Source organism: Chaetodon trifascialis, chromosome 18 (genome assembly GCF_039877785.1).
Source record: "Chaetodon trifascialis isolate fChaTrf1 chromosome 18, fChaTrf1.hap1, whole genome shotgun sequence".
In the NCBI taxonomy this organism is placed as follows: domain Eukaryota; kingdom Metazoa; phylum Chordata; class Actinopteri; order Chaetodontiformes; family Chaetodontidae; genus Chaetodon; species Chaetodon trifascialis.
Window position 1 is genome coordinate 10496932 of NC_092073.1, and position 61192 is coordinate 10558123.

The 61192-nt window shown below is 43.3% G+C and overlaps 5 protein-coding genes across 5 annotated transcripts in view; 3 read left to right on the forward strand and 2 right to left on the reverse strand.

Moving 5' to 3' along the window:
- Positions 1-11601, forward strand: part of ipo4 (importin 4) — a 12884-nt gene extending 1283 nt beyond the window's left edge. The window contains exons 5-30 of the mRNA XM_070986565.1: positions 55-184; positions 504-683; positions 847-912; positions 1034-1135; positions 1290-1373; positions 2946-3101; positions 3239-3292; positions 3466-3575; positions 3727-3835; positions 4258-4387; positions 4708-4821; positions 5044-5157; positions 5289-5412; positions 5516-5627; positions 5729-5862; positions 5970-6047; positions 6339-6396; positions 7813-7918; positions 8033-8226; positions 8325-8375; positions 8561-8686; positions 8833-9059; positions 9152-9284; positions 9385-9489; positions 10273-10342; positions 10586-11601. Of these exons, the coding sequence (XP_070842666.1) occupies positions 55-184; positions 504-683; positions 847-912; positions 1034-1135; positions 1290-1373; positions 2946-3101; positions 3239-3292; positions 3466-3575; positions 3727-3835; positions 4258-4387; positions 4708-4821; positions 5044-5157; positions 5289-5412; positions 5516-5627; positions 5729-5862; positions 5970-6047; positions 6339-6396; positions 7813-7918; positions 8033-8226; positions 8325-8375; positions 8561-8686; positions 8833-9059; positions 9152-9284; positions 9385-9489; positions 10273-10342; positions 10586-10716 (2998 nt within the window). The 3' untranslated portion in view covers positions 10717-11601. The remainder of the gene's footprint in view (positions 1-54; positions 185-503; positions 684-846; positions 913-1033; positions 1136-1289; positions 1374-2945; positions 3102-3238; positions 3293-3465; positions 3576-3726; positions 3836-4257; positions 4388-4707; positions 4822-5043; positions 5158-5288; positions 5413-5515; positions 5628-5728; positions 5863-5969; positions 6048-6338; positions 6397-7812; positions 7919-8032; positions 8227-8324; positions 8376-8560; positions 8687-8832; positions 9060-9151; positions 9285-9384; positions 9490-10272; positions 10343-10585) is intronic.
- On the reverse strand, positions 10001-12892 carry LOC139347100 (uncharacterized). Its single transcript, XM_070986566.1, has 4 exons — positions 12492-12892; positions 12313-12412; positions 12077-12206; positions 10001-11734 (listed from the first exon to the last, which is right to left on the reverse strand). The coding sequence occupies exons 1-4, from the start codon at positions 12617-12619 to the stop codon at positions 11643-11645; spliced, it is 450 nt and encodes a 149-aa protein (XP_070842667.1). The 5' UTR covers positions 12620-12892; the 3' UTR covers positions 10001-11642.
- Positions 12893-15430: 2538 nt separating this feature from the next.
- Positions 15431-26408, reverse strand: rec8b (REC8 meiotic recombination protein b). Its single transcript, XM_070986515.1, has 18 exons — positions 26353-26408; positions 26106-26174; positions 25444-25586; positions 24103-24178; positions 23501-23618; positions 21872-21947; positions 21385-21452; positions 20502-20583; positions 19922-19988; positions 19475-19667; positions 18812-18946; positions 18333-18402; positions 17482-17669; positions 17166-17205; positions 16963-17038; positions 16766-16867; positions 15686-15792; positions 15431-15522 (listed from the first exon to the last, which is right to left on the reverse strand). The coding sequence occupies exons 1-18, from the start codon at positions 26406-26408 to the stop codon at positions 15431-15433; spliced, it is 1758 nt and encodes a 585-aa protein (XP_070842616.1).
- A 1052-nt stretch (positions 26409-27460) lies between these two features.
- On the forward strand, positions 27461-43315 carry pdcd6 (programmed cell death 6). Its single transcript, XM_070986571.1, has 6 exons — positions 27461-27670; positions 31962-32023; positions 39934-39978; positions 41007-41165; positions 41648-41757; positions 42393-43315. Exons 1-6 carry the CDS (start codon positions 27588-27590, stop codon positions 42489-42491), a joined length of 558 nt encoding a protein of 185 aa, XP_070842672.1. The 5' UTR covers positions 27461-27587; the 3' UTR covers positions 42492-43315.
- Positions 43316-43502: 187 nt separating this feature from the next.
- On the forward strand, positions 43503-59446 carry LOC139346780 (enoyl-CoA hydratase EchA19). Its single transcript, XM_070986057.1, has 7 exons — positions 43503-43854; positions 45147-45317; positions 48471-48568; positions 49450-49594; positions 56717-56866; positions 58381-58496; positions 58571-59446. The coding sequence occupies exons 1-7, from the start codon at positions 43710-43712 to the stop codon at positions 58676-58678; spliced, it is 933 nt and encodes a 310-aa protein (XP_070842158.1). The 5' UTR covers positions 43503-43709; the 3' UTR covers positions 58679-59446.
- The last annotated feature ends 1746 nt before the right edge of the window (positions 59447-61192 follow it).

Below are 61192 nucleotides of genomic sequence, written 5' to 3' on the forward strand. Positions count from 1 at the left end.
TATATAGCTATACATAATTGTAACATACATGGTCTATGTATTTCTGTTTTACAGGCACACAGTACAGCACTCGCTTTCCCAGCTGTGTGCAGTGATGGTTAAACATGAGACACCTGATCGCTGGCCTGCCCTGCTGCAGCTCCTCAGTCAGTCCACCAAGAGCAGCAGCCCTCATGACAGACAGGTACAGGACTCATGAAACACCTAGGAACTTAGATAATCTTCTTTTATCTGAAGTGTAACATTAGCTGTATTTTTGTAGTAAGACCTCCAAATTGATGGCTGAATATCTCTGCAGTAATGGAGTTGCCAGAATTTTTAAGTGAATTATAAAGTGAAAACTGAATACAGCCTATATATTTGCTGTAGTTGATAAGTCGCATGAGCTTTTTTATATTAGCTTGTCATTTTATGACTTATGTTAGAGTTACAGTTTGTTTAGCGTTTAATTAAATCTCCAGCAGTGACAGCTTTAGAATATCAATGCTCTTCTTTCGTCATAGGTTGGCCTCCTGCTGCTGAACAAGGTGATGGAGTCTAACCCTGAGCCTTTCAAGCCTCACTACGGCCAGCTACTGCAGCTGTTTAGTACTGTGCTGCAGGACCACAACAACCCAACAGCCTTGTACTACTGCATCCTCACTCTCACAGCCATTACTCCATACACTGGCTCAGAAGAGATGGTGAGGCAGCGTTTCCATTTAGCTTTGACATAGCTTCTGGCAGAAACATATTTAAACCATTACAGATGGGATAGATTTGGTGATATGTTACCCTTTGATACATCTCAGTGGAAGGAAGGAACTACACTTTTAATTACTGAAGTGTCGTTTTGCTTCCCCACAGAACCAGATGCGTTCTATCATCCCAGGTTTGATTGTTGCTCTGAAACACCTCATCAAGGCAGATCAGGTAAATTGTAACATGTTAAAGAAATATCGATACGTATAGCTGTTTCTCTTGCCAGCGGATTGTTTAAGGGTATGGATAAATCAGACCTGTTCAGTTATTGGGTTTGACTGTGTCTGCACAGGACCAAGCCAGCGAGGCAATGGAGGTGTTTAATGAGCTCATGGAGAGTGAGGTGTCCATCATCGTCCCTCACGTTGCTGACATTGTCCGCTTCTTCTTGGAGGTGAGAGCTGAATGTCTGAACTTTGTCTTTACGTTCCCAGCTTTGTGGTCTGAATTTTATTTTCATTTCGGGCAAATGATGTCTATCTGAGTGCTCAAATGGTTACGCATGAGAATTTATAACAGCCTGTGTTCAATGTTAATGTTTATGTCAGGTGGGCAGTGACACCACGCTGAGCGACTCTCTGCGGGTGAAAGCACTCTCTTGTATTGCCTTCCTCATCAAGCTGAAGAGCAAGGTAAAGCCACCCATCAGCTACTACAAATAAATGACCTATATCTGTCCCTCAGTTCATAATAGAACAACATGTACCCACAGTAATATATAGTCACGGGTTCACTTTAGTCCCTTCAGTCAGAGGAAATAGTGTGCAGCTGTCCCTCAGTCGTGTCTAGATTTGCATGGATGTTTAACAAAGGCCAAGTTATTACCTCTGCCAAAGAGGTTATGTTTCTGTTTGGTTTGTTAGTTTTAGGGGAGGGCGATATGATCCGAAAATAATATCATGATATTCAGGGTTTTTCTCTGAAAATGATACTCTTGACGATGTGACAAAAACACAGAGTACAACTTGCTGAAGAATTGGCGATGCTATGCAGAGCCAATGTCTGCTTGGTGTAGAATTTACAACAGGTGTTGAGCTCTCCTTGTGGGACTTTTAGCTCTTCTCATGCTCAACTAGGAGCTTCTGCATGAGGTGGCGAAAGAAGTTTGTTGTATTGCCTCCTTTTGTTGTTGCAGACTTCTTGAACTTCTTACATATTAACATGGTTTGTTGTGCATCTGATGTTTTGAAGCTAAAACACTTCCAACTCAGACTATTGCCATTATCACAATATGATTTTTTCAATCATATTAAAATTATACCAGTATTGTCGTGAACTGTACAACATGTCACATCCCTAGTTTGTTTGTCTGTCTCTCAGCATGATTACAGAAAAACTACTGGCCCAATTTTCATGAAACTTAGTGGAAGGCTGTGGCATGGGTCAATGAACAACCCATTCAATTTTGAAAGGGAGGATACACAAATTTTTTTTATCCCTTGCATTAGCATTGAGAGATTGGGTATTTGGCCTTGGAGGAAAAAAATGCCATGCATCTTAAAATCCAGAAAATGGTAGCAAAGTTCAATAGTAACAATATCTAGCCTGTTCATTCATTCATTCAAATTCTGTTTCAAATCTTGAAAAATCATTGAGAGCTTACCCTCATGTCCAATGATACTGAGTGCACTTAAAACAGAATAAATGCAAAAAATACAATTAAAAAAAAACAAAACAACAACAATTAGAGAACAATGTTCCATTCCAGTGTAGAATTGTACCAATCATGGTTTCAAATTGACCTACAGGTACGATTGTGTTAAGTTTTAATGTGTGTTGTAAAATGTTCTGAGTGTTGAGCATCAGCCGATCACTTGAACAGGTCAAATCATGACTATGGAACCACAGCTTTTATGAATAGATAGAAAGTAATGCCTGTCAGGTCTTCTTGTCGGAGAAGCCCACCCAACCTTTTCGTACAAGATGCGATGATGAGAAGAATAACTGTCACCATTAAGAATCTTAGGGCGAAGTGTTAAACAGGAGTAGAAATATGATGACTCTTCATCACAGTCCAGATTCACAGGTACCAGTAATGCTCTGGGGTAGCAGATGATTGATGATGACAGATGATTTAGACTTTGCTTTTCTGGTTAATTACATCCAGTGTCAGCCAGCTGAACCAGAAACAAATTGCTTGACTTATTAACATTATATTGTCTAAATAAAACAACAGAATCCTTTGCTTTTTCTCTCCTTTGTAGACGGTGCTGAAGCAGAAGCTGCTGAACCCCATCCTGCAGGCCATTTTCCCCGTGCTGGTCGCAGCTCCTCCACCTGGTGAGCAGGACCCAGAGGATGAGGAGGATGACAACGGAGATGGCACAGAAAATGACAACCCCAAACACTGTGCTGCTCAGGTGGGTATTTGTGTTGACATACAGTGTATTCTTCTGTTGTATAGTCAAGTGTACATTGCAACAGCTGCAGCAGATTCTTTGTGGACTTGCAAGGAAGATTAAAGGTGATTAATTTTTTTTCTTTTTTGTGTTTCTAGATCATTGACACTATGGCACTCCACATGCCTCCAGAGAAACTGTTTCAACAACTGGTAAGTCAACCAGATGGCTTTGTGAACAATAACAAATGTGTTGAGGTTATCTTTCTTGTTCGGGTTTTCATATTGGCCTTGGTGAATCTTTAAAACTGCACTCAGGATTTAAATAACCTTGAGTCGGGTTGCTGAATCTTTAATATATTCCGTTTATGTGTCTAATGTTTTAGATGCCCCTCACTCAGGCATGCCTAGCCAGTGAAAACCCCTATCAGAGGAAGGGGGGCCTCATGTGTCTCGCTGTGCTGGCTGAAGGATGTGCTGACCACATACGCACCAAGTATGTCCGGTTGACAGGGAAAAACCTTTTTTTTTTTTTTTTTTTTTTTTAAATTTTCTCAGTTATTCATTGTTCAGGGTGTTCTGTTTGCTGACTAATGACAATCAGCAGAATTTGAGTCGATTCACCTTTTTGTCTCTATCCGTGCTAGAATGCTGTCATCTGTGCTGCAGACAGTGTGCCAGAGTCTTTCTGACAGTAATCAGGTGGTGCGCAGTGCCAGCCTTTTTGCCCTGGGACAGTTTTCAGAACATTTACAAGTGAGTCAACAGACACATCGCAGCAACGTACACATTAGACTTTTTACAGTTACGTACAGTTGGTATTTCTTTGCTTCCACTTGAATACTTTTAATCTTAAATTTAAATGATATCAATAATGATATGTTTATAAATAGATATTGTTGGTATTTTTTTGCAAATATTTTGATGTTTAAAAATGGTTGAATTCTACAGTTCAAACTTTGAGACTGTGTCTGTAGGAGTGGATAAAAATTGCAGTCCAATTTTGCATCTCTTGGCATCAACTCACAAAGTTGTGCTTCTTAAAATATAGTTTCATAAATACACTGTAAGTGCACTTTTAAATTTTTTACAGAGCACAATCATTTTTATTGTTATGGTAGAAAAGAAAGAATGTGTGTTTTCTGTTGTTCACTTTGAATCCCACCGATTCTTCCCAGCCTGAAGTGAGCAAGTACTGTGCAGAATTGATGCCCTTGCTGCTGGGCTACCTTTCATCCTTGAATCAGGCCAAGGTGGGCCATGTTACTAAGGCCTTTTATGCCCTAGAGAACTTCATGGAGAACCTAGGTAAGCTTAAAAGATGTACATGCAATGACTGACACAGTAGAGCCACTTTCCCCTCTGCACGAGGACATTAAGATGCCTGTGAATATTCTTACATTAAGTACTCTTACATCAAGTACATTAACTACATTAAGTTAAAAAAGTACAGTCAGCCATCAGCCAAATATTTTTTGTGTACATTTTTTTCTCATGGTTTCTGTGATTCACAATTTTGAAAAACCTGAACACTTTATTTTAAGATTAGCTTTCTTCATCCAAAGTGTTTGTAACAATATCTACTTTACTTTATTTACTGTGTCTCCTCACTCTATTTTGCTAAACAGGAGCAGATATTGAGCCCTACCTACCCACCCTGATGGCGACCATGTTGTCTGCCCTCAACAACACTGAAAACCTCAAGATAAAAGAGCTTGCAGTGTCTGCCATAGGTGCCATAGGTATGAACTTGTGAAGATTGGTCTGAAGACAAAGAGGTTAAGCATTTAACACCTTCTTTCAATCATCCGTCAACGCTGCTAAAAAACAGATTATCATAGTCAACACAATGGTATTACTTTGAGAATGTGTTTTCCAAATCTCTATAACACAAGCTTGAAAAAGAAATGTTGCTTGGATCAAAATGATGTGACCGAACCTGTTATGAAACCCTGTCTTTTCAGCTAATGCTGCCAAGGAGCTGCTGGTGCCCTACTTCCCTCCAGTTATTGAAAGCCTGAAGGGCTTCCTGACTACCACCACAGAAGAAATGAGGTCTCTGCAAACCCAGTCCTTGGGTAGGTAAACCCCAGAGACATGCAAAGGAAAGGAAAGAAGTTGTAATGTTGGTGCACTGAGAACAAAAAACATTTTTTACTGCTTCACCCTGGTGGCGACAATGCTGATCCTCTTTTGTTGTTGCTGTTAGATACTCTCTCTGTGCTGGCCCGTACCATAGGCAAAGATGTCTTCACCCCTCTCGCTGCAGAGTGTGTTCAGCTGGGCCTCAAGCTCACTGACACCATTGATGACCCTGACTTGAGACGCTGCACGTATGTAACTTAGCATGTGTGAATGAGAAGCACAAATCCACTCCCAAGATCCTTTGCCTTCTGTAACCTTAGCTTCACCTCTCTCTGTGCTTCCATCTGGCAGGTACAGTCTATACTCTGCTGTATCCACCGTGAGCCCAGACTGCCTGAGTCCTCACCTCACTGCCATTACGACAGTCATGCTGCTCGCTCTCAAGTCCAATGAAGGCATTACGGTATAAACCATAGAGACAACTCTATAACACTTACAGGCTGTTTGTAACATGAACAATAATACAGCATTTTCACCTTCCTCTCTCCTCTCTCCTCTCTTCAGGCACACCTTGAGGAGGACAAAACCTTTGTCCTGCTGGATGATGATGATGACGACGACGACAACAATGAAGAAGAAAAAGATGTGGATGATTTTCTGGAAGATGAGACTGAGACCGATGTCCATGATGTTGCGGGGTAGGGATCGCACATGCGGGTGCAAACACATGCGTGGATATTCACTCGCCCTGTTGAGCTAAAGACGGCTCTCTCTTCATGTGATTCCACGTCTCTCCGTCTCTCAGGTTCAGTGTGGAAAACGCCTACATCGATGAGAAGGAGGACGCCTGTGATGCACTGGGAGAAATTGCCTTCAGCACTGGGTAACAAATATTTTGAGGTCACAGAATTTCGACTCAGAAATTCCATTATAACCATTAGTTAATAGAGTAATATGTATGCAGTTATGCTGGTTATGATGAGGAATAGTTATTTATTTCTGTCTAATTCTGTCAGACATCATCTTAAAAAGCCCAGCATACTAACTGTATGTCAGACCTTTCTTGTTTGCGTGTGTGTGTGTGTGTGTGTGTGTGTGTGTGTGTGTGTGTGTGTGTGTGTGTGTGTGTGTGTGTGTGTGTGTTAACATGTGTTGCTATGGTTTCCCCTGACAGTGCTGCCTTCCAGCCCTTCCTGGAGTCCAGCTTCCAGCAGGTTTACGAGATGAGAGATGTAAGTCACTCTGGCTGCCCAGTCAGCCCAATCATCACTCTCTGTCTAATGTACTGTGAAGGGCACTCTGTGGTCAGTATCCACGCAGGCACTGTGTCTCAGTGGGCTTGCGTCTGTTTACAAACGGAAATCTCTGCAGGTAGACTGATAATTCCTGTCTTATATCATTATCTTAAGTCAGCTTTAAAAGGTATCCAGTGCACTTTCAAGAAATTAATTATCTGTGGAAGGTGATAGGATTTAGCATATTAACATCAACAGCCCATAATACAGTTGAAGACCTACCAACTGTGGTGGGGTGGGGTGGGGGGTGGGCACCAAATTATTAGCAGGTGTTAACAGTGAAAGTGAAACCATTCGCTGGTATGTTTTATCCAGGAGATGAGTGACAGAAAGCGGTGCATTCTCTGCAATTTTGTAATAATCTGTCTAAAAACACAAGGAGAAATTACTCAGGCAGAAAGTGTGACACAGACTCGCAGCAGAGAGAGAGGGCTCGTGTACGAGTGACAGAATACAGAGAGAAGTGTCCACGTGATATAAAAACTAATGTTACTCTACAGTTCTGTGGTTTTCAGTGAAGCGTATGAACTACATTGCAGACTGGAGGCTCTGAACAGTCACAAAGAGACAGACCGATCTGTGTTTAGGCACTGTGAGGGGCCACAGGGAATGAAGTGGTGCCCCTCATTCAGCCGACATTGACTGTAAGGGATGAGCTGACATCAAACAAATGGTATTGTTGGGTTTACCCAGTGACGCTTGCCAGCTTGTGTTCTGGTGGCAGCACGGCGCTTCAGTGGTCAGAATTCACCTCACAGCGAGAGGGTCCCAGGTTTAAACCGCACTACAGTCGGCTGAGGCCTTTACTTGTGTTTGTGTGGGTTTCCTCCCACCTCACAAGACATGCGTGTTACATGAATACCCCTGCCTGCTCCTTCCTCACAGCTGGAGTCGGTTCCTGGGAGCCGCACTGTGGGCACTGCTCTTATGTGAAATTTAGACGAGACACATTTTCACTAGGGGCTAATGAAGTCCAACTTAAATAATAATTTGTTGATCATCCTCTGTTGATTACTTACCATCTGTTTCCAGTGGGCAGATGTTGTTTGTTCTTTTAGAAAATTAAGGTCAACATTAGATTAGCTCCACTAGTCAGAATAGGGAATTGGTGTCTTCTGAGTGGCAGGTGGGTGGTGTCTCTCATAATCCCATTGATCTGGTATTTTGTGTGTGTGGCGTACATAATTACACTTTTCCGTTGCATTGTGTGAGGGAATTTTCTATCACAGGCCTTCTGTACAGTTAGGCACCCAAAGGTCTCAAGGTTGGACAAGACAGAGACCTCTTTCCCTCACACATTGTGCTTTATCTTGATGTTTTTTTGTATCCTCCATCACTTTCCTCCCTCCCCAGTTTCCTCATGAGGACGTCCGTAGGGCAGCATTTGGAGCCATGGGCCAGTTTTGCCGAGCTCAGCACCAAGTGTGGAAGGAGAATCCCACTGAGGCCAACCACCAGGGTAAAGTCTTTCTTTTCAGGAACTTTTTTTAATAATGGACATCAAACAGACATCAATGCAGTTGCCTTTAAGTAACTAATTTTTAACCCTTTACATCTTGTATCCCTCTCCCAGCCCTGCTGAAGTTGCTGGATGTGGTGATTCCTTGCTTCGTTGTAACGGTGCGAACAGAGCATGAGCGCCAGGTTGTGATGGGCATCCTGGAAACCATGAACAATGTCATCAAGTCCTGCAAGGAGGAGGTTTTCAGGAGCCCTTCTCGCCTTAAAGAGATCAGCTATGTCATCCGTGATGTGCTGAAGAAAAAGGTGAGAGGAGGGCAGAGTGATGGGGATATAATGAATGATATATCCTATGTGGAAGTCATAGTGACCCTTCATCATTGTTTTTCTTTGTGTTTGTTCAGACTGTTTGTCAGGACAGTGGTGGTGATGAAGCTGATGATGAAGATCAACAGGTTTGTTGCACGTTAGAGCAGATTTCGACATCAAATAGTTTTCATATACTGGTGAATGGACAGAACAAAACTCCGTTACTCCTAGTCAAAAACAGCTTTTTTTGATCCATTATTTCTAAGTTTCTGTGTCCACATCACTGTCCATTCACTGTGTGTGCTTCCTCTCCCTGCACTCTGTGGTTCAGGCCGAGTATGACGCCATGCTCCAGGAGTTTGCCGGCGAGGGAATTCCCCTGCTGGCCTCTTCTGTGCCTGCAGACCTCTTCACCCCTTTCCTCAACGACCTACTGCCTCTCATCATGAGCAAAGCTGTGAGTCTGAACTGTTCATTTTGTCAGCTATTTTTTTTTTTATTTAGTCTGCACATACACTCCAGTGTATAACTGACAGTTGTGTTTACTGACATAGGCACTCTCTCACACACTCAGAGTAATTCATTTTCTCTGCCCTTTAAAAGAAATCCTCATGCACGGTGGCAGACCGGTCCTTCGCTGTGGGTACCATTGGAGAAATCCTGCAGGCCCTCGTGAGCGTGTCCGGGGGGCGGGGAGCGGCCGGTCGACTGTCCAATCGTTTGCTTCCCGTGCTGGTAGCTGGAGTGAGGGACAGCGATCCTGAGGTTCGTAACAACAGCGTGTTCGGACTGGGCTGTCTGGCCCAGGCAGCTGGACCCATCGTCGTGTCGTATCCTTCTTACTCGTGTGTGTTTTTGTGAGTGTGGCTTTGTTTTAAAAGAGAAACATCACACACAGTTGTTCCTTAGTGAAGTGCTTCAGAGACTATCCCATGATGCTATCTGTGTTTTCCAACCTGCTGACCAAAGAGACAGACCTCAGGGTGATCGACAACCTGTGTGCTGCCCTCTGCAGGATGATCATGAGCAACGTGGAGGCTGTGCCTCTGGAGCAGGTATTCAGTCTGAACAGCTCAAACTTCACTTTAGCTGCCACGAGTGATCCTTACTGCTGAGAACACGGTTTCACAAACAGAACGATGTGCTCTGTGACAGGTGGTGCCTGCTCTGGTGGCTCGTCTTCCCCTCAAAGAGGATATGGAGGAGAACAAGACAGTGTTCAGCTGCCTGGCTTTGCTCTACACAAACAGTCCTGATCTGGTACAGTACAAACACCATGTACACCTGGTTTCTAATCCCTGCATAGAGGGCAGTGGGGGAATATAAATACTTACACACTTTTACTGAAGTAAGGTTTTAAATACAGGACTTTTGCTTGTAGTGGCGCATTTCCACATTGTGGTATCAGCACTTTTACTTCAGTAAATGATCTGAATCCACCACTGCTAGAAGGAATACGTTCTGACATTCTGTCTCCATTGGGATTCTAGCTAGCTACAAAATGAGCTGTAATGCTTTCAGAAACCACTGTGTGTCCACAGAGAATGACTTTCCTGCCTTTCAGAAAACCGTATTGGCAATTTTGTTTGAATGGGATAATAATCCCTCATATTCAGGCTAATTAATTCCAGTTTTTCAGTGCTTCTTCTGGTGCCTCAAAGAGCTAATATCTCCTGAGGTTGTGAGTTGTGAGTGATAATTCTACATAACTGATGCTGGAACAGCTGTTTGAATGCTTAGAACGATACGTTTTGTATGAACCACAATCAGGCCAGTTGTTCAGTCACATTTTATTACATTTTTTATTGTTTCATACAGTGTTACCACAACAAATTATGCATGCATAAAGCATATTTCAACACAATCCTAAATAATTTAGACAAACTTGTCTTGATGCACAAAGCTACACATTTCATGCAGATGCTTCAGCTTTAACAAACATGCCATGCTTTGACCCTGAAATCTTTTTCTCAGACATTGTGTGAATTTGGACTTGAACACCATTATTGAACATTGTTACAATATTTATTTTCCTTCTTTCAGGTTGTGAAGCTAATGAAGCCCATAGTCACTGCTTCCAGTCATGTCCTTGGCAACAAGAACGTTGATACAGGTGAAGATTTTTTCGATAATGGGCAGCATTGTCACTGGCTGTCTGTATGTCTAAAGTTACTGGAAAACAAAGAGAAAACACAGACCAGCTGACAGCCTCTGCATGTTTCCCCTCATTGAGCATCCTCAGTCTGTCCCTGCGCAGTGCTCTCATCAGCATTCTGTTCTGACACTGATGTGTTAGTCATCTATCTTCAATGCTTTCCTGTCATCCCTAAACTCTCCTTCTGCCTCTCCTCCACAGACACCCGGAACACTTCGGCCATGCTGATGAAAGAGTTCGCCCAGCACCACTCTGCAGACTTCCAAGCAGCTGTGACCTCACTTCCTGGAGAGCAGCAGGCCAAAATGAGCGCAGCCATCGCCGCCTCGTAGCCAGCACGCTTCCTTCCACTCTTCTGTGAAAGTTGGCCTAAGCAATGAATTTTTATACCGTAGGTGGAAAATGGGACTGTTATTTGAGACATTTGCCCCAAAATCATCTAAATTCAGCACTTCAACTGTTCTGATATAGTTCTGATCACATTCAGCAGCTCTGCTTCAGAGTGTCCACTTTTAATTTATTTGCTGATGTGCATGCTGTTTCTATGTTTTAAGAGAGTTGTGGTTTACCATCCTGTGTTGTACCACTGCTTCCCTGTTATTCCTGTGAAGTGCTACTATGAATTTTTGCCGCTGTTTGAACAGACTTGTGGCATTGCGATCTGAGTGTGAAGCGATGAATTGGACCTCCTGATAAATGTAATTCATTCCCAGCTCCTCAGTTTAAGTCAGCGGACTGTAAAGTTGTGATCCCTGTGCACTCTGTTCTCACACTGCCTTTATCTGCTGCTTACAAAGGGGTTTCCCAGTGAACTCTGGCAGAAATGAGAATGAAATGCAGTGAGAACCCCCAGAGCTCACTGACTAACTGGAAATACAGAGCTTATAGGCAACACTCACTTGTTATATGTATATAGATATAAAAAAAACCCCCAGCAGTACACTGTTAGTGCATATAGCAGCTCACCCTGTGACTGTACGCAGCAGACCTTTGACCTCTCCAGCAGTGCTGTTTCTGCTCGGTCTGTTAAAAACTTTTCAGCGGTATCCTTCAACACATAGCTGACCAGTGCAAGAGATTTTTACAAGCCCTACAAATGCTGAAGTTTTTTTCGATGTGCAGTTAATGTCAAGCCGTTGAACGCCGCCTCACTGTACAAAGAGAAACTGACGACACTTTGAGTCCTCTAAATAAACGCAAACTTGCATCTTGGAATCAAAATGGAGTTGAAATCTGTGAACTGAAAACTTGTTGCTCCTCAGATCTCGCGTTGTCCCTGGGCCTCGGTAAAGCCGGGCTGCTGGTCTTCCAACGCCATCGTCATCTGCACCGGTGTCAGTCCGTTCTCCCCTGATAGACAGACAGACAGACAGACAGACCTTTTTAAATGCATGAGCCACTTACATGACAGAGATATGTCAGTATGTGCTGAGAGGGAAGGATGAGAGGGATAAATACCACACCTTCGTAGCAGCTTCATACAGCCCTATGAAGGTGCATACACAACACAACTGAGAGGATCCAGTCAGGTCTATGGTTGTTGTTAGTGTCTATTTCTGTTGTCGACATCAGGTGGAATCTTTAGCTTTAGGTGAACTATGAGCTAACAGCAACACAGACAGACAAATCTGAACCCTGAGAGCTGACATTAGTAACACTAAGAAGACTGATAGACCGACACTGATTCCAGACCTGTAGATCTGTGTTTCCAGGGCAGGATGTCCATGCCGGTGCGGCAGAAGGAGCGGTCAGTGTGGGCCTCAGTGCTGTATAGGACCTCCTGGAGCTGTTTGTCTCCAGGCTTCTGGGCTTTCACTCTCACCTGCAAGAGGACACAAAACTTCAGACCCAGGCTCAGTTTCCACGTGGATCTAGACAAACCTGAGCAGAAAGCTCAGAGTGGATGCAGAAGCAGTGTTTCCTCGTACCTCTAGGATGGTGATCTCTTTCTCCTTCAGCTTCCCTGCTTTGTTCTTAACCTGCGTCTTCTTGGTATCCACCCATACCACCCTCTCCTTCACCTCTGACCTGAACACACATGAGCACACAAACATGATAAGTCTACATGCTCTGTTTGAAGACCCCCTCGCACTGAGCGCAGACTCACTCTTGGATGCCCAGGTCGGCCAGCGTGGTGTCCAGGAAGGGGAACGGCTGGTGCACCGGGTCGGGCTGCACCTCGATGGGCAGCGTCACCGACATGGGGATCTCCCACTCCAGCTCGACGCGGACCATCTTGGCACGTGGCCTGGGAGAGCCCCTGCCCACCGGGCCGTCCGGTCCTCCATTGGCCTCTCCCTCCTCCAACAAGCTGTTTGTCTCGTCTGCTGCCAGCTTGACTTTCTGATCACTATCTTGAAAAAAGGATGCAATGTATCCCTCGCCCTTGCTTTATCTCTGCGGCTGATGCTCCGGATCTCCGGATCTGCGCCCTTTTTCTCTGGCGGGCGTTGCTGCAGATACTCCTGGTCTGCTCTCCTCCTCTCAGGGCTGATGATGCAGAGCTCTGCCTCCTGATGAAAGCGTGTGTGTGTGTGTGTGTGTAATGCATGCAGACTTGTGCTCTGCCCTCCTGGCTGATATAAGCAGCTGGTGTGTATGTGTGTTATGTGGCACTCAGATGTTAGGCTTATTAGACTGTCAGGGGGCTGATGGACGGATGGTGGTGTTTGCACTGCCAGGTGTGTGTGTGTGTGTGTGTGTGTGTGTGTGTGTGTGTGTGTGTGTGTGTGTGTGTGTGTGTGTGTGTGTGTGTGTATATATCATCAGTCTCTGACCAGGCTGAAGGCAGTGTTGAGGAAGTGTGCATCCAGGCTGTGAAGGAGTACTTGTGAACTGAATGCTTTATGACTTATGATATTTAAATCTACAAATCTGCTTACATAACAACACGCCAACAGGTCAGTTCAGGTTCAGTGTGGACAACAGATTTACGGTTGTGTGTAATGAGATGATCCACTCCTCCCCCTGTCATTTGTCTTCCTTCTGTGCCCTCTGTCTCATTTCTCTGACAGTTTAGGTGAACAGGATGTTGATATATGAGCCTTCGCAGCGCAGCGTCACATGTTCCGCTTTTGAGAAATGTGTTCTCGCTCCGTCTTACAGCGGGACACAAACAGGGGACACGTGTGTGTCCTGCACAGCAGCGATCTTTTCCCACCAAACCAGCACTCTGGACTCAGCATGTCACATTCCATGGGCAGCGACGATGAATCCTCTCACACAGATAGCAGCCTGATGTCAGCACTGTGCAGGGATACAGATGATGTGAAGCCCCGGGAATGTATAGAGCCAGAGGGAGGTTGGCTGTACGTTCAGCAGGTTACGGTAGCACATGTTGGCCTTTCTGCTCATCGAAGTGGTTTTAAGATTTTTTTTAAACATTAACAATTAAAATATGCTTACTCGTCTATGAAAGGGGTGATAAACCCGTTGAGAGCTGTCACCCGATTTTTCAGTTCCCATCAGATTTATATCATCTTTTAGCTAACTGGCAATACTTTTTTCAAAAAATACCATTTAAATCGAAGGAGTTGTGTTGATTGCCAAGAACACAAGTCAATGATTTGGCCTCACAGCAGTGTGCCGCTGTGTGTCTGTAAACACAGTGAAGTCACGCTCACATTGGATCCTCAGGTGCCAGTGATGCAGCAGCAGTGGAGGTGGACGCCCACCATGACCTCTGCTTTCCAACCAACAAACTGCCTTTGAGCAAGGCATTTAGCCCCAGACTAGGAGGGTTTGTACCTGTGTGAAGGAGGTCGTAGCTGGGGAGCACAGCAGAGAAAAGGTCAACCAGCTTTAGATGCTGCGTTTTCCTATGAAAACATTGCATGGCAGTGGAGTGGATGTTTCCTGGCACAGCACCGGAACCTGAATGTATCACAGGTCGTATCGACAAAGTTACCATTCTGCTGTGTCGATGTGAAGGAGGATTTCTGTTCTGTGACTGCAGCACTGACCTCAGCTCAGGCCTCTTTGTCACAGTGAGGTGCCACATGGGTACGGTCTTACTCTTATGTACACACACACACACACACACACACACACACACACACACACACACACACACACACACACACACACACACACACACACACACACACACACACACACACACACACACACAGCAGTGCATTTAACGAGCAAACACTTTAATTGTGTGGAGTTATTGAGGCATGAGGTCAGACAGGAGTTTTCTGCCAGCCAGGCACAATATGGTCCTGTTGGAGGGAGCGAACTGCTGATGTGCCTTCAAGTCACATTTCAGTGACTCTATACCTGTTTCTGCGACGTAAGCTCAAATCTGAATGTTTAAGTTAAACCTCTGGATTTGTTGGCCGCTGGATTTATTTGCTCGATACTTTTTAGAGCTGAACATGTTCAGTTATTCTGGGATTTATCTGAAAGGGTCAGTACTGTTAAAGAACAGGCTCACTCAGGATGTTCAGTGTCAGATAAGAACGAAGCTCGTCTTAAAATATAAAAACACAAACCTAAGTCACTACAGAAATCACCATTTATTAGACCTGAATGTGTGTAGAGTTTGGAGGAATAATTGAAGGTCATAAGCAATTCTACTGAGCAAAAAACATTTTATTATAAGTTTCAGTTAAAATAATTAAAAAGGATAAAAATGCACACAGCTGATACAAACTGTATAAAAATCTGAATTTAAAATGATTACAAATGATAAAAAGTCATTTAGAACATAAAAACTATAACACCTACTGTATAGTACTCGATCAACATGTTTAAAACTTCAACAGCAATCTGTGAAAGTATGTAACACTAATAAACTCAGTGGGTAAATATATTTAAAAATACAAACGTGAACAAATTCGAACCAGATTAAAGTGGTTAGAAATGCTAAAAATCTTTTAAAACGCCGGGCAGAAGCGAGTAACTGAACAATCATATAAACACCTTTAGCCTGTGTCATCTGCCATCAGAATCACAGGATCAAATTCATGTTATAGTCAATAGAAAAGTTATTATTAACTGTACCTCTACAGGACTATAGTGTCAGTATGTGTGTGGGTGTGTTCAGGCAGTCATCCTGAGGGCTGCAGGCTTTATGGTGAAGTCACTGTAGGACGCAGTCTGTTGTACTGTCACCTGCCCAGCAGACAGCAGCTCTGAGGAAGAGGAGCATCACTGATTGATACCATGGCAGAGTTTCATTCAGTGTTCAGACTATCTCAATTTGAGGTCAAGTTCCAGCTCATCAATGCTTGTCAGTGAAGAACAGGAACATTGTGTGTTCAGTCTTAAGAGAGCAGCAGTGTTTGGTTTCCTCACCCAGCAGTGTGTAGAGTGTGCAAGCTGCAGTGGTGCGGTCTGCCTCCGGGGGCACCAGAGAGCCAAAGGTGACTTCTCCAAACCTGTGCAGGCTGGAGGAGATCCAGCTGGAAAAGATGAGCAGTGTGAGCACGGTACGGTACGATTCAACTTGAAGGCTGATATTAAGCCTGTTTTAATAAGAAATAGTAATAGAGATGACTTTTCATGTCAAGAACTTCTGAAAGAAAACATTTATTTAAACTTTTTCCTGAATTAAAGTGATGATGGCAGGAAGCTGGTGCATTACAAACTGTTTCATATCCACTGATACTGAGCGGCTGCTATGTCAGATTTACAAAGTCTGACTGTTTCAATAGTTTCAGTGGCTGACGCTGGTAGAGGAGTCAAGTAGTGGCTCAGGTTCAGCCTTCAGGCTTACTGGTTGCTTTCTATTTTGAATTTCAAAGAAGATGTCAGACAGCTTAGGATGTGGAACAACCTGTGACGCTGGAGGCATCGCCATGAAACACAATAAAAATACCGTTTTTACGGTATGCTGTGGCTGCATCTTATAGGCATTTACACAGGGTTGAAAGTCTCAGGCACTGACCTGAGTCAACATTAGAATTTGCCACCTAATTGATGCACAGTATATATTAGATATAAGTGACAGTGAACATCTCTGATCAAACAAACAGGCAGGTCACAAATATGCAAATGACAGTCAGTGTTGTGCAGAAGGGCAGGACTGAATCTGCAACTTGTCAACACCTGAAGGGGATGAAGCAGCAGAAGAAGAAAACACGGCCATAGTGAGCACAGGATCACTAAAAATAACTGCGGTCTTCCTTTATTCAAATGGACTCGCTGTGCAGGGTGACAAAACACTCATCACCTCAGGAGGAATCTGACAACAATGCTGGAATCTGGAGCCTTGACACACACAGCAACAGTGCAACTGGAGGATTCATGATGGACAAAATCCTCAAAACCTCCAGCTTCTTCTTCAATCCATGAATCAACTTTTTCACCGTCCATATCTAGAGTGTGAAAAGTCACGGTCTGCCTTGGTGCGTGTCCTGAATGTGTGTGAAGTACCTCAGCACATCCCTGCTCTCTGCATCAGTCTGAGCCTCGGGCATCTCAATGTTCTCCTCTGCTATAGGCTCCATTGTTAGCTGGGCCTCCTCTTGTGGAGACCTACACACACACACACACACACACACACACACACACACAGTGATCCATTCCTTTATCCACCTTGCTGTCTGTCAGTCTATCTACCTGAGACTCACCATCTGCTGACGGGGGTGATCACATCGCTTACAGACTTGTCTTCTTTGGACATGTCCAGGATCATATCTAATGCAGCTGTGCACACACACACACACACAGAAACACCATGAATGGCTGGCTGATCTACGTAAATCATGTGTTTATCGTGCTGCTGAAACATGAGATGAATACAACGTGTGAGAAAGGGAGGAAGGGTTCTTACACGAGCCCTCTGTGGGCTGCAGTCCTGACTCACTGGATATCTGAGAGAGAGAGGCAGAGTCTCATGAAATAGAAACAAGCTTTTTAATCTAATTTGTCTCACCACTGAACTGAACACGGAGTTGGCAGGCTACAGCTGCAGGCTAGCTGGCTAATGGATAACCTTTATTATTATAGGATGAATATTTTTCACATTTTAACAGGACTTGAAATTGGAGTTTGGTAACAATATTAATCACGTTCCCCGCACAGACAGCACTAGTTGACTTTAGATCATGATATGGGATCAGAGCTGAGAGAAGGCGGTGCAGACCCACCTCCCTCATGCTTGAGTGTCTCCTCTTCCTCTCTGTCCTCAGTATTTCTCTATCCTGCTCTGATCCTCCTCTCGCCTCCTCCTCCTCTTCTTCTTCCTCCTCCCCTCTCTGTTTCTCCCCACATCCAGGCAGGACGGTGAAAGAGGCACGCTGTTTCCATAGCGACTGGAGGTCAACATGGAGGAGGGCTGTAGGGGGTTCAAAGGCCAGGTTTCGGTCAGGATCTTTCTTCATCACAGCTGATATTATGAGTTTGATGAAATCTAGTGCAACTCTCAGGCTGCTGTGAAGAGCTGTGATCAATACTAATCAAATGTTTCAGAGGCCCTTCAAGGTTGTTGCTGATAAGAAAACATGCACTAAGTTTATGATGATTTATACTCTTGGGGCTCCAACAAGAGGTTGCAGACAACAGGCATGCGTCCTTGAGCACAATACTTTCTTTGACTGTGCAGCAAGTCGGTCTGTTGTCTACGAGTTTTCAGTTGTAAATCTGGAGGCCACTGGGATCAATTTCACTTGCTCAAACATGGAATTGGTTTTCTACTCCACCACTTGCCAGATACAGCTTGTAAAATATCAAATGATCCAAGGATAAAACTTTGAAGAAGTTTTTTATAGTCGTTGTTATTACCCACAACTTTGAAATGATCATTGCTGCTGATTTTAGGGTTTGCTTTCATTGTCAGTAAATTAAAAGGTGTGGCTTCCTTGGCCATGACACTGAAACACTTATACATTAATCCATTTGCATTTTTTTCTTTCTTTCTATTTTGTATCCTAAAGACAAGCTAAGAAATAAACATAAATGGTGAGTCAACAGAGCCAGAGGTGAAGTACTTGACACTGACATCCACAGGGGGCGCTGAAGAGCTGAGCAGGAGTGGCACGCTTAGCTAAGAGGTCCAGCAATACCTCGGCCTGAGGGTAAGAAAAAAATATTAGCTTGATGCTTCAGTTTCAAATAGGATTTTTGACTTTTAGGAAAGAAGGGGTAAAAGCCAGTGATAGCTTCTCACATGAAATAAGGAAGGAGGGAAGACGGAAAGAGAGAAGGAAGAAAATAAAATCAATGAACACTCTCCTGGTGGGCTTAGAGGGCAGTATAATTAACTGACACTCTGGTGAATAGACACTTTGATGGTAGGACTTGGTATGATGTGTGTGACTGAGAGGGAGAAGAGGGCTGTTTTTAATGTGCTGGCACAGAAAAGGCTTAAAAATCTCCAGAAAGCTGCAGAACCAGGGCACCAAAGTTCATGTACACATTGCATTTTAAGTCAGTGAATCCGCTTTAACATATAAACTGTGTGTCAGTGTGTTTCTGTACCAGGTTCAGCGTCTCAGTCAGCGGGTTTCCGATCTGCTCCTTCATTTCTCTATCAGATATCTGGACCTCAGGATCTGCAAACACCAGCTGGCGCCTGCGACCTCCACCGGGCTTTCTGAGAGGAGCCACAACCACCTGATGGCGGAGTGAGGAGCGCACTGCTTTAATGTACACAGTACTATAAAAAGGACTTCACACTCCAGCACAAACTGGAAATTATGGATCTATGTGCTGACACACCCTCATGTGCTTTCCATGACTTGTTTCCAAAATGAAACAAGCTGCTCGTGAGTCACTTTGTGGAATGTGAATTTAAGTTGTTCACAGCTGTCACTGGAAAATGCTTCGTCACTGTCGTCCCCATTAGACTTTGGACAGCAGGTAAATGAGAAGGTAGAGGGAAGTTTGGTTTTTGGTTGACAAAGGGTGCAAAAATAGACTAAACTTGGGTTTAATAGTCTGTTTCTTTAAATTTAAGCACTTTATAAAAAACCCAGAGATTTAATTAGTCGACTAAAGTTATAGAGATGTGTGCCTCTGGTAATGACAGGGTGTCTCCAAACAAGTTCAGCGTCTCTTAGGTTCCTGTTGCGAGTGCAGCAATTAGTGGAATTAAGTATAGTCGTACAGACTAATGAACAGACAGCATCACCTCCGCCTCACCTCGTCATAGGGACTTTCTGTTGCTCCGTCGCCTTCTTTCCCAGATGCCCTGGAGGGTGGAGTTGGCATGGCAACCTGCAGTGGGGTCATCTCTTGGGCAACATATGCCAGAGGAACCTCCACGGGCTGACCCGACTCTTCGTCGAGCAGCCACACGCTGTCCCGCTCTGCTCCCAGCACTGTCTCCTTCAGTCTGGAAACAACAGAAAATATCTCAACCTCCACCAAATACGTCTGTCACGTTACAGTTTTTTTTCTGAGCTAAATGTACAGACTTACTGATGACAGAGTATTCAGCCTCTGCGGTATGTTTTAAGTCTGTGTTGAACCTACAGCTCTTTTGTTTGTTAGCATGCTGTAACGTACAGAAAGCAGGCTGGTCATATCACTGTGACGTTCACACTGCCCTGAAGGCGCTCTGAGTCTCAGCCGTCAGTCAGCACTCACTGATCAATGGAAGACATGGCTCCTTCCAGCTCCCAGCTCCTGTCCTCTGCCTGCCGCTCCTCCACTTCTGATTAACACAAACAGACAAACGTTAAACTGAACACATAATCTGAGAAGCTTATTAACGATCACAACTTACATTAGTAAACAAACAATTTTCTTGCTACCTTGACACATTTCTACTCTTTTCCCTTGCTGTTTTTTTAATGCATTGTCCGTCCTTGCTAAGAACAGTGGGTAGTTGTGTTCTTTCTTCATCTTTGTTGAAGCCAGACTGGCCTTCCTAAACTGAAGAGATGTTCCCTCTCTATTCTATTCTCTCTGAAATGAAACGCTCTCCTGAAAATAAACCTTTTCTCTCTGGCAACAGCGGAAGAACCCACAGAGTCAGAATTGCTTTTTTTCCAATTATAGTGACGGCACAAAGGATTTGACCCGGTTGACTGGCGCAGGCACATTTCAAGAGAGGAACTCACTGTGGGACTGAAAAACTACACTTCCCACATCCTTACATTTCCTACAAACCCACAGGACAATATCAGACGACTAAAACACAAACTTTAAAGACAGAAGCACACACCACTCCGGAACTGGTCTGGCTGGTCCATCAATAAGTCTAACTCCCTGGTTGTGGCTTCAGGGAGGTCATCGCCTTCAAAATACTGAAAGAGAAAGAGGGTGACAATCAGACAGAGACAGAAGTCAGAAGAGGGCAACATTAAAGAATAAAGAGAGGCTGATAAGAAACAAACAGAAGCAATGAGGTTTGCTCTGTTTGGTGTCCACAGTGATAAATAATTTAAGGAAAGATCCAAAACACAGCAACAACAAAAACAGAAGGAGTAAAAAAAGAAAATGACTAAAAGTTAGCATGCGAAGCAAAAATAAGCACAAGGGCCAGAAGAGCGGGGGGCGGAGGACAACAGAAATGTGAGCCACACATCTCTGTAAACAAACTGTGAGTGCAGGATGATGTAATTAAGTCGGATCTTATCAAGGCAAAATGGACTGCAGCTGATCGTGCTTTAGGAGGAGCATTATCAGTCCCTAAGTGACAGAATGAGGAGGTGCTGCTGGACTCAGGCTTACTGTAGTGAAACATGGCTGCACTTTATGACTGAGATAATATGGCTTTGCCTTCCTTTAAGCATCGTGGACACTGAGAAGTGACTTCAGGGCAGTCAGTGAGGCATCAGGTATTTTACGTGCACATTCCCCAACACCATTAACTTCACTGCACTGTACACACCACTGAGTAAATGAACAACATTTTAAAATATATATTCTATATAAATATAGAATCTGCACTGGCTTTAATGCTGCTTCCTCATCACATAGTGCGCTGCAAAGTATGACAGGAAAGACCAACAATCCACATCCCAGCTCAATGATTCACCAGGATGCTGGCTGTGTCTAAAAATGATGACTGAGATGTTTCCTGTGCCTGAACTCTGACAGTTTACCTCAGCAGTGGGGATGAGCAACTGCTCCTTCTCTGTCAGGGTGATGGCAGCTGGAGGTGACCTGAAACCTGGTTTAACAAAGCAGGGAGATTAGGAGGCAAGCATGTTTGTGGCACATGGAGGATGTGATGTGAGCTGAGATTCATCTGTGTTTGCGGCACTTGAATGAGCTTTTGAGAAGAAAAACAACCAGGGCAATGAAAAATCTTTCATTTCAATTCTAAACATTATTACACAGTAAGTTGTGTTCATGTGAGGCCTCTTTAAAAGGATGTCTCACAGAGGGAGGAGCGAGAGGAGGGAAATGGATTTTGGGATCATAAACACAAAAACAAACCATGAACTTCAAAGTTTCCTGGAGCCTTTGAAATGGGGCAACCTTACTAACACATTATGACCTGTTTGCGCTTGAGATGTGGACCAAAAAGGCAGCTGCCCCTGAAATGGGACACAGGTAGTCTTTCAAATGTTGAAATATCAATCTCACCCTCTTCGTCAAGTGTGGTGTGGGGACTGGGCACCAGGGAGTGCTGTGAACCTGCCTCTTCAATCACCAGCACAGGCTTGAAATACACGATACAAACATTATGTAACACGAAAGAAGAGTGAAACAGATTTACATTTCATTTACATTTTCTTTCCTCGGATGACTGGACTGAACCCCACAAAAAAAATACATTTTCATGAGTAAAATGTGTTTAATCAAGAGCCTGAAGACCAAACTCATTCAGAAATAATGTGTTTTTTTTTTTTTTTGGTATGGATTCATGTGGACCTGTGGTCAACTGTATGGGTATGTATGGATCATATGTGTGACGTGATTATGACAGTGTTTCTAAAGTGTTTTAGATGTTTCCCAGGGTCTAAAACATGCAGGGCAGGGGGGCCCGACGACTGGAGTTGAGAAACACTGGATTATGATTATGTGTAACATACTGAAATACTAAACAGAATCAAAATAAACAGCAGTTTCTAAATGCATTCTGAAAGCCACAATCTAGTTTTGGGATTCTTTAAATTCCAATAAAAATATTTTTATAGTATTGTCCCCATGTTATGTAGTCCCACATGTTTGCACTGTTCTTGATCTATGTCACGTGTTGCATTTCCACAGGGAGACACTACAAGGAGGACAAGGTCCAACTGTGCCTGCCAGATTTACAGCGCACAGACCGAGTAAGTATATGTCATTAAGATGGTTTACTCCATCTGAGAATACTCATGGACTGTATGGAGGGATAAGGCCCATGTTAGAATTGGAGTGACCTACACTTGCATACGTACAGCCATAAAACAATGATTCACTTGTATATGCTTGACAGTGGTGATAAAAAGCTGGCATATTTAAAAACTAGGAATTCAAGAGGTTTATCAAAAAAATCCACCATGTGGGAAAACCCTGAAAAGTAACACCACGAGAGCATCAACCAGTGTGGCTACAAAGTATGCACAGTATGTGCAAAGCCTACATACTGTCTATTTCCATGAGACAGGTGTGGCATATAATGTATGTGGGCGTGTGTTAGCTCTATCTATGGACTGTGGTTAGAAACACTCTTGTAGTCGCTTGTAGCAGCTGAGCATTTGTGCTGAATGTGGATAGATAAACCTACTTATGGTTATGTAATGTGAATCTTTGGTCAATTTATTGCTGTATTGTACATCAAAAATTAAAGCATTTCTGAAAGTTAAGAGTTTAAGTCACAAATGGTTTTGACATAAGTTCTCATTCATTACATGTTTCCTCTGGAAATTGCAGTTTATCTGAGATATCTATAGTTATAGATATATTATGGGTCTTGCATACTTAATGCTGAGTGTTGGGTCATGTTGGGTCATGGCAAACACAACTATTATTATAACAGTAGTATTTAACACTTGAGTGTCTACTGCTGCTCCAGCCAGTAACATTCATTCAGCCTGCTCATGTTTACACAGTGGATATCTGAGTGCAGGCTGCCTGGGGATGGTGACTGTGTACAGATAAAGCTGGTGTTAGCTGAGTTTTGTTGTGTCACACTACAGACTAACATTAGATTACAACCCTGTGTAGATTTGTCAGCATATTCACAGCAGCACAGACAGTGCACGGCTGGTGTACGTATTGGTAATGTACCTGGTGTATGTTATAGGGGCTGGGCAGTTGGCATGATTCCATGAGACCAAAGAAAGGGTCCTGAGCTCCCTCAGCCTCCACCATCATGCACAGGTTGTCAGGCACATCCAAGGCCAACCTGCCAGATGAATACAGAGCCAGACACAAAATGTTCCGACCCAAAATATTAAAGCATCACACACATGTTCAGTGTTGTACTGGCTAATGCAATGTCGTTGGATTTATAAAATAGAATATTAGTGATTAATGTGCATTATCTTTAGAGCACAGAGTGTGTAAAGCTATATTTCATCTGCAGAAATAAGAATTCATACATTACTGTTGTTCCATAACAGTAAGGCTTATTAAACATTTATGAAGGGATTCACATGAAAGTAGCTCAATTTGTCCATCACTCACTCAATAAAACACTATCTCCTCCTCACAGTCTTCACTCTCTCAGACAATCTCCTTCATAAATATTCCACTGGATGTTTTTGAGCTCAGACTTCCTCCAAAACATACAACCTCTGCACAGTTCAGCTTAACATCTGAGGCGCCCCAGGATACAAAACACTCTTCCACTGCGCATGATCAAATTGCGTGTGCGTGTGTGCACAGACCTGTCACACTCAGCCATGTCAATATGTATGCATCTTTTACAGCGCAGCAAGCGGTCAATGGTCTGTTGAACCTCCTCTGGAAAACAAAGGAGTGAAAAGCTTTCTCACACCACTCTTAGCAGTGCAGTTATTTCCTGTAGAAACAGGAGCAGAGATGTCACATTTAAGTCAAGGTCTATTATAACTGACACGACAAATGAAATGAACGTGACCGTACGATCATTGTACCTCCTCTCTATGCAAGAAGAGAAGGCAATGAAGGGAAAAAAGCATCATAGTAATTACATGGTGTTTTATTCATAAATTCTGGCTCTATTAAAATCCAGACCTAAGTCTGAAGTAATGGAAAAAAATTCTGCGTGCATTTGTCTTAGATTTTCTGTCAAAACATCCTGATAATTTATTGCATTAGCTAAAACTGTGAACAATGCAGGCAGATATTTGTTTCACATTTTTGTGAAAGACCATATTATGAAACCAAAAAGGCAAATTCCACCACGCCATGCTTATGAAACACAGCATAAACATTATGTGCTCTCAATCGTATGCGACAGCTTTGGGATTCTAATCTATTCTACTGGTAGATGAAATGAAATGCCATTGCTAAATCCAAGAGCCACTGCAGACAACAGACAGTCGCTGCTTTCTTGGCTTCTCCTTCTGCTTATCACCCTGCATTGTATTTCACCGTTTTCATCAACCATGACGACAGCATGATTGTGAATCTGTCAGATGCAATATCAGTGTCAGGGTGTAATTTAAGACCAGATGAATAGAGACTGTTGAGCTGTGTTTGATGATAATGCATTCATTAGCACTATATTGGCTTCTATATCAGACTTGCAGGGTGATTTGATGTGTGATGTTTTACACCAAAACCACATTTCTGACATTACCACATTGTGCAGCTGACAGACATTTACTTATTTGCTGTGTTTTGCATTTGGACAAACTGCATTTTCACATTTCACTTGAGCTTACCTTAGCTGCCCAACAGAAAATAATGTTTCTCATTGAACTGAAAATCATCCTGCTGAGTGACTGCATTTTCTGCAAATCCTTTGTAAGCAGCTGGAAAATTATTCCTTTGTTTTAATCAAACTAACTCCCAGAGTTCTGGTATATGCTGATAAATGAGACTGCTGTCACAGTAACTGAACATGCAGCATGTGAAAGTCTCTATTTTGTATCTCCTCCGCTCATTTTATTCCCCTTTTCTTCTGCCTTGCCCAGCAGGATGTTACAGTATTGTGTGTACAAAATGTAGCTTGAAGGACAGGTATGACTGAAGGTAATTTTCTGTTCCTGCTCGTGCTTATTCCATTTTGTCTTTTCCCTTACCGAGCAGGAAGCCACACTGCCTGTGGTAGACGACAACCACTCCATACTGCAGCTGGGACGACAAGTAGAGAGAGAAGAGGGGCTTTGGTAGGTTGGGTTGAGGTGGAGGAACCTGAGCTGTCACATAGTCCATAATGTCCACACTGTATGTTAAACATTTAAGGAAATTAATTATAAACATGTACATTATGCTTCTTCATCAAGTCACACAGGTTACCTAAAAATGTATAAAATTCAAATAGGCCATCACACTAAGGTACTAAATAAAGTAGTAATACTAAAATATTTTAGATGGAATGCAAGAAATGTCCATACCACCTCTTTATCTTGTCTATTAGCTTCAAGCTCTGAGCGAACTTTACATCATGCTAACATTGCACTAACATTACAGACTGCTTGAGAGCAAGCTGCTGAAGATGTGTAAGGTTACCTGCACAATCATAAAATGAAAAATGTTCTAACATTATATTACCAAGTAATATTAGGTTGTCTAAGATATATGGGCAGCTGATGGTCACAAAAACTACTGAAAAATTCAAATACCAAAATTAAACGCATCTTTAATCAAGTTTAACATTATCTGGCTGTAATCAAACCTGTCAGTCTTGCTAACAATGAACCCAGACAGGTAAGGCAGCCATTCACCTGTGCATTATTCTTACCATGTTAGCTTGATGTTGACTTTGAGAAACTCTCTGCGAGTGACCCTGATACCTCTGGTAGCTGCCAACCTGCATAACAAAACACTTTTTTAATTGAAATTTAGAGATTAAAAGTAGCTATTGGGCTAATCTGTCCTGTAATGAAAGACTTCTTGGTGTACCATTTGTAAGTTAGCAAAGTTTGCACTGAGGCTTGCTAGCTTTATAAATTAGGCTTAAGCTAGTGAGCTAGCTTTTTTACACTCACCAAACTGTGGAAAAACATCCAGTATGGCGGCGAAGGACGTTTGGATAGTAAAACATTTTTGCTGTTTCTCTTTAAAACTGGCAAGCAGTCTGAGGGAAAAGCTCAAGGCTTGGGAACTTAGGTCGTTAATGGTAAAGTTTAAGGCTTATGTAAACTGGGCCAAGGTTTTCCCGGGTCGAAACACACTGCACCAAACAGGTTGCGAGATTCATCCCATTGGAAAATCAACACTCGTGATGCATTCATGCACCATGAGAAAGTTAGAAAGCTGAACATTTAATGGTTATAGTGTGTCAGGAAGTTGGGGTTTGGCAACAGACCTGTGAATAATGTAAAACAAAGCTATAAATAAATAAATAAATAAATAAACCGCATTGTTCTAGATTTTCTTTTTTACAGTTACATCCATGAGTGGAAGCATCACTTATTCTTATTCATGGAAGTACGTTTACTCAAGTACTACTGTCTACTAAAGTACATTGTTAAAGTACTTGTTATTCTCTTGAGCATTTCTATTTTATGCTCACATACATTAATCATATATTGTACCATTACACTCACACATCACATCCACAGCATTCACCACATCACTTTAAATGCTGTAATGCAGTGATTTGATAACATGGTATTCCAGTACTCCAGATCAGCCTTACAAAATGTGCAAACATTACATTCACTAATATTCATTTAAGTTTAAGATGAGCCATCCTATATATTATTACATTTTACAGGGAGAGCATAAAAATGATTTTCATATAATAATACAAACCCCCCCCCCCCAAAAGATTCATTGACAAATATTTAGCTTGTAACAAAGGATGAATGAACAAATAACACAGTGATACAAGATCAAAATATAAGTATTTTTAAAGTTAGTGTCTTTAATTCATGGAAATGTTTCATGGAAACATTTCTTAAAATACTCTGCTTCTGCTCTTGGGGAAATTGGACATGTTCGATAGTTATCTCCTAATTTTAAAATATATTTCAGTACCATTAGTATTATAGTTTCTATTTTTACGCCGTTGAAAGGAAAGCAGGGCGTGACGTCACCTCCCTTATGGGAAGTGGTGAATGATTGGCCACGCCTCTGTGCGCGAGGGGGCAGGAAGGCAGCAACGTGAACGTCGGGTGGTGGAGTCTGATTGAAGCAGTTCAGTGAAGGGAACTACAGCAGGAGGAAAAGCAGTCTTTTGGTGTGTCTTGCTCATTTCTGACAGAGCATTCCCTTTAAAATGGCGTACCACAGTCCGTACAAAGCTCCTCCGCATATCAACGCTCCTCCGGATCAAGGTTTTCTGTGGAATATCTTTCAGAGGTGAGTGGAAAGAGGCGGTTTGTTTCGCTGCTGCCTGCCTGTCTCTCACTCTGCTCCGCAATAAAACTGCTGTTTGTGGCGCGGAAAGGAAGCGAGTGGGGAGAGCTGGGTGGTGGTGACTCAATGTTTCCTTACAGCTTTTTTGCGTCCTGAAACAGTTTTTGGTTTACGGTTGAGCCCCGCAGTGAAATGCGTGATTTGTCAGTTCTGCCTGTCAGTTGCGGAGCTTCCTGGAAACACTGAACAACATACAGCCAATAGCTTCTACACGTCACTGAGTCGTACACATTACAATGCGTTAGATTACTACTCCCCAGCAGTGTCTCACAGCTTTATGGCTGGCGTGAAATTGTCTTGAAATGAATCGCAGGCAATCAGCTAGCTCAACCAGTGAACTGCCTGCAACACCAATGAGAGTTTACAAACTGGGGTCCAAGGACCTCCAGGAGTCCTTGAAGGCTTTTGTTCTGGGTTCTCCCTGCAAAAGAGAGACACTTCAATCCAAGCTTTTCATTTTAGAGACAGATATGACAGGAAATCGTGAATTGAGTCTTTCTGCTGACTGTTTCTGCAAGTCAGCAGTGTAAAATCCTCTCAAGATGGGGTTTCCTGAAAAAGTCTGGCAGTTGTGAGTCTGTGTGACGCAGCGTGTATCCAGTTATGGGACTCTGACATGAGTGCATTGGAAAGCCCTGTCCTTACTTACTTTGTCATTATCTGATGTTACAGTGTCAAACGCTGACAGTCATCAGTTTCACCATAGCCTGAGTCAAAAGTGTGTCAGCAGCTAAGAAGGTCACAGTAGTAGACAGAGAGGGAAATACTTGATATGTTTTGGCCCCTGGTAGTAGTAAGCTATAGAGTTATGTAATACTGCAGAGGATTTTTCCCTGCTGCTTTGCTTTCTCACAACATTGAGATGCTGCACACATTTCAAGCCTTGAAACACCCATAACAAATTATTTATGTACAGTGCAAAACCCCCTTTGAAATAAGGTTGGACTGACACATTTTCTCTCGTATATCTTTCTCTATATATCCCTCACACATCCATAACCTTTCATTCATCATCATGACCATCATAACTGTGTGCACATATGTCTTCATGCCATACAAATACAGGAATATGGCTGTCATGATCACACAATCAGACGTTGCTCTCGTGAGCGTTGTGCTGCCTCATCTGCAGCCTCTTGGTGGATATCTGGCACAGCAGTGCTGGAATTCCCTCAGTCATGTGATCTGAGTCAATAGAGCGTAGCTGACGCGGGAGGCCTCTCAATCTAAGTGACTTGCACACTGTGACTCACCATCCTGCTGTTAAAGTCTCTTTATCCTTTTTGATAATAGCAGGGGAAGAAATGAAGTCACTCACTCTGAAGGTGTTTCACAATGAATGGTGAGGTAGCCCGCAGTCCAATTTGATCTATTTTGGTTTTTAGATATATTCATTTCCATGACTTGGCATTGAATGAATCACGAGGAAGTCACTTGTGTTTTGCCTGCTTTCTAAAGAATGACGCTAGCATGACAAAAATGTTTGCACCCAGCCCTTCAGGAGTCAAGAGGAGCATCAGGCTCTCAGTTGGATTTAGTTCAACAATGCAGATTTGTTGCTAAGCAAGCACAACAACATGGTCACTGACTGCCTGCTACCACTGGATGAACGCTGATCAATTTAGAATGACAGCATAGTCAAGCTTGTTAGTAACCAATTAGAGTTTGCAGGAAGGGAATTTGGCTCATTTATGATAAATGAACAAAGGAGTGAGTGAGCTTTTTACACATGATTCTTTGTACATACAGTAAAAGTTGATGATCATGGAAACGTGGCAACAAAAAAACATACAAATACAAGATGTAGCAACGGAAACTGACCGCTGGACATCAGGATTTTCTTGGGAGGTTTTGTGAATGCAGCTTTCACTTGAAGGTTTCTCTTTTCCGCTATGAGAGCCACGGTGACATCGTCTTACTTTTGGACCGTTTATGTGGAAAGTAGGGCGGCCTTTGTTCCACAAGCCCATATTACGACCCCATTGCTTAATAGGAAACAGTGAAACATGGGAAAGTCTGAGCAGGATGATCGACTCAGCCATGCTGTTTTATGCCGTCCGGCTGTTTTTATGTACAAGTTCTGTATTTGACAACGTGAAAGATGGAAATGCCAGATGTTTGACTGTCTGCGCTGAAGGCGAGAGGGAGTTTTAATGATGCTTTCTCTTTTTTGGCTCGCTTTATGCGAAAGTCTGCCGAGGTAACTTTACCTGAGGCTGGGTGAGTGAGTTAGTAAGAGGAGGACAGAGGGAGAAAAGGGGTCTCACACTGGGCACACATACTAATTTGAGTTAATGTGTCAGTGTTTGGTCAAGGTTGGGTACCCCCCTGCAACCACTCCTCACCTTCGCTGTGACAAAGCTCTCATTTATGGAGGCTTACTAAGAGTTGATTTTCTCCCCAGGGGGACCAGGAAGGTCTCAGTCTGTTTGTTTTTCTTCATTTAGGTGGGGGGAAGGCACACAGACATATAGCTGATCACCGTGTCGAAAGCAGGACTGCAGACGTGGAGATGTGACCGCACATTAAGCGTCACAGCTGGGAGCAGAAACCCAGCCCACAAAGTCAGCACTGGGACGGTCCTGTGGTGGGGTTCCCCAGTCTCCTCCCCTCCCTCCTCCACTCTGCTGGTATTCAGACATGATCTGTGTCAACAGGTTGGGCCAGGCATGTTGCTAAGGAACAACTGAGTCACTGGATGTTTGACTAAGCCACATTTAAAAGTCCGTCACATGTGTCATCATCCAGCCTGTTAATGTCTCCGCACCTCAGAGAGTGACGGCTCTTGGCTTGGAGTTCGGCCTGTAAATGCATCTTAACAGTTAGATTGTCGGTCGTCTTGTATCAGGGAGAGTTTAACAACCAAAAGAATCCCCTCAGAGCTTTCAGATATTTTTGTTATGTAATCCCTTTTTATGGGAGGGGGTTTCCATCATGCTTGCTCATTCCAGACAACCAGTATGTTTTTTTCATGACCCCAAACCTCTGGATGACGGACATGAGATGATGACATGTCCAGAAAGTATTTTCAAGCTCTACTTTAACTCTGATCAAGAAGAAAAACATAACTTCTTGACGGTGTAAAAACATCTCACTACACGAGTTCATTGGCAGGTATCGCTTTATTTTTTTGATGTCAGCCAGCGAGCCACCACCTCTCTAGAAAAGGTGTACACACAGTCGTAGCTTAAAATAGTGACACAGAATTAAAAATAAACTCACTTAAAAAAGGACAGCCCAAACCATTACCACACCACCAATCCCAGGAGGATGACTGCAAGTCTTTTCATTATTTGAGACGCGATTAATCATTTGAATAACTTACCAAGCAGAAACGCCAAGCATCCTCTGGTTCCAGCTTCTCCAACATGTGTTTGTTTTCTATCAGCATTCATTCATTTGTCACTCTGCACACAGGGTTACACGATGAAATGTAAGCTGTAGTCCCTATAAGTTACACAAATAAAAGCATTTGTTCTGCTAACTTTATTTTTATCAGTGTAAGATGAATATCTTTCATTTTTGAATAGTGAAAATGATCTTCAGTTGCAGCCCTGTTATTGACTAAACTGCTACGTATTTTCTTCATTCATAGATTGATCGCATGGCTCATAAAATGTCGCACAGTTAAGAAAAATCAGAATTTCCAACAGCCTGAATTGACATTTTAGCCAGAAACCATATAATGTTTGGCATTTTTGCTTTGATCAAAACTGTTGTAGATTAGCTTCTATTAATTGATTTATTGTTTCAGATCTAAACCTCAGGCATGGACAAAGTGAAAGACAGTGTAAAGTTTTTATTTTATCATCATGCAAAATGCTAGTGAATTTCTCCTTTTGTTGACGCCTTGGAAGCTGCCTTTATTTAGATTTTGCTTTTATTTGATACTGAAATTATGCTGGCTGCACTAAAGGTTACTTTTACACATTGCCAGCATTCACTTTCACTTTGCTGTCTCAGAATCAGCTCTCACACACTCATGCAAACACACACAAACACGCCCGGAGCTTGTCGGGGCCGTCTCAGGGGAGCTGCGAGCATACACGCTGCCTTGTGTGTCCTGATCATAGAGCTCCATTCATTCTTGTTGAACTGTTGAAATACCAACACGCGCTCAGGAGGATAAAGTTTCAGATGGCAAGTGTTGATGCCCGCTTCCATTGTGTGTCGAGTGTGTGGGCGTGTGAAGCGCTTAATGCAGGCGGTATCTAATCTGTGTTTTCCTCCTCAGGGTTGACAAGGACCGTAGTGGAGTGATATCAGACTCAGAGCTCCAGCAGGCCTTATCGAACGGTATGTATCAGCGTTTCACTGTTTCCACTCCCTTTTTGTGTTTCTCTTTAACCATGTGTGCTCCCTCCCCATCTCCCCCCGTCTCCACCTTTTCCTCTGCCTTTGTCACATTTTCTTTACTCCTTCTGCCTCGTTTTTAATCTCCCTCCCATCTCCTCGTTGCACACCATCGCTCTTTGATTTAAGCGACTACCAAGCCTCAGCAGGAAATGGATTGTCATTTTATTTGTGGCAGGTGAACTGAATGAAAAATGAATGGAGTTTTATTTTTGTCCCAGTGCAACAAAGAGGTAGGTGAAAAGTTTAGCAGCGAAGCTTCAAAGAGAATGCTTCAATGTGCCTCAGCGTCCCCGTGATGACGGCCCGCTCAACACTGAAACAGCTGGCAGTTGAGATTGTTTTTCACAGTCCACACCAAAGTGTCCAAAGTGCCACAGACCTACAAACATTAGCATTTCTGCCTAACTAGCTCATTATACACAGTAGTTAACTATCTTACGACCTGCAGTTGCAATCCAGCATTACTTCCAAAGCCCGGGGTATTTCATACTACATTGTTTTGTGGGTCACTGTTAAAAACAACGTCCTGTCCATGTGTAGGACTTCACCTGTATAGTGTATGGAAGCCTGGATGCTGCTGTATCAGAGTTTATGGCTAATGTTAACAGCTCTGTCCTGCTCAAACCTGTATACTGAGATAAGATTATGTCTCAGTGGAACCTAAATCTAACCTCTGTTTGCTTGTTGAAGTCTTACTTTTCTCCTAATCTGATAAGTATTGGATATCTTCTGATACTGCGTCTAATCTCTTATCTCTTATCACTTATCTTAAATGTTGATTAAATATACCTATTTGATTCACTGCACAACAGCTGTAGCCTTCTAAATCCAACACGCCTTATCTTTCACAAGCTACTTTTAAATACTGAAGGTCCTGATTCAAACCTATTAAGTTTAGAAGCTTACATTATTTGATCTGATATAACTAAAAGATGAACTGGAGTGACTCCTAAAAGAGAGAAGACGTCTCCTCGTGTTGGAGTTCTTAGAAACACTCCCTCCGCTCTGAATGTGCAGCTGTGTTACAGTTGATGTTCCTCCCTCACACAGTACAGACAGCGGCTTGCAGAGAGCACACAAACCTGACAGCACAAAACACTGCCCTGATTTCAATCCCCAGGTTGAAAAAAGAAGAATTTCAAGTAAATCTGCCCCTGTTTTACTTGTGTACTGCACATGCACTGTGTGAGAGCTTAACAGTCATGGTAACAGTAGCTAAGGTAGCGCGCCATAGTGAAGCTGTTACCCAGCGAGGAGTGTTTTCTGTGCTGCAGGAGCCCATCTGAGAAAGAGTGTGTCTGCATGAAAAGGGCCCAGGATGGAGCATGAGGATTAGAGCTGCTGGTGATGGAGGTGTAGTCACTCTTGGTCTGGTGTAGCTCAGGAGGAGGAGGAGGAGGAGGAGGAGGATTCAAACAGGATAAAGGGTTCAGTTCCCACCGGGACTTCTAAACAGCAACAACAACAACAAACTTGTGATTGTGCGAGGCAGCTTTGGGAGCGGTGTTGAATAAATGATACAGGTCACCTTCTCCTCTCTAAATGCTGGCAAGCGAAGTCAGTTTCACTATGGCTTGGACTGAGAGGAACAGTCAGCTAGTAAAATGTCTGTTTTCATGCCCACACGCAACACTGCACCAGCACTTCTTCTTGACCTTGCTCACAATGAGATTGTGTGGTTGAAATACAGCAATGATCAACGAGATGTGTATTACGGAGCACAGGTTGCTGAGAAACTGTCTCACAGGTTGATGTTTGTCTTCTCATTAAAATCAAATTAATGCGTGAATCGCTCAGGCAGCTTTTCAAAGACTTTTGAACAGATTACTCGCCTCAGAAACCCATTTTTCTGGGCACTTCCAAGGGAGGAAAAAAAAGCGTTGAAGCCAGCAGCAGCAGTAAAAGAAGCTGTTATCAGGCTGCACAGTGGCTCTGGCTCAGCATACCGATTAGCTTGTGTGAATGAGTGTGTGTGCACGCATGAAAACGTGCGGTTATCTACAGTGTGTGTGAATATTGTTCATTTCATCTGCATTCATTCCGAGGGTCACAAAGTAACCTTTTTGTTTTTGCAGACTTGGCGTGTGTGCGTTCCTTTTCTTCGGCGGCGTGCGTGCATGTGCGTGTGGTGAGCGGCAGGTTTTCCCGGTCCAGCCTCCGACAGTTCATTAGGGCTCACTGTGATATGAAACAGAGCCAGTGAGGCTGAACACGCACTGCACTGCTTCTGGTCCTGCAGTTAAAGCTAAAGCCAGCAACCCTGCCTCTATCTGCCTGTCTGCCTGCCTGTCTGCTTGTCTGCCTGCCTGTCTGCTTGTCTGTCTGCCTGTCTGCTTGTCTGCCTGCCTGTCTGCTTGTCTGCCTGCCTGCCTGCCTGTCTGCTTGTCTGTCTGCCTGTCTGCCTGTCTGCTTGTCTGCCTGTCTGCCTGTCTGCCTGTCTGCCTGTCTGCCTGTCTGCTTGTCTGTCTGCCTGTCTGCTTGTCTGCCTGCCTGTCTGCTTGTCTGCCTGCCTGTCTGCCTGTCTGCCTGTCTGCCTGTCTGCCTGTCTGCCTGCCTGTCTGCTTGTCTGCCTGCCTGTCTGCCTGTCTGCTTGTCTGCCTGCCTGTCTGCCTGTCTGCCTGTCTGCCTGTCTGTCTGCCTGTCTGCCTGTCTGCCTGTCGTGGTTCTTCTGACCCTGCAGATACTGCTGTTATTTACATTACATGTCTGTTCATATAGTTTCACATCATCAACAAAGCTTTAGGGCTGCAATGCATGCCACTGTACTGAGGATTTGAAATAAAGATTTGAATGCCTGTTGTCATAGTTTATGATGTCATAAACCCCAGCAGTCTTCAATGAATATAACTCGGAATTTTCGTCAACATAGGTAATTACATGTAACATGTATGACTGATCCCAACCCTGCATAGCCACCAATTTAACAAATAATATAATAGTAAGAATATTAGTGTAGCTTAATCTTTATCTGCTGCTGTGCAGACGTGTTGGATTTAAACAGAGTGAACAGACATGCAAAATGTACTGTGAAAGTTGATTTTGAATTTGAACGTCGATGTTATGAATGAAGCTTTAGATCATCCCGCACAGCCCTACCGAGCTTTGTCTGCCATGCTGCTGTTGTCCTCCTGACCTCTTTCTATCTACCTCTTGTTTTGCCCTCTCTGCCTTTTTCTACTCCTCCTCCCTCAGAGGAGCGGAGTGCAGAGAGTATCGAGGCCCTGGAGGCTGCGAGGCGAGCCGAGGCAGGACTAGTTTGGGGCTTTGCTGTTGCTGTTTACACTCCTCCATCCACTGCTGTTTCTGCACCACACGCTCTCTCCTCCTCCCATCTCCCCTTTCAGTACTCTGCCTTCAATACCTGGCCTTTTTGCATTTCTGAAATCCGTCCGCCTCCCGTTCCACGTGTCTCAAAGTGAAAAGAGTGTTTGATGCTTGTGAGGCTCTGTGCTCACCGTGGAGGTGATGTCACATATTCTGCTGTTACAAACTCCATTACAAGCATGACATTGCTTCCTCCTACTGGCAGATTATCCTTCTGTTTGCGTTAATTAGACACTAAAAAAAATTTGAGACGGAGACTGTTCTGCAGCATCTCTCCTCTCCTCTCCTCTCCTCTCCTCTCCTCTCCTCTCCTCTCCTCTCCTCTCCTCTCCTCCCCTCTCCTCTCCTCTCCTCTCCTCTCCTATTTCATCTCCCTACATTCCTCAGGACGATGTGGCACCAGCTCAGCGCCTGCTGTGTCCTCTGACTGTTCGTCCTCTCTCGCTCTAACTTTCTCTCTGTGTTTCTCTCCACTTTTTCTTCTCACTGTCTCTGTTTGCCCTCCCTCTGTCCATCCCTCCATCAGTCCTGGGTGTGACAGTGTATCATCCCTGATGAGACACCGCTTGGCTCAGTGCCGCTGAAGTGTATGTGCATGTCTGTGTTGTGTGTGTGCGCCTTGTAGCTGCGCCATTTGCTATAAATATGGAGTTTTTGGCATCCGTTCACTCAGCAGTGAGTAGACATCATACCATTTTGCCATCATGTTCCCTTACTCTCCCGCGCACACATACTCCTTGAGTTATTTATTGAAGTGTGTCAGAGCAGTAATAGCCCTTATATTGCCGATAGGATTGTGGGATCACATGCTTGCTGTGCAGATTGCTGAAGGAGCTCCTTCAACAACTCTTGCCTTTACAGCAGTTTGTAAAGCTCCGCCGGAGTTGAGTTGGAGGGCAGCGAGTATTGACTTCTGTCTGCCACTTTTAAGCTTTTTAAAATCTTTCCCCTGTTATCAATCTTCAATTCTACCTTTTCTGTTCTAGCTGAATAGTGCGCGAGGTACCTCATGCACTCACTGTGACTGTGTTACACCCTGTAACCCTGAGCTAATGCTCTGAGGCACTAGTGCTGTTCATGAGTAACTAGATTCCTTGATCTTGGCCTGCTGCTGTGTGTCTCACACATCATGAGTTTTGTGTGGCATAAAGCACAAAAACAAACAGAAACTGAGAATGATTTGCTGACTGACCCGTTGGCCAGTGACTATTTCTGATGGTTCATGACACATTGAGGCATGATTCGGCTGAGTCCTGTTGTTTTTAGAGATTGGTGCTTTGGCTTAAGTCTATGAAAATTCTGGGTTTGTGTGTAAAAGCTCATGTCCGCGTGTGCTTGCATATGTTGAAGCGTCTCACTGAGCTCCCAACAGCCGTTATGCGTGTACACTGCAGTCATTTCACTCTGTTTTTCCACCAGCCTGCCTCCCTCTCTCCACCTCACGACTGGCAGTTGGGCTCGCCAGTGTGAGAGCCCAGTGTGTGGACCGGACAGAGGGTGTATTGTGCCAGTTGGCCGTCAGACGCACACACAGACGCACACAAACATCTCAACCATACTGACCGCCTCACACTGGGCAGCCGCAGTCTGTCTGGCATACATTGGTGACCTCACAGCTAGCTACTGGTGCGAAAAGTGTCTCTGTATGTATGTATGTGTGTGTGTGTGTGTGTGTGTGTGTGTGTGTGTGTGTGTGTGTGTGTGTGTGTGTGCGTGTGTGCGTGTGTGTGTGTGTGTACATGCGTGTCTGTGTGTGTATAGAGGAATCAGTGAGGCTGTAAAGGTCACATCTTGTTCTTTTCTCTGCCTTTGGTCATTTTTGTGATGGCTCTAATGCTGGAGCATCATTTGTACAGACATTACAAAAGGATCTCCGATGTCTCTGTGTCTTTGTTTGATTGGCTGGTCATCTTGCAGATTTAACATTTTGATATGAACAATTTAGACAGAATACAGTGGTCCTTTTGGAAGTTATGTGGAAAGCAAGTCTCATGATCTTAAAGACAATAGCTGTCAATACATTTGACTTTGTACTGATTTTTGTAAAGAGAGGCTTTACATAGAAACAGCAGTGCTTTGAGCTAACGTGCTCACAGTCATAACATGCCCATCTTCTCTTAGCTTAACGTGTTTGTGTTTTAACATTTGCTCGTTAGCACTAAACACAAACTACAGCAGAGGTTGAATGGACTGTCACGGACCAAAGTGATGAATGAAAACATAAGACATTGACTTGATACAGGCGCAAGATAAGAAGTGTGGAGATCAACAAAATGATTAGTCTCGCATGTGTGGACCAAATCTGATTACAGTCCATCCAATAGATAACTGTCCAGACATTTCACTAAAAACCAAACATGTCAACCTTTTTGGGGTCTATAGGAAAAGTCATGAAATCTCCAGAGACAGTGGGATTCATCCTCTGGGAAACATGAACAAACCAAACAAGCGGATTGTTGTATAACTCATTAGTTCTGTCATGGCTCCTGTTGTGAGGGGGGTGTGGGCTCAAGAGGGCTGCATTGGTGGAAGTGTCGGCAGGGTTTATGCCAGTTGATAAGTGTTTACAGAGCTGACTGCTGGTGTATCCTTTTGTGATCTCATTGAGTCGACATGCAACATTCACAGTTAGTGAAACACATTCCATCCAGCAACTGTATCCAAAATCAGTTCAGAGAATAGTTTTGTTTTGGTTTTGAGGTTGTCATCAGGCCACACTGCAGCAGACAAAAACAGCTGTTTCTCTGACTTGGTTGTACAAATTGATCCAGCATCAGTACACTTATGATACTTTCTACAGGACTCCAATAGATAAAATGTAAGAATATAGATTCTGGCCCAAACCCCAGCTCCAGTAAGAGCCTCAGGCCTGGTCCCAGAACAGCTTCACACACGGTCCCAGACAGCCTCACCCATCAATAAAACAAACCAAGGAAGAGGAAAGAAATGTCGGGTGCCCTCTTTGAACACTGAAGTACATATTTGGCATTTCAAGTCCTAAACTCATGTATTTCTCAGTTATTTGGACAGTTTTATGGACATTTTCAAAGGTGAACTCGAGGTGTAAAGAAGTCAAATGTGAAACAAAATTACAATGCCGTGTTTTGCTTACAACCTTTTTATTTAAATGAGGTTCTCTGTTTCAAAGAGCTGCTATCTAAGCTCTCATGGCTCTCACAGCAAACCTGCTTACTGCTGGCATAGCTGAACTGCAAAGGGAAATCAGAAACAAGCAGGAACAGCACAGTGTGGAAAAAAAGCTCCCCACCACGCCAACAAGATGTTAAAATCCTGCAGATGCTGTTTTAAGGTCTGCCGATAGAGTTTCAGGGAGGGATCTTAGGTCAGCAAAAGTAGGCGAGAGTTCAAGTTACTGCAACAAAATGAAACTGCAAATGTTTTCTGCTCCTTATCGCCTCCTTCAGTCTTGTCTCCGTTGCCTTGGCTCATCTGGTTATCACTCCTCTCCTCTTTGATGCGCTCTCTTGGCCGCTCCTCTCTGCATCCCCCCACGCTCACTCCTCTTTATTTCTGGTCCTGAACTGTCGGGCCTCTCCGTAATAAAGTGAGGTGGTGAGTCAGCAAAGATTTAGATACCCCGATAAATCTCAGCGTCTTGAGAGTTCAGAGTGTGAAGAAGGCCGTAAAGTATGAACACCCTGCTGAACTAAAGCCCAGTCAGTCTTTTCCTGGCCATATAAGTGACAGGTAGATTCATGTATAATAGAAGAGTTTGTCCTGCAAATGAAAAATAACCACAGGAGGACCATAAAATCTCAACTGCTTTCAAATCTTTTTTTTTTTTTTTAAGTAGCTGCTGTGATGAAATATTATGATGCATTCATACGTCATCCACTCTTTCTTTAATGTGATTTCTGCCATTTGGTGGATGCATTATCAGTGTGGGTGGTGACTGTGGGAGCATGACCCCTGCCCATCATCATCACACATATCGTTACTGCCTCCCTAGCAAAAGGCCGACCAGTGTTAACAGAAGCAGGCGGCGGCCTGTTACAAAGGCCTCTCTATGCAACATTATAGTGTCACTCTTTTAACTTCAAGCTGACAAAGCCAGAATCTAATAGAATAAAAAGATTTGTCCCCCACATAATATCATTTGTGAAGATAATGAAGTGATTAAATCATGAGTTTGTAAAAGATCCAAAAGCACCAAAATATATTGATCAGTTTACACTGTATGAAATAATGGCAGAGTAAATAATAAAATAGTGGTTCTAAAAAGTATTTGCAACTGTAGCTGCCCTCAGCTTCCATATGTCTATGCTCGTACCAACCTGCACTTATACATCTCCTCTGAAAACGTACTGTATGGGCTTTAAATCCCTCATAACTGTCACCTGTGTTAGCTGGATTATTTCTGTTATGTTGTATCATAATATCCTCTGTGTTTTTTATGTGCTGTACAAGAACAGTTATCATAAGTGTTTTCAGTTTTGTTGTCCTAAACCAGCACACTAATCTCACTGGGCTGGTATGTTTCTAACTGGTGCTGTTCTGTCTCACAGGCACATGGACTCCTTTCAACCCAGTGACGGTGCGCTCCATCATATGTAAGTAGCTGCTGATAAAGACATGCCAGCTCATTTTTACACAGCCGCCCGTTGTTCTCAGACTATGCAAGGTGTTTATTTTCCTCCTCTCCTTGACAACCGGATAAATTCATTACGTTTTGAGCAATCTGAGTGCAGAAACAAAGTTATCTTTGGCTTCAGCCGCTGCTGCTGCTGCTGCTGCTGCTCGAGTGGAAACCTGCAGCCATCAATAAAAGGAGGAAATGGGAAAGCTTGTCTCAAAAGGCTGCTGCCCATTGCTTCAGACTCCAAATATCAATCTGTTTACGCTCGGCTTGTAATATGCAGCTGGGGTTAAAAACCTTAAACTCTGCTCTGTAGTTAAGGACTAGTTTGGCAGCTTCTCTACTGTACTGCTGTAGGTCAGACTGTACCTCAACACAAGTAAAGCTGAATGTGTTTTTTTTTTTGTGCTTTAATGTATCTCTTTTCCAGTTTCTTTGTTTTAACTCCAAACTCTTGCCACGTTTTACACTATTGCTAAAAAATGTTAAAAACATCTTTCCCCAGGTCTCACATGTACTTTGTCCCATTTTTGTTGCGCGACTTGCAGAGTAAATCCTTACAATTCCATCGCCTCTGCTTCCCACTGTACCACACTCAGTAATTCCATTGTTTAATAGTCCCCCAGCAAGAAGCATATCCTGTGATAACACTCCCTTTGTTGGGAGGTAATTGGATTGAACCGCACGGGGGTGAGGAGCGGGGTATTGATGGGGAGGATGAAGCAGTTTTCTTGTTCTGTTATAACGCAGTCTTATGAGACAGGAATTAGTCAAGTGAGACTCACAGTTTACACTTCTCTGGTCTCTGACGGCCCTTATGTGTGGTACAATTTTGACTTTCATGTCACAGGATTGGTCCCAGTTACGTGCTGGAGAACAACATGTCTAGAGTTGTGTGTGTATATACATATGTGGGTAGTTTGAGTTTAATTCTAGGTGTAAATGAGGAGTATGAAACAGCGAGTGAGCCATGTGTCTTACCTGCTCCTGCTCTCCCCTCAGCCATGTTCGACAGGGAAAATAAAGGCGGGGTGAACTTCAATGAGTTTGCCGGCGTGTGGAAGTACATCACAGACTGGCAGAACATCTTCAGGACCTACGACAGAGACAACTCTGGCTTCATCGACAAGAACGAGCTCAGGCAGGCGCTGACTGGATTCGGTGAGCAGCAAAGTATGCTTGTGTGTTTACCTTTGATGACTGTGGTGGAGGGCTCCATAGCTGTCTGTCAGAGGCTCCTTTCTCTGGGTCGAAATCCCTAAAGGCTTTCACTGAAGTTGAGTGAATGCCTGAAGAGCGACAATCAATATGTTGTTGAATGAGTCGCTGGCCGTATGCATTTGATGGCTCAGTGAAAAGTATGTATCACACTGATGGTGGCAGTACTGTGAAGAATACCTTTCATTGGACCGCATCGTGTCTCAACTACTGTCATAATTTGCTCATCTGCTGCAGCCAGTCTGCGCTAGCTCAGCTCGAAGGAGGCCACAGCTCTCCATTACTCACTTTCAAAATGTTATCCGTCACTATAAAGTGACGATCAGGCTTTTTTGTAATGAAGACTTGTTTCCTCCCACTACTGAGGATCCAGGAGCTACAGTTTATCTACTGTATCACTGACGCCATATTTTCTGTGCGTGCAGGCTATCGTCTATCAGATCAGTTCTACGGCACGCTGATAGACAAGTTCGACCGCCAGAGGAAGGGACAGGTTGCCTTTGATGACTTCATCCAATGCTGCATTGTACTACAGGTAAAAGATTCACACGACATCAACATTAACTGCATATAGTATGATTTATTTTTCCTCAAGTGTGCACATACGGGTTGTCCTTTGGTTTAGCGCTGGAATCACAGCAAGGCTACTCTTGTATTCATAAGATTCAAAGGGGAGTTTTAATTATGCAAACGCATTACAGTCTTCGGTATTACATTATTTATGTCCTGTTGAGGTTCCACTTGAGCCTGCGTGTTCAGTTTCAGTAATTTCACACACATACAACTGTAGGCGCAAAGTGTGACTGTAACCTTTCATTACACTCGGAGAGTAATATAACAGTGGCCGTTGAAGTGCCTCGCTCAACGTATCGCAATAGCTCTGGCTCCACTTCAGACCAAGATTTGAATTAGCGACCTTGTGTTCATATAATATCTGCGTCTTCAGAAGTACAGGGTAAAGAATTCAAACACTTGCATTATTCAGTGACCCAGTAATTAACGTCTGATATGATGATGTTGTGAAATCGGGATTGAAACAATGATTTTTCAATATGTGTATGCACAAATATATATCCACTTTGCATTGGAGACCTTGGAGCAATGAGAAATCAGTGTTTGGTATTACTGTGCTTGAAAAGTTCGATTCAGTATTTTTCTTTCGATCCACAGAGGTTGACTGATGTGTTCAGGCGGTACGACACAGACCAGGATGGCTGGATCCAGGTTTCATATGAACAGTATCTATCCATGGTCTTCAATATAGTATAACGTACACAGATCACTACAGAAGAGCACAACTGGACACAACTGTGCCAAAGCTACCGGCACCTCCCGGATGTCTGCCATGGTGGACACTACAAGATTTTTTTTCAAAACTGAATTTTCAGCCCCAATTGGGCTGTTTGACACAAATTTCTAAATATTAATTGATGAAAATGTAAAGTTACCTTTGTTTTTTCTTAGGTTGAAAGACCCTCCATATGACAGTAATTGTCTGGAGGTGCAACTGCAATGCTTGATGTATTTAAAAAAAAAAGAAGAAAAAATCTTGTAGTGTTTTGTTTGATGACCAATCTGAGCTACGTCTGCGTTGAGGTTGGGGAATATTATGAACACACCGTGTCTGTCTGTCTGTTTGTCTGTCTGTTTGTCTGTCCGTCCGTCAGTCTGTTTGTTCTTGTCGACAAAGTTTTCAATGTCTTAACTTTAATTGATACACTTAAAAAATAACTCTGTGGAGAGTCAAAATGATGCATTGTAAATATGATTTAAAATGCATTGCATGCTTTTCAGGGAAATTTAGCCCCACGTTGAAGCATGCTTTCCCTTTCTCTTGTCTTTTCCTCAGCCCTATTTTGCTCAAAGCCATGTTTACAAAAACGGTGAAAGCAGAGAATGATCTGCTTCAAGATTCACTGACATGCCAGCTTACATGCCATATTTGTACAAACTTATTTTTAACAGCAAATCTTCAAATGTTAGAACCTATAATTTTTGGTAGAGGGTAAGCATAATGCCTTTAGTATGGCTTATTTTTTGTGCATGATGCCTTAAAATGTGTAAAATGAACACAAAAAGAGAAATCTTTTATTAAAAAAAAACAATGAAAATCTGTTGTGGAGTTTGCTTTCATCCTTTGCAGGACCACAGAGCCACGTTGCATTGCAGGGGAAACGGTTGACCTGCAAAGTGGCTCAATGTCGCCCTCTGCTGTACGGCGGTAGTTTTTACCACTGCAATGCACCAACATGTGTCCCAGAACCATGTGTGTGGATTTTTGTTTCAGTGGGGGAGGATAAAAGGGTTGCACCTTAATGTTAAAGTTCTGTTGTAGTTAGGTAGCATAGCATACTTCTTAAGAACTACAATCTGTAATGATATTTTTGTTTCAAGACGTCTCAGTGTCATTTTAAAATGCGATAGGACTTTCTTTGTCGGCTGTTTCATGAGTTAGAGCTTCTAGTGTGTCTTGAGTGAGTGTTAGCAATGGCGCTGAAACATTTTCGGACGCTGACACCAATTTTAGCGGCTTCCTATCAACGTAAAACCTTCGTACAGTCAATAAAGACGAGTATTTCTTTACCAGCAAACTCCTACAGCACTATAAATGGAGGCGAGGACACGGGAACAGGTATGTGTCGAAACATTCAGTAACTTGTTAATGACTGTAGGAGGCAGCAGAGGCCGCCATACTGTCCGCAGGGACACAGCACACCTGTACGACAGCATACTACTGTACGTCCTCAAAGCGATATATCATCAATAACATAATTTAGAGTCAACAAAGGACATGAAAGTTTCAAAGCTTATTAAACACGCTCATAAAACTTCCCGCTGTAGTATAATAAACACATATGGAAGGTTAACTTTCCAGCCTCATCACAACATAAACGCACTCACAGCTCAGTTTCACTCGTCATGTGATTGATGGATCTTTATCAATGCATGTATTGTGACAGGTCATAACAGAAGAAGCACGTGTGTATTCAATCATCACCAAGTAACCTAGTGAGCCAGCATGCACAACACCAAGGCTTTGAAAGTGGTAAACTTGAATGGCACGCGGCCATAGATAATGCTTTGAGGCCCATCTATAGATTTAAATGTGTGCTGTGAATAAAGTCGCTTTCCTAATGAGGGCTGCTCCTATTATTTCCATTTTATGATCAATTGATTAATCAGAAGCAAAATATGATCATGTTTGATGTGTTGTTTTTGCCCCTTTACTTAATAAATGAATATAGCAAATTGGCAGTATAGTTTTTGAGAGCATAGAAATGTATTGTTAACGCACTGAAATGAAACAAACCCCTCTCAGAAACAGTGACACCACTAAAATGTGATCCTTATCCTTATGTGGTTCCTTGCACACACAGCACTCCGTGATAATTTGTCTGGGGTGTAGCAAAGTAGAAAGGGCTGCCTGAGACAAATTGCCTTTTTCTTCCCCGTGCTGCTGCTCCTCACTTCACTGGGTTTTGCTAAGCAGTCCCTTCTCCTTAGAATAGCCTGTGTGAACGAGGTAAATGCATCCAGTAGCTTTGTTTTCTTTGCTGCTCTCTTGGATGCAGTTGCCTCTGGCTGCGGTTGACAGCTGGATTCACTGAGATGACCCCAACAATGTCAGGTCAACTGCCTGCTGCAACCTCAAGCCACAATCACTGGCACACACACACACTTATAAACACACAGTGAGACAGTGTGAGAGCCAAGGCCCTCACCTCAGCCCACGCCATCTCTTTCATTGTTTCGCTGTCTGTTGCTGTTTCTGTTATCAAGTCTGTCCACATAAAACGATTTGCATTCCATCTCTGTCCCTCCTATTGTGGGGTTTAAACTTAATGTCTCTGAGTCGGCCTCTCGCTAAGTGTTGTGGTCCATGTTGGTTTCTGTCTGTGCGTCTTGATCATTCTCTGTCATTAGCTGCGGGACAGACTGTGGTCACAGTGCGCAGGGGGTCTGTGGTTACCGTGGGGATAAACCGCCCTGAGGTGCGCAATGCGGTGAACCAGGAGACGGCGAGGCGTCTGCTCGAAGAGCTTGAGGCCTTCGACAGTGACCCGGACTTGAACGTGGCTGTCCTGCATGGGAAAGGTAAGAGAGCTGTAAGAGATAAAGTGGATGGATGAAAATCTGCTTTCAATTTAGTGTGTTGCTTGTAGGTCCTTCATTTGTGCAGATGTAGAGACATGCCGACATACTACAGAGTGTGAGCCTGATTTTAAATCTTGTACCAGCCATCCCATGCATCAGTCATTTTCCTCTGTGCTCCCTCTTCCTCAATTTAGGCTTCCCTTATTTTGTAATCTCAATAAAAAGTTCTAAGTCAACTAAAAATGAAAACAAAAGTCAACACTGACTTCTGGTTTCACACAGGACTCAAACCCCAATCTCTTAGGTGAAAGTCCTGTGTTAAACTTGTTCCATCCACCACCATCTAGTCCCTACACCTGCATGGACTTTGTCCTTCCTTACACTATGACACCTGACTTCCTCAAGTCTTTCTAACAGAAAACCCTGAAGGCCAGCTTTTCCTATAACAGCCCTAATGGGCTTACAATGCAGACTATCAATTTTCATGTACATACATATACAAATTGAAGATATTTTCATTAAACTCTTTGGTAAGAAAGCCATTAAGTAGATTCAGCAAAACCAAACGATTCCTTTTAAAGAGAAAATGAGGGAATTTGAGACATTCTCTTGGCAAGTTAGAGACATTTTGGCACTTGTACAAAATGATAATTTTATATGTCAAAATGTATTTTATAACTTCCTAACTCTTTAGCCCTTTATTATTAATTTGTATACAATATTGAAAAACCAGAAAGGGAGAACATTCTTTTCATCCTCCCTCAGCCCTTCACCTCTTCCTCTCCTCGTCCTCAGCGCTCGACCTACCTTCTCTCCTCCACCTTCTTCCTGTGCATCTTTTTTTCCAGCCTTTGCTCCATGGAGTCCTTAGATGTAGCTGACATGCTGAGGTGACCAGACTAGTGCTCACACAGAAAACACACACACACACACACCTGTGAGGTGGCCTGCACTGTGTCAACTGCCCAAAGCCAGAATCATGCCATTGCTCCTAAAACCTCTAAAAATAATCATCACACTCACTGAATGAACTCCTTCCCTCTGTGGAAATAATGTCTTCAACCTGGATCAACCTGTCTGCTGTATAAAGTGCTCTGTGGCCTCAAGAGACACAAGTATATACTTTGTTTGGTACTTGTGAGGTTGGAGGCTCTCCAGATGTCGGCTGCTGAGTGCCACTAGTCTCAGCTGTGAAAGAAAACGGTGTGTGTTAGAGAGTAATTAGCTCGTGGTAAATGGGTTAGCAAGGAGCAGCACAGTAGGTCGTTCCAGCTAAAGTGGCTCTTCTTTGATTCCCACAATGTCTGTAATGTGCTTTTAATCGTCCCACCACACATTCCTGTCAGCAGGTTGTCCCGCATCGCTGCTCCACTGTGACAGGACGACTGACCTTCAGTGGCGATCAGCAGCCTGTGTGTGTTATGAGGTGAAGAGCAGGGTGGTTCTAGTTTGGATGTAGTATATCTGGAAACATAAGGAATCCATTTTGCTCAAATTAGCGCCAACACGATCACTCTCTCAGCTCTCACTTTTCAGTGTCGACAGGTTTTTTTTTTTTTTTTTTTTTTGCTTGTAAAATTAAGAGTAATTGCTTTCCGCAGGTTTTGAGTAAGCTGGCACATATTTGGAGTGTTTGGGATTCGGGTTTCTGTAGGCGTTTGTGGTCAGGAACAATCTAGATGTCAACCCAGCCGTGTCACTGCAGGCACATGTGAACTGAGATGAAGCCACTTTTAATGTCTGTAAATCCTCATAAATCCCATTAAAACACGTACAGTCCTAAAATTTGTGTTTTTGATGGTATCATCGTGTGACAAACTTTGTTTATGGTCAGTTCAGTCTGTTCAAATGACATTGAGACAGCATGCAAAATAACAGGACACTGAAAATGAAGCAGCTAAACGGACTTCAGCTGTCATTAATTTAGCGAATTCCATTTGTGGTTTTCCAACCATAATATGTCAGAATCTCTCTGGTGAAAAAGCTCTGTTATATTGAAACAGCAAAGGGTCTTTAAATGCATGCTTGCTTGTGTGTTTGTTTGACTAGTGGTTCCCAATGTTTTTGGCGTGTATCCCCTTTAATTGATGCAAAAGTGGTAAAATTTTCTTGTAATTCACAAGGGAAAAATGCAAAAAATTAGAGGAACAACTAAATCTCAAGCTATTTTGTGCAGCATGTCATATTTGTTTCTGCTTCACTTCCTTATTAATCATTTTGCCACCACTCAGATTCATCTTGTGACCCCTGCAGGACTGACATGACCGTCTACATACTTCTAATCAAATTGTGTACTTTCTGCAGAGGAAAACTATTTACAGTGTGCTCAGCATGGAGAAAATGTGGTTTTCTTTTCATGATTTGGGTGAAATTATCCCTTAAGGCCTCAGCTTAGTCTCCCAATCATCGCTCTTCTCTCGTAGCAGCGTCTGTGGTATCACTGCACAGCTTATTTTCAAGTCCTGGAATGAGTTCACGTCTAACTGTTTATCTCTCAAATAATAAGTAAATAGAATATCGCTCTGTCTGTTCGACCTCTCGGCTCACTACCTAAACCTCCTCTAAGAGTCTTAATAATGCGTTACCCTCCTCCAGGAATGGACCAGATCTGCATAACTTTTTTTTCCTACAAGGACAAAAGATTTTAGGGAGCTCCGTCACGTCGCTGCTCCCATAAACAGCATGACGCACTGTTTTTCTATAATTGCCCTGCGCTGACCCACAGCTGTAATCAAAGCTCCCAGTTGATGGGTGTTGCTGGCACATGTGTTTGTTATAATCATTTTCATTACAGTTACATTAAGGAGAGAGGAGGATTTTACGAGTCCCTGCCTGAGCCTGTGACATAGTGTTTGTAGGCCTCTTGGGCAATGTTGTAATTACCACATGAATCCAACGGAAGGGGCTGTGGTCGGAGTATGTTAGTCTTCCATTAATGAGGATATTGTGTCATGCATGATCTGTGACTATGTATTGGATTTGGGCTCTTTAGGGAAGAGAAGCATTTGTGTGCCAGCCAGCCCAAAGCAAGCTGCTATCCAAATTGCAGCCCTCGGACTCCAGCTCAACTTGTTGTTTTTTTCATCCTCATCATTTTCCCTTCCTCTCTGACTTTCCAGCTGCCATACTTTGTAATTTTGTGGTCTCCTCCAGGAGGGAATTTCTGCGCTGGTTATGATCTGAAAGAGCTGGCCAATCACACAGCCTCCCTCAAATTGGAGCAAGATGTCACCAAGGGTCCCGGTCCGATGGTGAGCTCTGTTTGGGGTGTGTGTGTGTGTATGTGTGCGTGTGCTGGTGAGGGTTATATCTATGTTTCCTCATGGTCTTAATGGAAAGCTAAAGGTTTCCACCAAAATATAAAACCAGAAGATGTGGTCTGTAGTGATTGTGAGTATTTTTTAAAGATTTGGGAAGACAGGTAGTGGTGAAGATTAAGGGAAGGATGTTGAATCACAGAAATGCCTCAGTAACTACAGTTGGCACTCTGCTATCACTTGTTTATTCTTTATTCTTTGATGGATTCCCATTAGCCTCCGCCAAGTGGTTGTTAGTCGTCCTGGGGTAAGAAAGCCAAGTATAAAGATCAAAAAAATCAAACGAAATAACTCTACAGAGAAAACAACAAACAAAAGGAACCCAGAATAGAAACAAAAACAAAAAAATACTTCACAAAGAATAAGATCATAACAGAAATGAAGCACTGTAAGCTCTAAAAACTGCAGCCTGCGTAGAATGTGTTTGGATTGCATGTTAACTCTTTGGGATTGAGTGGACCTCCTGTGAGGAAAATTATAGCACTGCATCTCTTACAGAATACGCAGGGCTTCATTTGTTCTGTAGAAGCCAGAACCTGGATCATTTGTTCCTCCTTTGTTTGACCAGTTTTAGAAAGAAATGTAGAAATATCATCCAGAACACTGTTAGGAGATAAACCACGGCAATCAGAGAGGCAAAAAAGCCTGAAATGGATAGCGGAAATATGCATTCAGACAGACATGCTTCATATATACCGTACAGTAAATATGTTCTGCAGGAGGCATTGTTGCTGCCTTTCGTTCCTTCTCTGTTGATTTCACTGTGTTTATGTTCTGTGTGGGTTTTGATGTACTAATCTGGTTGTGCCCCCCAGGGTCCGTCCCGCTTGGAGCTGTCGAAGCCGCTGATAGCAGCAGTCAGTGGGTACGCTGTGGCGGGAGGGCTGGAGCTGGCTCTGCTGGCAGATCTGAGAGTGGTGGAGGAGAGCGCCGTCATGGGGGTGTTCTGTCGCAGGTTTGGTACGTCTGACACCTCGTGCTACAGCTGTCTTTACTGCTACTACTGTGCTAGGTTGCACTGCACTTCTACCAGCAGTGGTGGTGCGAGGACAGTGCTACTGCATCTGTTTAAAAATGCCACTAATGTTACTGCTGCTGGAGCTTTTTAACTTTTATTCAAGGTAGCTTCACTGAGAATCTGGGGGTTTAGAGCCTTAAGGCCAGTGGTGGTAATGAGGGAGGTGGGAGTACTTCTCTTCACTTTCTCCACGTGGGTTTATCTTGCGGGTCCAGAGATTGTATTGTAGTATTACCTTCACTACTTCCACTACACCTGGTGCCATGCCATTATACGACGGCACATTATTCTGGTTCACTGCATTATTTTTTCCCATCCGTATGACACAATGACCTTCCTCTACTCTGCCTCTGATTGGCTCTGACCCAGACATTTTTTTTCTCAGCCTAGCTGTAACCAAGCAGCGACCGCTAGCCAGTCAGAGACATTGGGAGGGTCTTTTTGGACGTTTTTCAAACTGTTGGGGTTTTGACATAACAGGCTGATCGGCAGCCCCCCTACAGCGATCACCCCTCCCTGCTACTAGTATAATCTCAGCTAGTGCTCATGTCGTAGCTTCCATTTGACTCATCCTCTGTGAGTATAGCTCCAGATACTGTGACTGCTGCTTTTTGATGTTCCTGATTGAAGAGCCAGGGGTCTTATATGCAGCAGACCATCTCTCTTCCCTCTTTTACTGTTCTTCTGTCTGTCCATGAAAGTGTCCTTGTTTTTCTTTGCATCCAAGCATGCATCATTTGTCTCCTAATGCCAGGAAGTCGACGGCGTTTTCTATTTTTCAACTCTGTTACTCTGTCCTCTGTTATCACCCCAGCCTCCTCTTGTTTGTGCGTGACGGCGGAGTCATGGTGCGATAACACCACTGACGGTGACCTTTTGGCATCACAGCCAGAGTCTGCTGGGCAGTGTTGATAAGTAGGAGAGGAAGCAACCGACTGCCAGGTTTCCACTGCGGGGCCAAACAGGGCTTACATATTATTTATGTCACACAGTTTCCTCATAAACAACATTTTCCTTTTTTGGCGTCTCGTAGCTCACTGGCACAGTTTGCCCGCTGACTCAGCTATAGTTTTAAAAGAACAAGTAGTACTTTGGATCTTCTGCTGTAAACACTTTAAGCTAATCCTGATCCCAGCAAGTCATGGTTGGCTTTACTATGTAAAAGTGGCTCGTGTTGGACCGTTGCAGCATCCCTCATATAGCTGTCATTGCTTTAGCCATGCTGCTGGAGGGTTTAAAATACAACCATGGTGTTTATAAATACAACTGTTGTACTATAATTTACTGGCAGTACTAGATTTAGAGTGTAAACATGCAGGGCTTATCATCTCAGGCCTGTAATTTAACAGGAGAGCATCCTGGCAGTGCCCTTGTCTTTGTGTCTGTCCGACTGTCCGTCCTCCCAGACTGTCTGGTGGCGAGTCTGCAGTGCCAAGCCACACTCCAGTCTCTCTGCACTGTTACTTTTCACTTAAAGAGCTGTTTTAACATCATTATTGCAGATGTTGAATTGCTTTGAAATCATATATCTGATAGCTAAACGTAATTAATTACTAATATTTAAAAAACACCACAGTTTATTGTCAGTTCAGTGTTGTCCACTGTTAGCATTCAAATTGAAGCACAGGCATTGCAAAGAGGAAAAGTAGGAAAACAGCTGAAGACAGAGGTTCAGATTAGGGGAGACAGGAGAAAGTAATGCCAGGGTTCTAATTTTAATAATGGATTATCAGTGCATCTCTGAACACAAACTGCTTTCAACAGATTCAAAACTCTCCGTCTGGAGGGATGATATTAATCTGACGCCTGCACTCAAACCTCTTCCATCAGCTCACAACTATGTTTGGGAGGCAGAAATGAGCATTACTGCGGTTTTGAGACACTAAGTTGCACATTTCCTCCCAGCACTTAATTCTCTGCCTCTTGATTGCCACATATCTTCAAGGCTTGTTTGTCAACACATTTGCCTCATTTCCCCCAGCTTAATTGAAACCACTGTGGTTTTTCATTCAGATGTGCATTTAGCAGAGTGATTACTACTTTGACTGCTGGTTTTCAGCATTTTTGTACCCGTACTTGGCATAGTTGAATGCTGCACAGCCAACATCTTCACCCTTTTGGGCCTGTAGTTGGTGTAGTTGAAATCCTGGTGTGGGCGAGGGGACGTTCACAACATTTAATGGGCTTGCATTCCACATGAGGCTTAAGTTTCGAAAAACAGACGTGACTGTGGATAAAGACAGAGCAGCATGCGTTTAAACTTAAGTTATATTACCAACATTAAACAATTGAGAACCAAACTTCCCTGCCCATTGACATCAAACGCAGCACTGTTCTGTGGGACGCACAGTTTATTTAAAGATTCGGTGTTTCTTACCGATTATTTCCTTTTAATGGTTGAATTCTGTAACCGTTTTGGGGTCGGGTGCAGATGGCAGCAGCAGCCGGAGGGAATCCCTGGTGGCTTTGGAGTCGAAAAACCCTCAGAGTCTTGCTGCACCACTCTGATGTGGGCCAATGGCAACCATAAGGATCTGACAGCTTTCTGGCACGTGATTGGCTGCCGAACCTGTGGCTTCCTGTCTGGGGCCCCTCTACCCCGCCGAGGAGGAAATGAGAAGGAGGAGATGGTTGCGTCACAGGGGTCTGGTATTAGTGTCTACTGCTCATTGAATGTTGAGAGACCTGAATGAAAAACCACCGTGCTTACTTAATTCCCTGATGTTATTTTGGTTTCTTAAACCAGAGGAACATCACAAAGCAAAAAAAAAAAGCTGGCACCGGAAAAGGAAACTTAAAATAGTTCAGTAGTGCTTCATTCAAGGAGTTTTCTTTAAATGGTGAGGCTGAAATCAGGCAGGCATGGAGGTTGTTAGGATAGTGCTCCTGATTTTCCTGTTGAAAATGGAGACCGCTGAGTGGAGACCCCTCAGACACCAGTCAGCCAGGTCCGTCCATCCCTTCCTCTTCTTCCCAGTTTTAAGTCCTCTCTCATACCTGGACGAGGGACCAACAAAGAGTGCCAGAGAAGAAGAAGCCACATGTTGAATCGAAGTCAAACCTCGGTCCAAAGCTGACATAACATCGGCCAATTCAAACACCCGCTCGGCGAGCTTGAAGCTGAGTGACATAGTCCAGTGATTACATCATCTCGCCTCAAAACCGGCACTGCTTTCGAAACTTCAGGTTTCTTTTCCATAAAGAGTGAATGGACGCAGCAGTTGTGTGCAGGGGCAGAAATCGATTTAAGTGGATGAATTTAGGAAAATAGTGGGCATCACTTTGCACAGTTACAAATAGCTTCAGATTAATCTAAAGACGATGGCACTGTCTTTATAAATGTTAAGCTTTGTACCTCAAATTCAGTGACTTTTTCGCAGATGGGCTTTGTAATAGGATCTGATCACGTTCATACTTTCATGTGATCTCGCGCTTCCTCTGCCGTTTTCATTGTTGAAGGCCCTGTTTGCAGCCTTGGTGGTCTCACATAATGGTGCCCCACCAGCTAAAGAAGACGCAGCCCTGGTATTAACTCTGTGCCCGAAATACTTGAAATCAAGTTCCCTGCGTGGCACCCATCTTTGACCCAGCCCAAAGGGAGCTATTTTCCTCCATTCCCAGCGAGTATTTCAAAGCGAGCCTCCAATTGAAGGCTTGCTCTTTTCCCTCTGTCCATTTAGGCTACCGTTGTCCGGAAATTGTTAATCCACATCAAACTTAATCGCATTACCCTCATGGGAGGCCATTGTGCTGGGTCTTACTTTGATGTGGCGAGGATGCCAGCAGCACCAGCAGCAAACCAGAACACTGCAGTGTGTGGCGCTTCACACTCTGTTCACAGGTTATTAGCAGCTGTAGACGCTGGATGTGATGTCCCATGGAGTGTGGTCTCCTCTTGTCAGACTTGGTCCCACTATCAGGGACAAAAATGGTGGCTTTTCTGTCCACAAGGAGTTCAGGGGTCAGCTATAGATCAGTGGTTTTGTAGCTGTTAGGGATTAAATTTCTTCATCTGACATTTCAGCAGAGTGACAGGTGGGCTTGAACCCAGCTCCATTTATCTGATTAATACAAAGTTGATCAATACGAGTTATAGGAGGTAAGTGCTCAGTATCATTAATAAATGTGTTTCAAACATTACTCAAAGTAAATGTGCTGAAAAATATAATGAAATAAATGGTCTTTTAAAATCTTAAAGTCTTTTAAATGGTCTTTTTTAGCAAATGAATGCTGATTGAGAGTGCTACAAATCAAAACACCAAAGTTTTGAAATGCAGCTTTTTGCGATGACTCAAATAGGATTTGGGAAAAGCTGAACTGTGCTGATACCACAGACCAGCACATCATACCCAACTCTGCAACAAGGAGATAAAATTGATTTCTTTTTTTCTTCCAGACTCCTCCGACACGTCAGTCAGATAAGCCGGGATGCAGGAAGAGAACCACCTATCTAGATATTAAACAATAGGCTTTGCTGACTCATGCTCAACCTTGTTAATAACAAGCTGCAGTCTTGACAATGGGCTTATCTGCTTTGAACAAGGCTCATTATGGAATGCCAGCGATGACAAAGCCACACTTCAGTGCTGCGGACGCTGACTGATTATCTCGTATCAGGATCACTGCCAAACATTTTCCTCTATGAAACTTGGAATAAGGGATCAGAAGCCACCGCTCTCCACCTCAGCCGTCTCCTTTAAAGCCAAACATGCCTTTTGAGTTAAAGCTACTTCAAGGAGGTGCTCCCAACCTCCAGGCTCCCATTCATGTGGGACAAAGCACAGATCTGTGTAAATTCCTGCAAACAGGACACATCAGAGACGGGACTATCAGACGGAGAGAGAAGGGTGAGGGTTGGAGGTGCTGGAGACGAGTGCTGTGGATAAGGAGGGAGATCCTTCCGGTTGCTGATAGCAATGGTGCCAACAGCAGCACCAAAGACAGACAGACTGGAGGTCAACCTGGTTCTTTATCTGTCCTTCTTAGAGTGAGGCTCTGTCTTCCTCTGCCTCATTCCACCTCTGTGCGCCTCTTCCTGTTTTCTAGCCAGCCTCTCGTATCTCTGTCATTCATTTTTATTCATCTTTCTGTCTTTTGCTATAAGTAAGGTTGCTGTACACGACCAAGGGAAGATCTTTGCACCAGTCAACCTTCTGTCACTGACTTCCTAAACAGGGGTACATCTATTAGGATTTGATGAAAACTTATTATCAAAATTCAGCTGTAACACTTGGCTATAGATACTGTCAGAGAGCAGAGAAGTATGAAAAGTTAGCTGAAAGTAATAATTAAATGGTTGAAATAATTACCTTAAAGTAAAGGAAACATATGCAAACCACTTTCATATTATGAATAGCAAATATGATTTTAAAATCAATTTAAATTAACACGTTTGGAACGTGATGTGTGCTTGAGTTCATCTTAGACGGCTGTGGGTATACATCAGACATGCAGGTTGGGAGCCACTGCACTATAGGATGGTGCGTGTGTTTCTGTGTGTGTGAACCTGCTGTACAGATGTACTTGTATAGGAATGCGCTTATGCATGTAAGTGTGTGAAGTTACATGTGGTGTAGGACAAATCTCCACGGAGCAAATCCTTGGCTCAGACACTCTCGATTGTTGTCTCAGTCAATATTGAAAAGACCTTGAACCTCACACACACCTGCACTGCAAGAATCTGTGCTATTCTTATCGTTGAGCTCCCAGGAAAGGAATTCAGGCATCAGGTATGTTGCATTTCATTGGCTTGAGGTGCTCGCTGAGCACTGTAATTCACATTTTGGTGTCCTGTAATGAGGGATGACTGAAAATTTGAGTCAAATCTAGTATTTGCAACATCCTCCTCCCCCCACCTAATCACAGTCTCTCGTCTGTCAGAGCGCCACATGTGGTGACTGAACCCAAACCAGGCCCCTGGATTGGTGGCACATGCATTAATGCCGGTATTCCATGTATTCCACCTTCATTCATTTGACTGACATGGGGAAAGAGAGTAACTTGCAGAGTATGAATAGAGTCACAGTATTTCCGCGACTCCCCAAAAAGAATGGCAGAGGAGGGAGGGGAAAAAAAAAAAAACGAGAGCTAGCATGATGATTTGGGGTTATGAAAACATGTCCGACACATGTGCTCCCAATAAGGGGCGGTCAAATAGAATCAGCGACTTGGAGGAATTAGGGAGTTGGGATTGTGGCGTGGAACTTGGGAGCGCCGAACGGTAGAAAGTATGCCAGTTCCAGCTGGTGCTCTTTAGAAATTAGGACAGATGCCAGAAGCTTACTGTACCTTGCAGTGTGCGCTCTCTCTCTGTCTCTCTCCTCTAGTTTCTCTCCTCCCTCCCATCCCTCGTTCTCTCTGGAAGGCTCAGAAATAATGCAAATGTGTCCGGTGAGACTGAGAGTAAGGAGGAGTTTAAGCTTTCATGCACTGGCGGAAAGAAAACAGAGTTACAGTTAAGGAGTAAAATTGTTTAAAAACTTTGTTCCCCTGACAGCTGTAACCTAGATTAATGCCAGCAGAAGAGTATGTGTTTCCAAGTGTTTCTTGGGCTGCTTTCACACAGCTGAGCTGAAGCCAATACACTGGCACACTGGCTTACATTTCCTTTCACCTTTTACAGTTAAATAATCCAAATTATTTGTCCAAAGGCGATTTTAGAAGACCCCCCCCCCTTACTCTGGGTATTTTTTTTACTGGCACAGGAATCTCCAAATGTGATAGATCAGCAGTGCAGTAGGAAGGTGTAGATATTTTCTACCAGACTGCTTTTCAGCGTGTAAGTTAGGGCTGCAACTAATGATTATTTTCAGTCTGTCAGTTTTTTTCGATTTATCAGTGAGACAACATGTGACAAAATTACAAAAAGACTGCCCAAGATGACATCTTCGAAGGACTTGTTTTGTCCAAAACCCAAAGATATTACATTTCCAATAATGTAAAACAGAAAAATAGAGGCAATGCTCACATTTGAGAAAGACAATATTTGGCATGTTTTCTTGATAAAACCGCGTATCACAGTCATACAAGTAGACACATCTTATACTGAACATCTCTTCTTTCAGGAGTTCCCCTCATTGACGGAGGCACAGTGCGGCTCCCCCACCTCATTGGTCTGTCACGAGCCCTCGACCTGATCCTGACTGGACGGCCAATCGGAGCTCAGGAGGCCCTTGCCTATGGAGTAGCTAACAGAGTTGTTCCTGATGGCCAAGGTATTGTCGGTCTTTATCAGTGCTGTGACGTAAAAGTAGCCAGATTTTTCTAAAACGTTGGTAATGACAAAAGAAATTCAGGAAATGATGGTGTGATTAATAAATATGTGATTAAGGGTGGATTTACAGCGTGTTGTAGTTAGCATGATAGGACATTTGATAGCACATGGTAGAGATATAAAGAGCAGGTGTGGGGGAGGCTGGGAGTGCTGCGTCTGTTGGGGGGAAAGTAGAAATCGTTATTCACTGTGAAGACCAGTCCTGTAGACACCACAGAGAAACAGGCCGGTGACCCAGTTTCATTCAGGAAACGTCGTTTTTAAGAGACTGTCTTGTAGGTAAGATCAGACAAAAATTGTATATAATCTAAATTTGTTCCAGTCGATCTGTTTTCTTTATTTGGCTCCAACACCACACTAGAGCCATAACTCAACATTAGCACCGTCCTCTCCTCACTCATTCAAGCAGCAGTCTGAGGATTAAGCTATGCACGCATTTCAATATGGCATTTCCTCTATTATATTAATGCATGAACACTCCGTATCCTTAAATCCCAAAAAAGCCGTTCCATGTGCAAATCTCAGACCCCCTCCCCTCTCTCCTTTAGACGTTAGAAGAAGATTAGCTTAATTCTTTTAGGAAGTTCCTCTTCCCACAGTCAAGCCTCGGCCTAATTGGCCTCTCTGAGGGATGATCACTTAGCGAGGGTTTAACATCAGAAGAAAGCGAAGAAGTAGCAACGCACCAACACATACACGCACACGGGGCATCAAAGTTTGGCATCATGAGGCGTAGTTCTTTCCATAGGACTGATCTGGATGTGGTCCAGCGCTTTCATGTGGGCGAGGAGGCAGAGTGGCATGGGTAAAGCTCATGGAGACACAGCAGCAGGGAAAGGCAGCGCAGAAGGGCTTTGTAATAAGAGAAAGGGTTTTATTTATCTGTTTCACGTACATAAACACAAAACGCATGAAGGAAATGAGCAAGTATGCGCGAGGAAGTGGTAGAAACCACACCCAAAAGACAAACAAAAGGTAAAATACAAACCAATCCATCTTAAATATCAGTGTTCAAGAACCCCGCATGTAAAATAAGTGTAGGATTATAGGACAAGGAGCGATTGCTGTATTTACATGATGAATGGTTTCTTAGTGATCATCATTGTTCCAAATCAAACGTATTTGACAGCAGGCCATTTTAAAGTCTCTTTTTGTATATAGGCAGTGACAGCGCAGAATCCATTAAATGTACATTTTCATTCCACAACAGAGCTGCTGTGACGTTTGATAGAAAACAGACCGTGGGATGTCGAGTTAGCTAAATGTGGACTTGTGAATTATTAGCAAGACAGTATCTAAAACCTTCAGCTAGATCTCAGATACATTGGAAAAGTACTTGGCCATGTAATATAACAGTATGTTAAATATAGATGAATTAAACTATAATAGGTTAAGAAACATGTATGTTGTTCGTCTGTGTCACTGTGTTGCACTGACTTCATGGTGCTGCCACAGCTTTGCAGGTAGCTCTGCAGTTAGCGGAGCAGATCAGCGCCTTCCCTCAGCAGTGTCTGCGGGCCGACCGATCCTCAGCCATATACAGCTGCTACGACGCTCCCTCCTTCACACAGGTACACCTGACGTAGCAAATCTACATATATACAAAAAAGTCATTAACACTTCTAAGTGGTCTTCTTTTGTCCAGGCCATGCAGTATGAGATGGACCACGGAGTTCCTGTCATCCAATCAGAAGCTGTTCCCGGGGCAACCAGGTTCACCGCTGGAATGGGAAGAGGAGGAAAATTCTCCTAGGATTTAGTTTGCAGAGGCGTTGCGAAATGTGATTTTCAGGTGATCTGTTGCATCTCGCTGCGTCCATGTCGGAGGACATACGGTAGATTTCAGATGCTTCAACAATGCTGAACAAACCTCGGCAGTTTTTCTGCTGTTTTGGAATATGCTGCATCAACTTTATATTCATTCGCATCACTGCCCTCATTTCAGAAGCAGATAATAGTGACTTGTAGTTGCATAAAATACAAGAACTAAGTTGACTTTTGCACTAAATTTGCACTAAATTTATACATGGGTGAGAATGTTCACTTTATCCACACTGTTGTAATTTTAGGTGTAATTATCATTGTTTAGGTTTGGTGGCGGTTACAACTGTGAGCGACACACACCAGGAAGATTAAGACACAAAAGTAAACTTAGTCTAATGTATATTTTAGTCACAGTTTGCCGTTGCTGTCCTGAGCCATTTCCCTCCTGACGCTCAGTCCCCAAGCTCCACATTTCATGTAGCGGCGTGTACACAGCTGTTTTCAAATGAAGGCCGTTTGGACTCTGATGGTTGGGAGGGAATGCTGCTCAAAGTATAGACTGGGGCTTTAACTTTCATTTTCTTGATGCAAAACACACACGCACACACACGCACACAAAGCTCTAGTCATCTTCTCCAAAACTAGGTTCAACCCAAGCCGATTAAACCGAACCAATGTGTTGTTTTTCACTTGAACCTCAGCCATTAGTCAGATTTTCCTGTTTGTGAATCATAAATAAATGTGTTGTGTAAATCAGTGATCTTGCACCTTTATTTTTTAATCACTGAGGAGAATCGCTGTGCTATATTTACGCGCTGGGCTATGCAAAGCCATAGGAAGGCTGCGACCACAAAACTAATCCAACACAAAAGCCTAAAAAGGCATCAAAAGCACGAAAACCTGCAGCAGCTCGCCATTGTTCCTTTGACTTGAAAAACACTTGATGACTGGGATAAGACCTGTGTTCGCGTATGTGTGTGAGTGTGACCCAGTACCCTTAGCAATATACTGTAATTATTGCAGAAGATTCAGCACTTTTTGTCAGATCTGTGCCAGGTGTAAGCATTCCTATGGTTTTGGAGCACACTTCCCCTTAATTTTGCGTGTTGGAGCGACGTGTGTGTGTCATACTTGAGAGCACAACACACATACAAGGTTCTCTGTATGTGCGTTGCGTTCTCTTCTGTGACCTTTTAATGCTCTTTAATAAAGATGCCTCCCAGAAAGACTGAAGACGAACTAAAACCAAGATGTATGGTGACGCGTTTGTGTTTGCACATGTGAGTAGAAGAGATAGATACAGACAACGACCTCATTAGGTCTAGGAGGTGTCCTGTCTAGACAGTGTGATGACAGGACACAGAACCTCTGTTTAATGTTTCCTCCTCCTCCCTCTGCTTCCAATTCACCCAGCATACACACACACACATCACCTGCTCTGCCTGCGGGGACACACACACACACATACGCACACTTGCTTAATCTCAAGCAAAATGTTGAGAACATATAGAGGTATTTAAGTGCTTTTTAAAATCATTGTCAGCCCACAGCGAGCAGCTTGCTAATCACTGGGTCGCTGTGACAGGACTGGAAAGCACCAACGAGGAAGAAGCTGTGAAAGTTTTTGTGCTGACTTGTTTGTTTAGTATGACACATGCCCAAGGTTAATGGCCCGTGAAGTGTTTAAAACGTGAATTCCACGAGCTGACTTGTGTAAAATCACCCATTTCCTTTCATAGTTTTACACTCAAAAGGACCATTCCCCTGTTTCTGTGTTTAGAGCAAATAAAGCATCTTGAGGAAACTCACCATTCGCTGGATCATTGCCAGCGAAAGGAGGTTTTTCTTTTTCATTTTTTGTTGCTCAAACTAAGCTTAGCCACTGAATCTGTATTATAAATCAGGGATTTAAGTAAATGGGACTTTTGAGTCCAAGGAAAATGAAAAAGAAAAAAGCTGATAAATGACATCCTGGAGAGCATTGGTTCTCTGTCAGCCCAGTATGGTGTCTTCAGCCCTGGTTCTGTTATTTTAGAGCTTGATCAGTCGGTTTCCTCTCCAACACACGCACACACACACAGGCACACAGATACACATGCAATTTTATTCAGTTTGAAGTCTTTGCATGTCATTTTCATACAGTACCGACTGGATTTCTGCTTGGTAGACAGGAAAACATTTTAAAGTGTAGAAATCTCCTCTGCTGTGGCGTGCCATGCAGAACGGTAGCCAGAAATATGAAGTCGGTGTCTCCCTAACAAGTTTTAGTGAACGGGTAATAACATGCAAGAACACCAGCATGGTTCTTTAACATGCTGACAAAGGACTTACGAATATGACATTTCATTTTATCTGTATTAGAGTGAAATGTTGTGTTTAGTATTAAAGCTAGCCAGCATTAAAGTGTGTGTGTGTGTGTGTGTGTGTGTGTGTGTGTGTGTGTGTGTGTGTGTGTGTGTGTGTTTGGAGGTGGTATGTGTCGCTTTGATGCTGGTTCTCACTC

Coding starts and splice junctions, on each gene's coding strand:
- LOC139347100 (XM_070986566.1), bottom strand. CDS start 12,619: ATGGTCCGCGTCGAGCTGGAGTGGGAGATCCCCATGTCGGTGACGCTG. Junction 12,413..12,491: donor GCCGACCTGGGCATCCAAGA/GTGAGTCTGCGC, acceptor ATGTGTGTTCAG/GTCAGAGGTGAAGGAGAGGG. Junction 12,207..12,312: donor AAGAGATCACCATCCTAGAG/GTACGAGGAAAC, acceptor GTCCTCTTGCAG/GTGAGAGTGAAAGCCCAGAA.
- rec8b (XM_070986515.1), bottom strand. CDS start 26,408: ATGTTTTACTATCCAAACGTCCTTCGCCGCCATACTGGATGTTTTTCC. Junction 17,206..17,481: donor GACACTCAAGCATGAGGGAG/GTGGGTCTGCAC, acceptor TCTCTCTCTCAG/ATATCCAGTGAGTCAGGACT. Junction 15,523..15,685: donor CACACTCTACACACTGCTGG/GTGAGGAAACCA, acceptor CCTCTTCCTCAG/AGCTGCTGTCTGCTGGGCAG.
- pdcd6 (XM_070986571.1), top strand. CDS start 27,588: ATGGCGTACCACAGTCCGTACAAAGCTCCTCCGCATATCAACGCTCCT. Junction 27,671..31,961: donor CTGTGGAATATCTTTCAGAG/GTGAGTGGAAAG, acceptor TTTCCTCCTCAG/GGTTGACAAGGACCGTAGTG. Junction 32,024..39,933: donor CCAGCAGGCCTTATCGAACG/GTATGTATCAGC, acceptor TCTGTCTCACAG/GCACATGGACTCCTTTCAAC.
- LOC139346780 (XM_070986057.1), top strand. CDS start 43,710: ATGGCGCTGAAACATTTTCGGACGCTGACACCAATTTTAGCGGCTTCC. Junction 49,595..56,716: donor GGTGTTCTGTCGCAGGTTTG/GTACGTCTGACA, acceptor CTCTTCTTTCAG/GAGTTCCCCTCATTGACGGA. Junction 58,497..58,570: donor ACGCTCCCTCCTTCACACAG/GTACACCTGACG, acceptor TCTTTTGTCCAG/GCCATGCAGTATGAGATGGA.